Below are 58,479 nucleotides of genomic sequence, written 5' to 3'. Positions count from 1 at the left end.
CAAATCTACTTCTGCTGTTTAAGGTATTACCACTCTTTAAAAAGGTGGCAGAAAGAATATGCGTCTGTCCTCCGCCTCCCCATTTCACATTCAGATATATTTGTTTAAGGCATAATAATACTAGGTGCTTGCTAAGCTGCCAGACTATGAACTGCTACGGCTGAGACACGGGTTTGCTCTGCCGACTGTGGACTGGGGAGAACCTCTGGCGGACTGGAAAGCTGCATATGAATCAGTAACCAGATGAAAGCTGTAGGAAGACTCTCAATAAAGAAGTTTGGATTTAGGCAGAATCTGTTATATTTAGGACTTTGAAACAATACATTATCTTTTAATCAGCCCAGTGCTTTACAGGTCTCCAAAGAAATCCATGCAGTTGAAGCGCTCACGTTTTCTCAAAAAAGGAAGTAAATATAATGCTCTGTAACTATTCCGGAATCACTCCCTGCATAGGCACTTTTCCTCATAGTTTGTCTTTTTGTTCCTTCTTAAAATAAATAGCTTCATGTGGAAAACTAGTCCGGAATAACTTAATCTGCAAAACTGCATCAGTGAAGATCATCAGTCACTTGAAATGAGAGAATCGAACAGTTCACACAGTTGTGTGGCATGTAAATGTGTCCGTGTAGGGAGTGATTTCAGAGTGCATACAGCATTTGCATTCACATCACAGCTTATTTCAGAATAATTTCTTATATGTAGGCAAGCTCTTTAAAAGAAAATTTCAATATTTATCTATACCAGCAAGCTATTAGGAAATATGCTGGGGTAAGAATCTGAAAATGTCATGTCTGAACTGGCAGTCTGCACTAACATGCAGACATGTATGCTGCCAGAATTTCTAAAGAAAGCTGAATCATGAACCAGGGAAGTAACTGGCTCTATTATCTGAAGGCATTTAGGTTGTGCCTAAACAGTTGGACCCAAGAATGCCTCCCAGCTCCCTCAGCCAAGTTCACATTGCAGCTAGTTTACTGGGACACGACACTGGGTCACATCATCCTTGTTCCTAGGTCCAGCCACCTTGTGATTTTCCCTGACTGCGCAAGCAGAACACAGTCTGAATTATCAGGGGACAAGGACAGCCAGGCACGTTGTACAATTCACAAAGGTTTAAGTGCAGCCAGACTTACCGGAAACAAACAGGTGAGCTAGCTATGTGCTTTATTTAATATATCAAATCTATCTTAACGTACGTTATGCTTCAATTTAAAAAATAAAAATAAAAAACAAACCCCAAAACAACAGCATATTTAAACTGCTTCATTAGCTAATAAAAACAAAACAAAATCTTAATTTGTATTTATTTCCAATTTCTATCCAAAATCACCATGAGACAAAGGAATAAAATTAATCTAGTAAACAAAACAAAAATAATTCTCTATTTTCTATTATAAAATGTAAAAATTAAGATATTTTAGTCAGATGCATGTCTATGAAACCATTAAATACGAACATGGTCAGTCGTGGTAACTTACAGTAAGCACCAAATAAAATGCATAGTTGTTAAGTATTAATGTGTTGACTTGCAGACAGTGAAAAATCATATTTCCTTAAGAATGCAACTAGAAAATAGAATCTACTCTGATTGAGCAAGTCTGCACAAAGCTACTTGTATGTTTATACAACCTAAATGACTGGTGCTACACGGTTCAAATATTCCTATTCCCAAAGCAAAGACCCACCCGCCTCTCGGCTTCTGCATTTCCTGTATGTCCAACAGCAATATCACAGGTTTCCTTGTGCTTAGATGCTGCAGGATTCTTTCCCAGCAAGTCATAGCTGTTGTAGTATAACTTGTGGGAATAATTTGGGGACCTCAGGGAGGTTGTGGTTAGGTCAATGAAGAGCTATACCATTTGAGTGAGGCTGATTATGCACTGCAAGGTGAGCCGAGTTGCAGCCCAAGCTTTGGCTTTAACCATGCCCCTCGTCAAGAAAGCAAGTAAACAGAGATGCAAATGAAGAATAAGCATCTTCACGAGAGCTACAGCAAAACAGAAAAGCCCCTTAAACTTTTTGATCAGAAGGCATGAAGAAGGGAATTGCCATGCTTCAGAGGGCCTGGCAGTGAAATTCCTACTTTCCAGCATTTGTAATGCAGTTCCCCTAGTTCTATATATCAATTTTCTTAGCTGATACAACAATACTTATAACAACTCTGTAGTTTATCAAACCTGTTCTGTACAAGGTAACCTTGAGAAAAGTACGTTTTATTTTAAAAAGCTCTGACTTACCATGTCCCCTCATGTGATCTCGTAGCAGCCTTTCATTGGCAAAATGTTTCTGACAGGTCTGGCAAACAAATATTTGTTCTGAATTTAAATAGAAATTATTTAGTGGCAATACAAATAACTTATGAAAGATTTATTAATAAATAACCTACAGCTGCCAGTTTCATGAATAAACTAATGCAGCATTGAGACAGTTTCAATACTGTTTTCCATTACCAATACTCTTCAGAGGAAAATTTAGTTTAGGTTAATGAAAAGGATTGTTTATCAGTAACTTAATTTTATCCTAAACAGAATCACAATCTGTTAAAAACACTAACAGTTTGACATTTGAGGTCTTATGTCAATTACCTAGAATGCACCTACTTTCCATCACCAAAACACCCACAATTCCTACATATATTCCAAGCACTTAGGAAAAAACCCCATCCACTTCTCCTTTCCTCTTAGCATGCAGGAAAGCATGCCCAAATAATACACAGTTGGCTGAGGCAGGGAGTGTTCTGGTGAAGAAAACACTTACTGGAAAAGCAAAGCTGAAGAGAAAAAAATTGCTTTTGACCTGGAAGTAGTTAAATGCTCATTGGGTTTACTTGCAGAGATTTTTGTAATCTGAGCCTGGCTCTTGTGGAGATTCTCTCTTCAATAATCAAAAGTCTTTCCCATTCATGGGCAGTTTCCCCATGTCAGTGACATGGCATGCTGTGCCATGGGCACCAAGGGATGAGAGGCAGTGCAATGCCACAGCTGCCAAGTGAATAGCTTTTCTGCTGAAACACATAGATCTAAGGGTGTTCTGTTGCTCACTTTCATTACCCTAATTGATCAAACATGCAAAGTCAAGAGAACTTCCATGCCTCATTAAAACAACTGCCTTCCTGGGGTAAACCCTGCTTTCCTGCAATTGACTTATATGAAAACCAGAAATATTTATGAAATTACACGTGCACATTATCACAAAGCACCTTAAATGAAAATCTCTTAGATTTAGAAATAAGAGCATATCCACTTACTATCTTCCGAAACTTGTCTTTTTGCGTGATCAAAAAACTTAGTGTTATTGGAGAACATTCCTCCACAGGTAGGACATGCTACAACTCTTTCTTGTGTGTGTGTTCTTAAATGATCCCACAGCTTATGCTTTCCTTTAAATACACCTAAACAATCTAAAACAAACAGAAAAAAAGCTGCACATGAATACTGTAGTCTTTCTTATTTGAAACAGAAGAGGCTATTACATACCTATGTGTTATTGTTGTATTTTTAGAAACACACAAAAAAAAGCTTCTTCTAGGAAAAAAAATAAAGTCAGGCTGGCAGTATGACAAACATCAAGTGACATTTAACCCTGCAAATATCCATGCCAAAGCCAAATTATTCATCAGCAATCAGAATTCTTTAAGACATGCTGGTCATGTGTTCCTCTTAAGAAAATTTCAGTTTTGAATCAGCAGAGAGCATGCTGCTGTACTTTCCACCCTCATGTGTCAAGGTTTTTAACGCCACATGTAAGCTTATACAGTAGGATAGAGATAACATTCATTACTATTTCTGTTGCCTGCCACCTCTTCCACAATCACAGAACTCCAGCAATCTTCATGGTATCTGGAGAACCAGGAGAACACGATGGAGTAGTGAACATATGTCAACCATACATCTCCAGTAACTCCTCTTACTGACCTCTGTTTTTCTTTTTTTTTAGTGAATCATCACATTTTCTATCTTCACATACACATTCACACAGTGGTTAACCGCAAGCAATCAGCTATCCATCAAACAATCTTTACGTATAAATAGCTACATCCTCAGATCTCTTGAGTTCAGGAGCAGTCTGGTACAGTGAACACAGTGCAAGTTTTAACTGGACAAGTAGAAAGCTCTGGCTATTGACATGTAACAAATAAGGGGAAAATCCCTAGTAGGTTAATGCGTTGCTGTAAATGGAGCTAAAGAATGACTTTCAGGAAAAAACTTCAGCCAGATGTGAAGGAATAGCCCATCCTCTCACAGAAGGAGAAGCAGCCACAAGTCTCTCTTATCTACCTAACAAAGATAACAGCTATGCAGAAAGCTACCTTTTTAGAAAGGTGAAATAATAGCCTGGACCAAATCAAAGACTCTTAAGAATCAAGAGGACTAATTTCAAATTCAAGAGCTAGAGGTAGAGAAAGATGAAAAATTCTTTTGTGGATGACACATGATAAGAGCAATCAAGTGAATCAAACTCAATGACAGGTTGGATACCTTTAGGTCTCAGAAATTAATGCATACAATTAATTTTAAAAAAAGATTTGCCTAGTTCTTTTAACCAGGTTGGTGCATCATGAGTTCCATTTGTACTATGCATTGGGACATTCTCTCAAGTAGAACAAGAATGTAATAGTCTTGACAGCAACCCACATCCACTCCAATGTGTAGCATATAGGCAACTTCTTGGAAAGGAGTTTTGAGCTCCAGATTAACATGCTTTGTAATGGGACAAAACTCTAGACTCCTTATTAAAAGACAAAGGAAATCCTAAAACCTCACCTTGCCTACAATGAGGATACAAGATCAGTGTCTCTCTCACCTCTACTGTGTACAGGATACTTCCGATCAGGAGGGGCCACAGAAAAAGGACAGTCTCCCATGTCTAGATCAGAAGCTGGAGGACTGATTATTCTTCTAGTGCAACACGAAGAGTTCTGTCTCTGTTTAACCCCAGACTGAAGATGTGATATACAGGACATCAGATTGAATCTCCCTCTTACATCCTTCCTTTGTGAACTCTGCCAGGGCCCTGAGTATACCAACAGCCTCTGGTTGCCCTGACCAGCCCGTAGCCATCTTTCTCTGTAACCCTCCACTGCAGCCAGTTCCACCCCACACATATAAGAGATTAGTTGCCTGTGTTTGAGGTCTGCTCTAATATGGTGATGCTGTTCAAGCTTCCATCACATTTCTGTGAAAACAGCTAAGTTGTGAGAAAGAGCAGTGAGAAGCCTCATCTGACCTGTCTTGTCACAGTGGACTTGGCTGGTGATCACTGAGCTGCAGCTGACATGGCTGGCATTACCGGACCTGCTCTGTTCTTCTTGCTCAGGTTCTGTGAGACTGCACCGTGTCAGTGAGGTCCCCGCCTGACTGTCACACCCTTAACTCCCAGTTTGCCTTCCCTTGCAGAGCAGCCCACTCTTGCTGTACTCTCACAAATTCAAACCAACTCAGACCACCAGCTAGTATACTGAAGGTCCCTGGGAAAGACTGATCACATTGTATCTGTTGTCCCAGTTCCATGACAACTACTTTCTCACAGAGGTGAGTCCTTAGTGGCCTGTGCTTGCTTGATAGGTTTGGGGGTGTGAACGAAAAGTTGTCTTTCACTGCCTGGACATTATGGTTCTGCACGTTGCTTTCAAGTGAATGTCAAGATCACAGACTACAACAGACCCGGTAAAACCCAGGACCTATTCTTTTGTCCCAAGGCAGGATCACTTATACCTTGGTCTCAAAAGAGGCCTTCTCAGTGCCCCAGTGATAGAAAACCTCCACAATTTCAACAGGCAACTACTACAGTATTTTAAAATGCTCTATTAAAATGGCTTTCCTAACTTATAACTTGCACCTCTCTTGTTACAACTGAAGCTCGTTACTTCTCGTCCTTTCTAGTACAAACATGGAGAACAGATGATTTCACTGTTCCTAACAGCAGGGCATTTCTTAAACATATTTGAAGACGTACTATATTCCTTTTTTTCTGCATTTCCGTTTTTCCCATTCTGTTATTTAGGCCATACAGTCAGAGGAGTACCTTCACCTGTCCTAATGGGCTTATTTCCTAAAGCTATGAAAACACTGATGCGTGATTTTTGTTCCTCTAAGGACTATAGATTCTACATTATCAGGTCACTGGAGTGAGTTCCCCAGCCAAAAAATAGTGCATGTGTCAGCTAATCTCAAGAGGGAAAAGGAACAAAATGATGTCACCTTGCATCACCGATGGGATTTTGTCATCATTGCAGTGAATAGCTAACCCAAAAAGTAACCTTAACCCATCAACTGAAAAGACACATATATGAGGGGTGTGTGTGTTTGTGTGTCACCAAGAGGGTTCCAATCAAACCTGGACTTTGTTGACATATTTTACAAGACATAGCCAAACTGACTGGTTTAAAGCAAGTACAGAATGATCTGTTCCAGGGCCAGAGTCCCGCAAGTTGCCTCATTACTCTTCAGCAGAAAGTCTTTTCTTCTGGAGAGGCTGTGCTCATACACTTTGTAGATCTGAAGCTGAATGGCATGCACATCAAATGGCAGTCCATAGTTTAGCCCTTACTCAAACAATCAAGGCATCTGCTATGAAAGACTGTCAATGGAATGTGGCTTCTACAATAGAGCCAAGGGCAGAACATCAGCTTTGAAGACATGACAATAATTTTAACACAAGAGGTAGCTAGCAAGGTAGAGAATGTATTAAAAATGCTCTTTCTCACCACAGAGGTGAGAAAAACTAGGACGGCAATAGGCGTGCTTCCCTTGATTTGAAGGGAACAGATGAGGGAAAGCAAAGAGTAAGCTCACCATGAAAGATTATTGTGAGGGAGACCAACCCTGATCCTGAGTGAAAAGTCTGAATGGTATATGAACTATCAATCAACCACAGGCAGAATTATGAGGAAACCCAACCCTGTTCGGTACTGCCAGTCCTCAAGTTAGACTAATTTGGAGTTGAGGGCGTTCAACCCTATGGATAATAGGAACTATTCTATGTAAATCATGGTGCCTATAAAATAGAAATATTTCTGCAACTATTTAAGAGAGATGAAAACATATCTGAAGATGTCTCACAAGTTCCTATGCAATATGTAGTACTAAGTGAATTTTATAAGAAACACTGCAGTGAAATACTTTTTGAAACAGATTTTTTTTAATGTGAACTACCTTTCCAGTGACAATAAACAGCTTTCTTATGATGTGTAACAGTTTCTTCCTCGGTTGCATAGGCATGAAGAGCAACATGTTGATAAAACCACACTGGGTTATTGAAGGTAACCTAAAAACAAAATAGAAGCATGGAGAAGACAAGATAGTTTTGGCAGGAAATCAACTGACAGGAACATAGAATTAAATGTTTTTAGAAATCAAACAGACACCAGTAAATATAGCAGTACCATTTAATTAACTCACCCCAACACAGAGACAATTACATCAACTGCAAAAATGTAGAACATTCTGCAGTATCCACCACACAAACCAGGTCCCGAATTTTCACCTACTATCTAGTAGTTGAAAGGTCTGTCTAGACTAGTTGAGCGAATGCTACCCATTCTTTGGGGCAGGGATGTGTCTGTTAATGTATTTCTGTTGATTTATTTCTTTGGTATATTTTTACCTTCTCCCTTCCTTCACCTCTACCTGCTCCTACTCATGAGAAGGCTATGAGGGCAGTGCAGGTAATTCCAACAGAAATGGGAAGGCTGCACAATGATTAAACTGAATTAGGTGTTATGGACACAGCACTCCATGAGTCAGTACTTCTGTGACAAGGGGGACTAAACCTTAATTAGACTCTGCCTCACTCCACAAAAATCCACAACTACAGAGTGAAAGTAGACTGCACATTGCATTTTCTTCAAGTAACACAGGGTGTCATTCAACTGCATACTGTCATCAGTCCCAATTCAAAGCATTCCTCCCAGTTCCCAATAATTTAACCCCTTAACCTCTCTGCTGTGCTGGCACAATTTTGTAAGGCTACGCATTGAATTGGGACAAGGAATTGATCTGGCGTTCAACTAAATCAAAACACCAGGGAGAGGAAATAGGAAACAAGTGAAACTCCTTAGGCTGGTATGCCACTGTTGATAATGTACAGTTGACTTAAATTTAAACAGTGTTGGGTTTTGGGGGGGGTTTTTTGGTTCTTTTTTTTTTTTTAAGAAAAAATATAAATGAAAAAAAAATATTTATTTAGTATTATCTGGTTTTAATCATACTAGTCTTAGTAGAGTGGATTAAACTAAGCTGCCAGGCATTCTGCGTGCAGAACAGAGCATTCACATGAGGAGTTAATGCAGGCAAACTGCTGCATTTTAAATTCATACTCCAATGTATTTCACAATAGCTCCCTCAGGGAGACAAGCCCTTATTTCCTCTGAAGGCCTTGAAACATGATCTGAGAAATCCAAGGGCTTGTGTATATGAAAACATATAGGCATATTAAGGTGAATCAACTAAAAGCATTGAGCTAGACAGTGATCGAAAACCTCTTCGCTTCTTAATCAGAGAAACCATATGGGAGTTAAACCCATTTTAATTTGATTGTACCATCTCTTTAAGTGCTTTGCCGTAACTTTCTTGAATATTTCTTTATATGTAAATAGGAGAGAAGTTATTGGGGCTGTTGCCTGAGTCAGAAGCTTTACCTTTGGGGAATCAGAATCTGACACAGTAGGAGGCACCACAAGTGTCGGGGGAAGCTGTATGGGTGATTTTCAAAGAGAATTATATTCATAACTGTGGGAACATACTTGCAGGAGGGTGGGAAAGGTAAGCAGTTTTCCCTGCCCTCAAAGTTCTCCTCTTTCGCAGTGTGCCCTACCCCACCTCCTGGGTCTAGCCTAGCCTAGCCTGCCTACTAAGTTGGGAAACATTCTTTTAATTAATAAAATTCACAACATAGTTTGAACTTGAAAAAACACGTATAAAAAGATTTAGCAAAATGCTATGGACTAAAGGATTCCATTAGCCAAAACTGTCCACTTACGTAAACGAAAAATGGAACACGAAATCAATTAACAGGAAGATTTTTCTTGGGTTTTTTTAAGCATGTTTTTCAAAAGACTATGCTTACTAACAGATGCAGCAAGATCAAATTCTGAGAGCTTTAAAGTTTTTCTGAACCTCTTCATTTTTCAAACAGATAGGCCGACCATAGCACTATTCAAGTGAAAACTGATTGGTACGTATAAAAAAGCTTTAATAACAAAAATAACTGCTGTGAAAAATAGAACTCCTATAAGCTATGAGACATAATGGCAATAAGATTTGTTTGGAATAATAGTTTTTTGTAATCAAACTATGCAAAAAAATCCAAAAGTTATCATAAATAATGCTCTGTATTATATGTTTAAGCTTATACCTTTAAAAAGAAGAGAATGGGGTACTTCCATGAGTAACCCGCTAGTAAATAAAAGCCTTTGTTTAGAGAGATAGAGTTTCTCACAGGGTGACTTAACAACAGAATTACCACTCTCTATGAACTTCACTCTCAGATTTTTATATCACTCCTTATTTTAATGAAAAGCATTACATGAGTATAGACATTCTAAATTCAGAGCTTAAAGAGCCAAACAGATATTTCTGCACATGCTGTCCAGTAATAACATAGAGATGAGGAAGCACTTACCTTTTATATATGCTATGGCACAAACAATCTGTAAGCTGAAATGTTAAGAGGAAACTGGAAATAACTTTAGACTTAGTAAGGAGACGGTTAGCAAAGCACAGCACGGACTATAACCACCATCAGAAGACAAAAGTAATTTCTTTCCATCACTGCAGTATATTTACTCAAACATCATGCTGATTCTAATTCAACAATGTGATGCATGTGAGGGATACAATACCTATGTAAAGCACCACCAGTCCGACATTCCCCTGCATGGAAATATTATCACCCTCGTTAGTGTTTGTTTATGACCTCAAAAAGCATAGTTTATGTCATAAATTAATTTTCTCACAACTTTGATATGAAAAAGTCGCAGATAATAGAGCAATAGGATTTAAGGATGATAACCTATGAATCATTGAAAGGCCTACAGACACATAAGGGAAAAAGGACCAAAGAACTTTGAAAAACATCAAAATTTTCTGTTTGATTTGTAGTTCAACACTACTAAACTTACATCAGATTTGCACATATGAGGTTTGCAAAACTATTTAGTTTTACAGTTTTTCCAGTTTCCACAGTACAATTCATTTCAGTTGTTTCTTCTTTGCAAATATTTTATTTGGTTTTGGTTATATCACTTAACTCAAATGAAACAAAAAACCTCATACAACATGAAAAAATTAATGTAGACTGGTTAGACAGTTTTCCTGCAGTACTTCTAAAACTATCTTGCTCAACAGTTACACAAAAGGAGATGGTAAGAAAATGTCATCTGCAAGGCATCACACTTGTGGATGCAAAGGCAATGCTGACGAGCCATAAATAACAGCTGAGGTCCTGAGGCCAACAGTGATAGAGAAAGTGCTTCCCTATAACATCATATCAATATGAAGCCACTTTTGATCAGGAATGAACACCTCCAAGAAGCAGGAAAAAAGTTATATAGGCAGGACTATTTACGTTAACATTGTCAAAAAAAAAGATAGCAACTGTTAATTGTTTTGGTTTACTTGATACAGAAATAGCCCAGTCAAAACACCAAATTGGCCAAGATACAAACCATTTCTGTTTAAACCAATCGTGGCCACATTGGAACATCAGACATATGTGAACAGCCTGTTGAAAATGCCTGATTTCTGTCCCAGTAAAAACCAAACATTTCCAACCAACCAAGGAAACATTAGATATTCTGTTGCCTTTCATCAGACAAACAATAAACACTCTGGACCTCTCTACAAACTACTAAGTTCATTAAGTTATCATTAAATGGGGTATATTAAAGTTTTGCACGTATGCTCTTAAAATGCAAGAGAAGTTGTCTCTTTGTCAAAAGATCATTTTAGTCAGCACAAAGAGAAATAAAATTTGAATTCGAGGTCGCAGATGTTATGCAAATATGTTGATTACGTTTTCCTGAATGCTACCATAATAATTATCATGTATTACTTACAAAGATAGGGGGAAACATTGTTCAGAGGTAAAATTGATCAAAAATTCCCAATAGCGAGTCAGATCCAACTAATGCTAAGATAAAATTAGGAAGGGGAAAAAAATAGCCATTCTCAACATATTTCACTTACATCACAATTCTCCCAACGGCAAACAAACTCCTCCGAAGTCTTTAATACCTGATGCCAGCTACGGCTGTTCTGCAAACATGCTGGCAAATCACGGTGCAATGCCCGTAACTGAGAGCCTATGAATTTCAGTTTGGTGTGGTAACTGTGAAAATTGACATGTGTTATCAGCTCTCTGGGATCTCTCGCCCCAAATTCACAACTTCTCCACCAACACCGGCACTGCTCTAAACACAAGAAAGAAGTAAACACAAGAAAGATGCATGAAATCTGCATCCGTGTGCCCCAACAGTGAGAATGCCAATAGTACTTACATTTGTAATAACTTCACAATCTGTAAGTAACCTTAGCAGAGAAGCTGGTAATTGCTATCTACTGATAATACACTAGATAAAACTTGCATATCTCAGTGGCAAACGTATTTTCCACTGTCTCACAACTGCAGCAATACTAGAGTGCTTTGTACCTTAAACCACAACTTTTTGCAGAAGGGCACTTAATAGATTCAATAGGAAAATTTGGTAAAAATATGTATTTTCTTAGGTATATACTATGACACTCTTCAGCTTAGGTCACAGAGACATTGTTAATGTTGGTCCAATTCTACTTTTTTCACCTTTAATTAAAACTCATTCACCTTTAATTAAAATGTCTACACCTGTAATTACACTTGATTATAGCGTTAAGAATAAAGAGCAGGATACACTAGAGCCAAAATAGCTATATTAAAAAGTCTAGTATATTATTGCTATTACATCCACAGAGACTGCCTATAATTTTCTGCAGAATCAGGTTTTTTTGTTATCCTTTTAAGCAAATTTAATACTATTAAAAAGATGTAAAATACAATACTCATCATGAAATAACACCAGTGTATGTATCCAAATAAGGCAAATACCGTACAAACAATAAAAGTTTCCATTTTTCTATAAAGACTCATACAAGTGCTACTTTAAACCTAGAATTCTTAAGCAGCGGGACAGGTCCCTAAAAGGGAAGAACTCCACCATTCAAAAACATTTTGCAAAAATCTGTTTTAGAAAATTGCACCTGCAGAGACCCTAATCTTAGAAAAATTAAATCCTCAGCAGAAGTTCTCATGACATCACCTCTCCAGCCTCTTTCCATATTAGTAATAGCTATTAATACAGGCAAAAATCCAGGACAATCAGATGTGAAGCAAAAAGCAGGTATAAGCCCTTGTCTAAGGGCTTCATGCACCTGGGTCTTAGATAAGCTAAGATGCAGGTAAACTGAAGTCAGTATTATTTTCTAGGCTAGGAATAGTATTCCAAACTGCAATGTAATCTGTGCGACATATGAGACGTAAACGACCTTCTGTTTCCAGGGGGTGCTGTAGATACTCTTCCAAGTGTTCCGCAATATGATTACAAAATTCCTCCATGCATTTCCCTACAAAGCAGCATTCTTTCCATTCACATGGTAATATCAATTCAGCATTCTTAAATTTGCTTCCAGGGGCCATTGCCTAAAAGTTTTAGAAGTACAGAGAAGTTTTAGTTATCATATTACTTTTCTGTAAATTTTTCTTGTAAAAATAGCAGTTAAGATTACAGGCTCCTAGGTGACATGAACATTTTTGGTTGGCTGGTTTTTTTCTTTTTTTTTTTTTTTAAATTACTGGATACATTACTTCAAGAGGGCCATATTTTGCAAAAATTTACACCTTGCCAGAAGCCACAAGTTCTAACATTTTCATTCCAACTGTACAGTAAGAGTCCTATGATCATCATCCCAACCATCTGCTGAGGATGCCTTTATTGTAATTCAACTCCACGGCAGGACTGTAAAACCTCTTTCCACATAGAAAGCCAAGGTAATCATTACCAAGCGTGCAATTCCCCGGTCCCTTTAGCCTGACATCAGCAAGGGCTCCTGCTGAACAAGGCTGTCCCTTCTCGTTCTTCTCAAGATCCAGCTCTGCAATTGGCACAGCCAGCCACTCAATTGATGAGAAAACTGATCCAACTGCAACCTCATTCTTGTGGGGACCGATAGAAAGATGGCTAAATCAGTTTTCTGCTCAACTGGATGCATGTTTGTTTCAGTATAAAGGAAGCAACAGGAGATGAGAAGAACCAAGGAGAAATAGTTCCACTGTTTTTTCATGACTCTGAACAGATATAACAATAGCGAACTCCATTAAAAACTACTAGCCTGTTCTCAGTGGTTTTCCACCCCCTACTCTTCCCTGTGTTACTAGCTTCAAAGATCTGCCAGTTCAGCTGCTCAGAGGACCACTCCCTAACTTGCATGATTCCCAGCAATCTGGATTAGTTTTTAAGAGTTTAAATAGCCTCCGAGCAGATCAGCTGATGGATCTGTCAGCAGCAGACTTTGGAAGGAGGATGGTAACAAGCAGCTGGGAGGAGTTCTTCATTTTCTCATCAACGCATACAGATCTGGAAGACAAACTCTGTCCAATAGCCTAAAGCATCAGTATAAAAGTCTGACTGTGTCTTCCCTGATGCTCTTACTGATTTTATTGATTAAAAAAGTCAGGCGCTGACATAATACTGGGTTAAAAAAAATTAAACAGTGTGCAAGTCGAAAAAAGTGCAGGAATCGGTATGCCAACTCAGCGGTGTTAAGCAGACAGTATCAACATAACTGGCAGTGTCTTTGTACTTCAGTTACTAAAAATACCAATCTGGAAGCATTCTCCTATCAGGAAGTTAATTACCGGAAAGAGAGATCTGAGAGATCTGATCATCTTATATTGCAAGTGGGACTCTTCTTACATTGTAACAGTTTAATCTAAACTGCTACAACCAACCTTTTTATTTCACCAGTGCCCCATCTTACTGACCTGAAGCAGGAAACGCTGGCAGCCCTAAAGACAGACAGAAAGGTAAGAAGACTACCATTTATGCTACACATTAAATAATCCATTGTCGAGTACTTTATTAAAGTTATTCCAGGCACAGTATTAATACTACCGGAACAAAATATTTCAAGTTATAATTATTCTAATTCATCAATGCCGGTGTCCACAATATCCGACCGAGCAGATGGGACCAGAGGCAACGACAACCAGAGGGGAAAACTCTGGGAGTAACCTTGAGGTTCTCCCATCCCTAACGATACGGACCCTCAGCGCCTCCCCTTCTCCCCCCCGCCCCCCATCTCTACACCCCACTTCAGCCGCTTACAGACCCCCTGTTGTCTCTACACCTCACCTCAGCTCAGCTGCCCATAGCCCCCTCCCGCCATCTCTGCGCCCCGCCTCAGCCGCCTACCGACCCCCTCTTGTCTTTACACCCCACCTCAGCCGCCCTTAGCTGCCGGGTGTCGGGCGGGAGAGCCGCCCTCCCCCGGGCGGACGGTTGGCCCCCACACGCCTGACCAACGGCACCAACCGACGCCGGGGTGGGGCGGGAAAGACACCCGGGTACGGCCGCGCACCTGCGCCGGCCGCGGGGTGCGCATGCGCAGACGCCGTACCCAGGGCGGGGTCGGGGGGAGTGGGTCGGGCTCTCCCCTCACAGCGAGGAGGGAATGGGGGGTGCTGGGGTCGGGGCTGTCTTTCTTCTTCTTCTCCTCCTCCTCTGAGCGAATGGCGGAGCGGTGGCCGAGCCAGGCCTTCCGCCCCTCTCAGCCGCCTTGTCACCGCGCTCCCCTTCCGCGGGCGGGGCCGTGGGTTGCCCCGCGGCGGTAAAGCCCGTGGTTTTACCTGCGGCTGGAGTCAGCGGGGGCGTTGTGCGGCCCGCCGGCCGTTAACGGCCATCTGCCCCCCGCTGTGCCCCAGAAGCTTATTTCCCCGTTTTCAAGCTCTCCCCCGTTGAGACGTTTCCCAAACCTGAAGAGTGCCCGCCGCGGGGCCGGGCAGGGCCGCACACCCTGCCCATTGCGGGCGCAGGTGTGTAGGCGCCAGTGGTGGGGACGCACCTTGGCAGGGGCTCGATCCATTGCGCTTCCTTCTGGCGCAGGCTGACGAGGGCCCGCAGGTCACGGAGTCCCCCGGTTTCAGAGAGTCTCAGCGGTGACCATCTTGCAGGACGCCTGGGAGAGCCATCAGGCTATGGTGGAGGCCCCCATTTCTGGTGCCGGAGGCTGAACGGCCAGCTCATGAGCAGGAATAGGGGAGCTGCTGGTGGAAGGCGAATGTCCAGAGGAGAAGGGAAGCAAGCAATGGGCTGCCAAGGCACTTTAGGTGTTTAAAACACATCTTCCTATGACTGGTGTTGTAGCTACCGCTGAACAATCCCAGTCCCCACCACCCGCCCTCTAATGCTTCCGTTGATAATGCTGTTAGTTTAGACTTAACCCCACCATTTTCAATATCCTTCACACCAAACACAGGCATCTTTAGAGGTAAGAGCGCATTAGCTGGCCATGCGTGCCATTGAGAGCTGGAAGTCTTTGTAGCCAAGTCTAGGAGACCACACACATTCAGTTACTGCTTCCAGACTCTAAGTGTCCTGTGCAACCAGAATTTGTGATTTCTTGCAAGCATTAATTGATGACAGCAAGTTCTTGCTTTACTTGAATTACTTCTTAAACCACTCTTGATTTTGATAAAATGCTTACACTTAATTTCTAGACATTTTTTTGAAGTAGGTAGACTCAGAAATACTGGCTATACTGTGAGAAGACAAAGTGAATGAAGAAGGAAATGTGTAATTAGAATGACAGCTATCCCCTTAGTAACTAGAATTGCTCTCAGGGGTGACTGGATTGCTTTAAAACAACAGGAGTAAGTAGAGTGCTCTTTTCCAAGACCTTTCTGCCAGGAACACCTCATATCTCTACTCAGCTCTCTTCTTACTTGAATAACCACACAAGTATATCATGCCTGGAGGAAAACTTAGTGCGTGTTGGGATTTGCATGTATTTCATGGGAAAAAAAGTAGTGGAAAAGGGAGGAGAGTGAATGAGAAGTAGGTGCATTTGCCTTCAGGACAAAGTTTCTCATTTTTCTCTTTGATTATGCAATCTAAGCTCTTCCCCTTTGCATCTTTAAAAATGGTGCTTTGTCACCGATTCCACTCTCTCTTCAGCAAAAATCTTCTGTTTGCGTCAGCATGGACTTCCCAGGAGGGCAATAAAGCAACTATTCTTTACTTTGTAAGACACACACAACCCTCAAAAGAACCTGCTCCTGCCCAAATACCCCCAACCTAGGTACCTATATTTACTTTGAAAACCAACCCTGAATTCTATACCATAACTAGGGCCCTTGGGCACAAGTGCCATCTGTACGTCAGTCAGAAAAAGGTATTTTATTCCTTTGAAAGCTCAGACTAGGGTCTTAACAGAGGCATGGGTGTGGAAAGAAGGGAAGAGGAGCTCATGCGTGCAGCTGATTAATTTTTCACCCCCACACTACACAGCCTGTGTAACAGATAGATAAGAGAGCCGTTCTTTTTTATGTCCATCTCCTTGGCTCAGCAAGGAACTAGGGTTAGATCTTCCCCACCCTTTCCTTTAATGAGCTGATTTGATTTTTTTGTTTTTATTTTTGGTTTTTTTTTTTCCTGATTTTAAAACACCCCTCTTTATTCCAGTGCCATCCCCTTGATGACACTCCTGTGTCCAACTTGCACGCAGATATCACGTACACACCAGAGCAGGTCTCTTCTGTGCATGAGAAAGGTCAGTCACTCTTGAGAAAACGCTGCCCGCAACCTCGCTTTCCCTCTTCCCAAAAGTGATGAAACGTGGACCTGCTTCATTCTCTTATCATTTGTGCATCTTACCCTTTGGTTTCTGCGTGTTGCTGCATATAACACACCAAGCGTGTGAATTCAAACCTTTGAATTTAATTTACGGTAAACTGAACACACACTAACATTCACCCCTGTACAAATAACAGAAGGTTATTTGGTCCTGCTTATAAGGTTATAAGGTTCCGCTAGAAAAAAGTATATGGACGTAATCATCACTAATATTTAATTAACAGCACTGCATCCACCACAACTTAGCACGCAGTTCAGTACAGCAAGCTAAGTATGTGTTCTCCCACATAGCTTTTAGCTGTACTTCCAATGTATTTTGTTGCCTCTCAGGTCCCTCTTCCTCCCCCCAGTTTTGAATCTGTGTCTTGATATTCGCTAGAGGTGAGAGGTACGAGTCTCAGAGACGCTCACGTTCCTGCGACCTCTCTGAAAGCAGCCGGCTGTGTCAGGAAGAGACACTGAAACGAGCACCTGGCTGGAGGGGAAGGCTGGCAGAACTCTGCTCGTATCTGCCCTCGTTAACAGCACCCAGCGCATCAATCCCTACATGAGTAGTTCTGGCAAATGAGCCGGAGCATGTGCCGTCCCCTTCCTTAAGCAAGTGTCACGGCAAGAATCTCAGACTCATATGGGCAGGAGAAGGGCGTAAATCTGTAGAAAATTAGCATCATTAGTTTCTCCTAATTTTAACTCCCCATTCTGCCATTACTGTGCTTCCTTTTTTTGTAGCCTTTTAAATTGTGCTAAACTTACGGGACACCTTAAAAACTTTTTAGAATCGGAAGATATAGGTAAACAGAAAAATACAGGAAAGCACTCCACTGACAGCAAAAAAGACATTAGAACTTAAAACCTTTGCTTTAGATTAAGTAAATCCCCAAACTCGGTATTTTTCATTGCTTTTGACATCAGCTGCTGTACAGCCACTGCACCTAATAACCAGCAAACTTTTTTTCAAAAGTGTTAGCAACTAACCAGGTCAAACCAGCTCACGGATAAGGCAGAAAGAGAATAGCATTACATGATGAATGTTGATGGAATCCTGACTCCAGGGGCGAGACTGAAGTCTCCTGGACAAGCCTCACCTTCTCTGCCCTTTCCAGCTCAGCTGGTGGGAATCTACATTTAGCAAAGTGAGCCTGGACTCTTTCGAAAAGCGATCCAGCATGACAGCCATCCGTACCTGTACTGGAGGGGCTCGGAATGCCGCATCCCAGTCTGAACTGAACTGTCAGCAGTACCCATGCAGAACAACACTTCAGCACCCAGGAGGGAAAATAAACCCCAAACAGCTTTCTCAAAGCATTTTAGGGCAAGAAACATATTTTCCAAGCACAGTTACACTGTACGGTGCAGAACCTGTGGCTTTTTACAGTGTTCCAAGATTTTTAATCAAGCAAATTTAATGGCTTCTTGCCATATACAGTGCAAATACCATAGTAGCATCTCAGTACTGAAGGAAATCTCTCTAAGACGAGGTGATGACAAACACAACGGAAACACTTTTTTTCCTTTCTCCTGTTGCCAACGTGACACTGTGGATGTGCTACAGGGCAAAAAAGCACCAAACCTTGGTGACTAATCTCACAGATGCAAGTCACTTGGCTGCACAGTCTGTCTCCAAAAGGACCAGCAGAGCTTTGCTGTGCCTCCTGGTGTGGATCAGCAGTATCCTCCTCCGATCTTTCCTTCTCCTTTACACCAGATGAGGCCAACACACAACCACCATGATAAGGGCATGCCAAAAATACAAAGGGTTAAAGAATTTTCCAACAGGTATGCCTATATCCATAACAAATGTAAGGCCAAATGTAATTAGGAGTGACATTATTATTACTTTAAATAGCACCAAGGATGTCATTATCAAACAAGAATTCACAATCACAAAGCAATACTAACAAAGCTATTTACCCTATCCATTTTCATGTAGTACCTATAGTTTTTATATGATTGTCACTTGGATATATGTTATTTTTGCCATTCCTAGCTTTCAAGATGAGAAACTGAGGCATCCCTATGTGTGCAGAACACTAATAAATCACTCTGACAAACTGACAGAAAATTCAGTTCTACAAATAAATGCAGCTGTTACCTGGCTGTTAACTTCAAACAATTTCTGGAACAATAAAAATGTACAGAAATGTAGCAGGTTACACAGGAGCCTGACTGGCAAGTTTCTGCAAAAATACTCACTTTTTATACTGACACATCTCAAAAGTTTAATTTCAGAGAGTGTAATAGCACTTGATACAGTAGGTTTTCCTGAGAGAACTCATCACAGACCATAGCCAAGAAAGATTCAATCTATCTATCTCCTCTGTTTTCTGTTATTACCCAGTAACTATAGAATAAATATTTTAGAATGCTACCCCGTGTTTCTGTGTATCGCGGGATGTACAAAGTTCTGTGAGATAATGATTAAGCTTCTTGCTTTTGAAGCAAGTCTATGTGATTTGAAGAAAAAAATGTCTGATGCATTAATTAAGACCAGAAAAGAATAACACTGGTAGAGAAAGGGTTCTGTACCTTGATGCTCCTTTACTTCAGAGCCCATGTGCCACAGACAGCATTCAATTAAATAATAGTCTTAGCAATAAACAATGACAATACACAGAACACTACACAACATCACTCCTTTGGCTCAAAGTAATTCCAGTTTGTTACTGAACAGTTGTTACGCAAAATCTCCAACGCGCGGCTGAAAACAATAACCTTCACATCCCATAGCTGAAAAGGCTAGTAACAAATTGGCAAAGGAAATTTAGATTGCACATCCCTTACGTAGTTTTATTTCTTGTGCAGTTTTGAAACAGCACCAGTATAACTTTGGTATTCATCTGAAAAAGGCTTAGTTGGGAGGGCAGCTGGCAGTCAATAGTTCTCCAAGGTAAGCTCTGTCTGAAGAGGCGCCCATTTCCAACTTCTCCAAACAAAATAATTTGTTTGAAACAAAACTGAACTAATTTGTTTTGAAATATTTCATGCTGCAGCACACCCAAGATACAGTTGTGTTCTCACAGGGATGTTAGTAACAGTATTAGTAACAAAATCACGCTGAGAGATGATGAGGAACCATAGCAATGGTTGCAGGGAAAGTCAAGATAATTTTTAAAAGGAGCACTCTGGGAAGATTAGCTTTTAGAGAACTTTCTATTGCCTGGCCTAGTCAAAGCCCTTCCAGTGTTATATTGTTCCCTCCTGAAGCAGAGTATTACTTAAGATAATTTTTACAGTAAGAACAATCATCTGCTGGAACAACCTCCCCAGGGACACAGTAGAGTCCTTGTCACAGGAGGCTTTACACATGCAATAGGGCAGGGTGCTAGATAATCTCATCTAGGCTCCCTTTCCCAAAAAAAGCTGGATCAGATGATCTTTCGAGGTCCCTTCCAACCTGGGCTGTTCTATGATTCTATGATTTTGGGGATACTGAGAGACCGAAGAGAGACTTCATTTTCTATGTGACCACCAAAACGCAAGCATTTATTGTGTGATCATTCCTTTTTAAATCTGCTAGAATCGATCATTGCCTTTACCAATTAGGAACAAAACATGGGGGGAAAAAAAAAAACACTTTCAAGTATATAAACAACATATTTCATAAATAAAACCTAGCTTCCTCTTGACCAGTGGGTTTGGTGTGAAGGGGAAGCATTTGAGGACAGGACAGCTGAGGGGGAACTCTACTGGCAGTGGTGAAATTATCCAGGTGATAAAGGAACATAAAACTGTACTTCTCAGGATACTGGGAGGCTAACAAAATCACGGGATCTCATGGTATTGTGTGAAAACGATCTGAAGAAAACAGAAGGGGCTATGGACCGAAAAATTCTCTTTCCCACACCAGTAAGATATTTCCTCTTTTTGATATGCATCCTTGTCCCATCAAATATTGGTCCCTCCCATGCAGACATTTTATAGGCTTGTTGATATTTAGAGATATCCTCTGACACGCAAAATCTGTCACCAGAAACCCCTTTCCTATACATGTCCTGTTGCAACTAAGCTTTACACAGAGCCTCGCCTAGTGAGCCTCTGGACACTGCTACAGCACCAAGAAAACCATTGAAGGTTAACGTTAATATCCAGACAGTTATACTTTGGAAGAATTTGTTGTAGAGATTATAAGGCATTCTTTAGGGGTCAGGTAGTCCATGTTAATACAGACTTTCAAAGCTGAAGTCATTCCTACTCATATTTTTGTTAATACATAGAACATTTTCATAAATATGATAGGCACAGACAGGATTTTTACAACCATTAATCTATCTTCACTGTCAAACACAGCAGCTGCTTTATCCTCAGCAAAAATCTTTAGCAGAGTTCTGGGGCTCAGTCTGTTGCCCCAAAGGGCCTTGTTCTTCAGCCACAGCTGGAAGGATAGATTTGCCTTTCAGAATTCCAGGCAGCAACACTTTTTTTTTTTTTTTTTTTTTTTTAAGTTTATTCCTTTTTCGTATCAGCTGCTTTTTCTCTGTGGGGAAGATACTATCTTCTGGACATGCTAAAGTAAAATTGCACATCAACGTATGGAGAATGGAATGAAAGTGTAGCGTCAGCAATGATGCATTTGACCCAACCCCACTCTATATCCCCAACAGTCATGCAAACCTTGCCCATTATACGCTAGGGCACACTGCCTCCATGTGGCAGGATATGCTTCAGACCTTCTTTTCTCTTGCGTTTCACACAATCTTGTGTGTGGCTATGAATTTTGGAAATAGTTTTGGAAACAGAAGCAAAAGAACCCATACATTTTCTTCTGTGAGAAAGCGCAATATGAAGATGAAAAAAATGAATGAATTATATTGATAACAGCGTTTTTCACACAAATACTCACCAGGAACACACAGTAAAGTACAAAGGCTATATATATATATATGCATATATATATAAAAAGAATGCTTTCTCAAATGTTTATTACACGATGAAAGAAGACTAATTGAAAAAAATTCACATCCTGAACTTGATCAAAGGGGACTGATTGCTCTTCAGACCTGTTAGCTAAAAGCAAGATTGAAAGAGCAGTTTTGAAAAATTACATAAAACTGTATCACATTCTTTTTTTCAGTTCGTAACGGGTTTGATTCAAACTTGACTAGAAGACCATACAAGTTGCTTTAGCATTAGACCAGCTATCTGATTCAAGTAGCACTAACACTGTGTTATGGGTACAGGGTTTTTCCCATGACTAAAATGGAAATACTTTGTGAAATTGGTATATTTTTCTTCCACACCACACTCATCCCCACCCCAAATCCCCAACCTCCACCTACTTTACCAATGTTGTTAGATACAAGACCTAAAGAAGATAAAACCCAAGACAATTATTGTTTTGCCCATTTGTGTCTTTACATTTCAGTCTTTACCAGCTGACCACAACTGCATTCCACCTCACTGTGAACAAGGTCTTCGTATGTAATTTCCAGACTGGAAAGAAGTGACATGGTATGGCTGAAAGGGTTTTGTAAATCACCAGTGCCATAATATTTAGGATTTCCCTGCTTTGGTTAAAGATATATTATGATGCTCTTGTCAAATCTCAATCTTACTGCGCAAAATACACAGTGCAAGGGGGTGCTAAATTTATGGTGAGATTTTTTTCCTTTTTCTTTTTTTTTTAAGACAGTGCAAGGTCTAGAGACAGCGTTAGAATTCTCACGATTAGGGTGTTGCAGGGTTCTACGCCAAATTTAGCTTACATTTCGTTGTATAAGCATTTTTCTCTGTTTGGTATCCAGCAAACAATCCTATTAGAAATTTTCCAAACGTCTGTGTGTTTTTGTCTCTAAGTACTGTCCATTTCAAAACTTTTCAAAGTATAAATTAGTAGCTATACATCTGTTGTTGTTGCTCTGTTTGAACCTGTTGTTGTCCTGACTGCTGCTGTGTTGGCTGTGCCTGGGGCTGCAAGACATCAGTCTGAGGCACTGACCTCCACGTCAGAGGATGCTGTTCTGTTATCTGGTTCCCTAGAGGAGCAATGGAGTTCACCAAGGTGGTCAGGTTTATAAAATGAGCCACAGACTGAGGATTGGCTGCCTCTGGCTGCGGCTGGATCTGAATGTCACTTTGGCGGTTGTGCAGCATGGCGGAACCACTGACAGTGTCAAACGTGACGGTGAGAATTGAGTTGTCCAGCTGTAACTGGCGTTCAGGTGCAGTCAGATGGCCCACAGCCACTGGCTGGAGGTGTGTGAATTGGGTTCCAGCTGCCGTCGTAATGGGGGTAACAGTGATATTTGTCAGCCCGACAGAACTGGAAGGGGCTGTGACATTTGGGTCGCCAAGGGTCACCACCACCTGAGGAAAAACAGAAAGGTAACCTCAACCTTGTATCTTGCAGCTGACTACCAAATACCAAGCATCGAGAAAGGTCACCTGAGTGCCGACGGGCTCACATGTTGCTACTGCCAGCAAGAGAAGTAGCACAGAGACAGAGGGGAACACGAAAAGCTTGGAATATAACAACTTCCACGTAGAGAAATAAGAAGGTAATGCGAGGGAGGTATCTGCAAACAAGCAGCCAAATTAACTTTCACACTTTTAGTCACAGCTTCAGCCAGTTAGTGGTATTGGGCGAACAAGGAGATGGTAACACCAAAGGAAACAAAAAAAAACCAAAATATGAGGAGCTTACTGGTCCAACTCCTTGTTTTTTTTACAGTCTTTATTCATCTTTGTGATGAATTTTTACAATTTATCACAATTTATCAAATTAGCCTTAAATGATCTGATCGCTCTTTTGTGTTTGCTATTAGGAAAAAAAAGAATTGTTATCCCTCTAAGCAATGCCTGCTACCCGTCACCCTGCTGCTGGAGCTCACCTGCTGGATGCTCTGTACAGCTGAATTAGTCTCATCTCCAACATTCCCTGTGAATTCACCTTCCTTCTCTGTGTATTCACTGAAGGCAGGGTCCTCAGGCACTTGTGCTTCCTCTTCCTCACCTGACTTTTGTTTTCGTTTCTGGCCACGTTTAAGAGCTTTCATATGCTGTTTCCCTTCTGGTAATTCTCCCTGTTCCAAGGCTAATTCCGGCTGGAGCAACACATTTCCAAACAAAACATCAAGTCATTTTGCTTAGTGAAGTTCCAAGTAAAAGACTGTCACCTGAAGTTGGTTTACTGTCGATTCTCAAGTGAAGAAACAAACTTTAGCAAAAACCTGATTTCAGGAAATGAGACCTCACCCTGTAACTACCTCTGTTTTACCAACACCCATGGAATAATAGAATGTTCCGGTTGGAAGGGACCTTAAAGATGATCTAGTTCCAACCCCCCTGCCATGGGCAGGGACACCTCCCACTAGACCAGGCTGCTCAAAGCCCCATCCAGCCTGGCCTTGAACACTGCCAGGGATGGGGCATCCACAGCTTCTCTGGGCAACCTGTTCCAGTGTCTCACCACCCTCACAGTAAAGAATTTCTTCCTAATATCTAATCTAAATCTCCCCTCTTTCAGTTTAAAACCGTTACCCCTCATCCTATCGCTACACTCCCTGATAAAGAGTACCTCCCCATCTCTCCTGTAGGCCCTGTTCAGGTACTGGAAGGCTGCTATAAGGTCTGCCCAGAGCCTTCTCTTCTCCAGGCTGAACAACCCCAACTCTCTCAGCCTGTCCTCATAGCAGAGGTGCTCCAGCGCTCTGATCATCTTCATGGCCCTCCTCTGGACCTGCTCCAACAGGTCTATGTCCTTATGTTGGGGGCTCCAGAGCTGGATGCAGTATTCCAGGTGGGGTCTCGCCAGAGCAGAGCAGAGGGGCAGAATCACCTCCCTCGACCTGCTGGCCACACTGCTTTTGATGCAGCCCAGGATGCGGTTGGCTTTCTGGGCTGCGAGTGCACATTGCTGGCTTATGTTGAGCTTCTCATCCACCAACACCCCCAAGTCCTTCTCCTCAGGGCTGCTCTCAAGCCATTGTCCACCCTGCCTGTATTTGTGCTTGGGATTGTCGATTGTCCTGATCCACATGCAGGACCTTGCACTTAACCTTGTTGAACTTCATGAGGTTTGCATTGGCTCACCTCTCAAGCCTGTCAAGGTCCTTCTGTATGGCATCCCTTCCCTCCAGCTTGTTGACTGCACCACACAGCTTGGTGTCATCGGCAAACTTGCTGAGGGTGCAGTCAATCCCACTGTCCATGTCACCAACAAAAATGTTAAACAGCACCGGTCCCCGTACCGACCCCTGAGGAACTCCACTTGTCACTGGTCACCACTTGGACATCGAGCCATTGACCACAACTCTCTGAGTACGACCATCCAGCCAATTCCTTATCCACCGAGTGGTCCATCCATCAAATCCATGTCTCTCCAATTTAGAGACAAGGATGTCATGTAGGACAGTGTCAAATACTTTGCACAGGTCCAGGTAGATGACATGGGTTGCTCTTTCATCAACACCGTAACCCCAATGTAGAAGGCGACCAAATTTGTCAGGCACGATTTGCCCTCAGTGAAGCCATGGTGTCTGTGAACAATCACCTCCATATTTTCCAGGTGCCTTAGCACAATTTCCAGGAGGACCTCCATGATCTTGCCAGGCACAGAGGTGAGACTGACCAGCCTGTAGTACCCTGGGTCTTCCTTTTCCCCCCCTTTTAAAAATGCGGGATATGTTTCCCCTTTTCCAGTCAGTGGGAACCTCATCAGACTGCCACGACTTCTCAAATATGAGGGATAGTGGCTTATCAACTTCATCCGCTAGTTCCCTCAGGACCTGCAGATGAATCTCATTAGGTCCCATGGACTTGTGCACCTTCAGATTCCTCAGATGGTCTCGAACCTGGTCTTCTCCTACAGTGGGCAGTTCCTCATTGTCCCAGTCCCTGCCTTTGCCTTCTGCGACTTGAGTGGTGTGGCTAGAGCACTTACTGGTTAAGACTGAGGCAAAAACAGTTGTTGAGGACCTCCGCCTTCTCCATATCCTGGGTGAACGGATCTCCTATTTCCTTCTGGAGAGGGCCCGCATTTTTTCTAGTCTTCTTTTTACCACTGATGTACCTGTAGAAGATTTTCTTGTTTCCCTTGACATCCCTGGCAAGGTTTAACTCTATCAGGGCTTTAGCTTTCCTAACCTGATCCCTGATTGCTTGGACAATTTGTCTGCATTCCTCCCAGGCTACCTGTCCTGGTTTCCATGCTCTGTAGGCTTCGCTTTTTCTGTTTGAGATTGTCCACGACCTCCTTGTTCATCCATGCAGGCCTCCTGTCGTTTTTGCCCGACTTCTTCTTTGTTGCATCACTCCTGAGCCTGGAGAAGGTGATCCTTGAATATTAGCCAGCTTTCTCGGGCCCTTCTTCCCTCCAGGGCTTTATCTCATGGTACTCTGCCAACCAGATCCCTGAAGTGCCCAAAGTCTGCTTCCCTGAAGTCCAGGGTAGTGAGCTTACTGTGCACCCTCCTTGCTGCCCTAGGGATGCTGAACTCCACCATTTCATGGTCACTGCAGCCAAGGCTGCCCTTGAGCGTCACATTCCCCACTAGCCCCTCCTTGTTGGTGAGAACAAGGTCCAGCGTAGTACCACTCCTTGTTGGCTCCTCTATCACTTGGAGAAGGAAATTATCATTGATGCATTCCAGGAACCTCCTGGATTGCTTATGCCCTGCTATAGGGGTGGTTGAAGACCCCCATGGGGACCAGGGCTTGTGAATGTGAGGCTGCTCCTGTCTGTCTATAGAGGGCCTCATCCACTTGGTCTTCCTGGTCAGGTGACCTGTAGCAGACCCCCACTGTAACATCACCTGTCCCTGCCCTCCCTTTAATCCTGACCCATAAGCTCCTGACCCATGTTATGTAACAACACAGATCAACAGCTTCCATCTGCTTATACACGTTAAGCTGGGGCTGACTCTCTAAAAAAACTGATGTCTCCACCTCACCCTCCAGTACGCTTGGAATCTAGTTGCCACCAGAATTCTGCAATGGCAGATTTACCTGAACAATCCCAATTGAGGAGGCATCAATGGTAGTCGTCTCTGGCAGCTGCTCTAAATCGTCAATCCTCACTGAAAGAATCTGTGGACAAAGAGGTATCAGCCAATGAACTGCAGCAGCGCATACCACAGTCAAACAATAGAGCATTGCCCTAATAAATCCTGTCACAAAGCAAAAATGATGTCATCTAACATTTTACATGTATCATTTAATACAAGGGATTTAACCATGGTTTTTAAAAATAACGTCATGGCATATCATCTTTTCTTTCTTGCTGAAAACCAGCAAAGTTTAAAGACAACAATAGAAGAATATGTTTATTTTCATATTCTAGACAGAACACAGGCCATTGGCAAGTGATGGATTCTATACAAAAGAAACAGTGTGTTTGAAATTGTTTTTTATTATTTTAGCATTTCTATTTATAAACCTGTCAACTGTGTCCTACTCCATAATTTTCAGCTACATCTATACATCGCAGCTGATCAAAGAACAGAGACAAACTGCCCTCTGGATTGCAAATATGTAGCTACATTTTTAATCCAAAAATCAATAAACCAAGCTTTTTCTTGATTTCCTTCCCAGTCATAATGATAAAAAAATAGAGACAGTTCAAGGCAAAGCAATACTCATGATAAATTGGTAGTAAAAAAAAAAAGCCTCAAAGGGAACAGACAACCCTTAGTCAACCTAAACAAGAAATGCTGAGGAGAAACACAATAGCTATTCAGAAATGTACAACACAGAAAAAGCCCCACTGGGGTCAGACAAAACATCCCTCTAATCCAGATACTCTGCAGTCAGCATTCATCCTTAATGCTAAGAATAATTTTGTATCATCACAGATGCTGCCATCACCTCTATTCACCACTTCTTTCAGACCACTTCTGAATACAGAGAACACAATGGGGGAAAAGAATCAATTATACTCCCTAATGGATGAAGACAAAACATGAAAAAATACACATTTAACCTGAGGCAGAAAAAGAAAAGGGATTTACATTAATCAGAACAACTTCATTTTCAGGGAGACTAACAAATATGTTTACTACTGAAACATAATATAACAAAAGGGCTGATTCAGTTAACTGTATGCTTAACAGACGCTACCTAAAATTTGCACCAAAAGAACAGAAAAAAAGAAAAAGTAATTCCTTTCAAGTCACTGAAGTCTATACATTTTTTAAAAAAAACCAAACAAACCAACCTCCCCACAATCTACCTGCCAAGCTAACTCACCTCTGGATGTTTACGCCTCATATGTCGGCTCATGGATGCTCTGGTAGAAACCTTTGTCCCACAGAGCTGACAGCTCTGGGCTTCTACCTTATCATGAGTGAGCTGGATATGCTTCTGTAGCATGTAATCAGTGACATATTTCTTATCACAGACTGAACAAGTCCACTGTTTTCCTACTGGTGGCAGATGGAAGGAAATGCTGTTAGCAAGAGCGCCCAAAGACGAGTATCATGTTGTCAGCATCTCAACAAGAGGAACAATTTTATGGTGGTAACTTGATGCGTAACATTAGTGCCAAGACTGGCAAGTCTAAAGCAAGCCTAGGAAGAAAATTAAGCTATTGTCTTTGAACACAATTTTTTAGAGGATTTACCTGTGTGAATCAACTTATGAGTCTCCATTGTATTTCTCTCACTAAACGTCTTGCCACAGAGTTCACACATGAAATCTTTGATTCCTGCATGAAAAGCAGATTTAGCACCTGAATGAAAATAGTCTAAGGTATCTGGGACAATTCTGAGTCTCATATTACTAAATAAATATATATATCTCTCTCTCACAGCAAAACAAGAAGCAGCCCAGATTCACTAACTATATTTATCTACGTGATGCCACTATATCTGGCAGAAAATGAACCCAAGAGGAACTGATGTCGGAGGTAAAATTTTCTTTAAGGAAATGAGATCCTGAAGACTAAATTAAAACAAAACCAACAATCTAGACCTACCCCTAGACCAAACTCATCTCTCTTAAAAAAGCAAAACATGAAAACAACCAAACTATGTATCTTAATTGTATAACAGGTGGTATTGGCTGATGAGAGGACAAAACCCCACTCTTCAAAAAGCAGAATATGAGTATTTTTTAATTAGTGTTCCTCATACTCTCTGAATATTCTAGATACAAGTTCTCTCAGGTAGCATTTAACTGATTCAGGGCAACTTTTGTACATCTTTAGAGACCTCACCCGTGTGTCTTTTGTAATGCTTCAGCATGTTGACTTTCTGTGCAAATTTTCGGTGACACTCTTTGCATTCATATTCTTTAATGCCTTTGTGAAGCTTCATGTGGTGACGAAGTGCATGTTTTGTCTTCATTCCTGTGAGACAAAAAGTGCAGCATGACAATTAGTCCATTGCTCCCACGTTCAGAGAAGAAATCAGGACGGTCATGTTGTTAGCCAAGAGCTCTAAGATTATATCTGCTGCGTGTCCACAATTGCATATTGTCAATAGTTGAGGTAGCAGCGCACACTGTCATTATTATTTTAATTCCAGGCAAAAGCTCTGGAAAACATCTGAGTAACCACTGAGGAAGAAACAAAACAGCAGGGACAAGCACAGACAAAACGTCATTAGAGATGTCAGACTTACTGCCTTCCACTGAAATACCAGTTTAGATTTTTTCAAGTTATAATGCAAACAATTCACAAACTCAAAGCAATTTTGATTCTTATAGCTCTTAGAGAAATTACTCTATTTCTTAAGTTTAAAGACAGCCTAGAATGAAAAAATTAACTTGTATTCACTTTAGTTCCGCAAATGCATTGTAACTCAGTCAGGCAAGCACTCCTCAATCTGACAAAAGCAAACTTTATTAAAATCAGTTTTGTCTTATGGGCTATGAAACAAGATTGTATAAAATTAGGGGTAGTTTATGTAACCACAAGGCTCCTGATTATTACAGTTTCTACCTCTCAAAAAATGCAGGACTTATAGCACTCCGAGGACTTTCCCAACATTCTAAGAACGGAAGTAGCTTTAATTCAGATATTCACCTGCTATTCAGTATCACAATTAATGGAAAACAAGGCATTAGACATACCTTTGCCACATTCTGCACACAAGTATTCTCGGATATTATCATGGACTCGCATATGTTCTTTTAACATGTCTTTTCTAGCAAATGATTTGCCACATTGCTCACAAGCATGACTTTTTACACCTTAAAAATAAATTTAAAAGACAACATAAACAAAAAAAATGTTAATGAAAAATGTGCATCTCCTAAAAACTGACTAAACTGGTGAATTAGAGGGCAACAGTCCACCTGTGTTGTCAACCACATCTTTCATGCATATTGTAGCCCAAACTACATTAGAAGACTTTGGAGAGACAGAAAAGCTGGCTTTTTGTGTGAGATCTGAAAAAAAAGATAAAGCCTGAGGTAGGAAAATACTGAATAGCATGAAATAATAATGAGCTGTTAAAAATGATTTTGCAATAGCAGTTTCAGCCTGTGTAATGGTGAGAAGGTAGCATGGATAAGAATTTGGGGAAGAACAGAATACAGAATTAGGATTTTTAGCAGGTGAAGCCTGCACCATATAAACCAGGAACCTGGATTGTGTGCCTAGACCAAGTATCTTCATTAATACTATCTGCTTTAGAAAACTCATCTACCCTAAAAGCATAAATGTAACACTTATTGTAACTTACAGTCAAAACCCCTAACTTATTTCCACCTGAAAAAAATAAGGCAGGCACTGGCAACAGAAACTTCTTTTTAATATTTGTAATAATAAAGAACCACAACATCTTTACCTGTATGTATAAGCTTATGTCTTTCCAGATTTCCTATACTGTTAAAAATTCTTCCACAGATTTCACATGGATGGATGTATCTGAAACCAAAGAGACGAAAACCTGTCATTCTTTTCTTAAGACAGAGAGGGTTTTCAGGCATCTCTGTCAGTAACTATTTCATTTGGTAATACTAATTACTATTCAAAGTTCCTTGAAACATAAACGCATTTTTAAAATGAGCCTTAAGAAACCTCTAAGTTCACTGCAAGCTTGGAGCAGTCTGGCATTCCTCAAATCATAGTTTTTAGAAAATATTTACCAAAATCACAGATTTATACTTTACAAAGGCCAAACTGGGAGGCTGTTGACTAATCATCTGTGTGAAGTGAATAATTTGTGATATGTATTTCAAGCTTTTCATAAACATTTTAACAAACATTGTACAGTTTCAGATATTTTAGTACAGCCCAATTCTCTAAAGCATCAGGTGGCAGAGCCACTGTAACTTCAAAAAAATAGCCCCTCTTATCAGTCCAACACGTCATCTTACTTCTGCACATTAGGATCAGGCAGGTTCTCCCGATGAATGACCATGTGTGCGTGGTAAGTTGCCTTCAAGGCAAAACGTCGATTACAAATGCTACAGCCATAGCCCTTCTCCTTGTGCACGTCCATTATGTGCTTCAAGTACTCCTTCCCTCTGCCGAAAGTCAACTGTGGAATGAACCAATAGTGAATGGAAGGGGAAAAAAGACCTCAGGAACAGCAACAATCTAGTAACACATTATCAGGATTTAGAGTCAGAGCTAGCAGACATAAATATCCTGTGTATCACTAGATGAAACATCTGTGAAAGCTGGATTTAGGCCTGAACCTTTTTGGCCATTACAAGCACGTTACTACAGGACATCAGTTAACTCATTTGGAAAATTAGCTTGAGATGGTACTTCTGCTTCTTACACTGCACAATTAGAGGACCTCCGATTATTTGTGCACCGAGGAACAGCCATGAAGAGAACCATGTCTAACCTCCACTAGCTGTCAAAGCAGGGACACCACAGATGGAAAAAATGTCTTTTGGGCTCCAGGGGCATGGTAAGCTCTAGTCTGCATAGTAAGCTTTGGCACTAGCTCCAGAAGAGTTGGTATTTCTAGGCACTGCAGGGCAGCGATTCTAGGTCAGCTCCTGGAAGTGCTACTACTACAATAGACAAGTGCAAGACTACTTAGCTCCCTGGGCTAAGTAATCCTGCATAAGCAGATATGCTCCAACTTATCAGGGCAAAGTGTCATAATGACGTCATCTTTTGCTCCCATTTTTGAACTAGTCAGGGTATTTCTGACAGCATTGCACAGCTTGGTGAAGGTATACTTTGGGATGAGAAAAAAAAATAGAGAGAGATTCTTAAGAGCTCAGAAGAAATATTTCATTAAGATTCATTCATATGTTGTTCTCCCTTAGGAATGTGTGAACAGGTGTTACCAGCCAAAAAAAGTCTCCCCATCTCATCACAGGTAACACTAATTTTCCACAGCTGTTGCCTTACACAACTATTTATTTCACAGAGACCTGCAAAAGCGCTAAAAAAACCCAGCTTCCGAAAAGAGCTTTCTAATTTGAATGGCACAATTGCCTTCATTTGGAAGCATAGAATTTTATATAGTTTACGTACCACTTCAGTGTCAGGCATTAAAATTACCACACTGAAAGCAAGCACATGATTAACTGCTGTGATACCACATCTTCTTGTGCTTACTGACATAAGCTTAAAATCAGTTCGCACTTAAAACCAGTTCACAGATACGAACAGAAAACTGAAGTATTATTACCTCCATGTCTTTAAAATTAAGGTAAGATAAGCACTTTGACCACATTAAGTGTAGACTGTGAAATAAGCTCTGATTTCCATGGGCCAAGTCAGTGGCTTAGCTACCAAAATTCCCTTGTCCCTATGTCAGCTTGGCTGGTTTTGCTGTTCTCACTGATTGCTTTTGCATCCCACCTGCCCCAGAACAGTGTGCTTGACCAGTAAGGGCACAGAATACAATCGGGCCTTAAGGACCCCATTCTTCCCCACTACTTCTTTACAAAATGGCAAAAACCATGCAAGTAAGAGGTTTAAAAAGTCTTCCTTTCTCAGCTGACAACTGCGTAAAGTATGTTCCAGCAGTACTTCTAACGCCATCCTGTTAGTAATAGAGTAGGCCAAGAATAAGCAGTCACACTGAACATAAGCAACAGTCTTAATCCTCCACTCTGGATATCCACTAGAGGACCATCTGATCTCATCAAAACTAATCAATTTGTGGACTGTATCATTCAGAAACGCTGTAATGATTCTAATTTGCACATAATTAATAGGTAGTGTAAGATTTGCATCTTCCTTTATTGTTTCTTCCTCCAGTTTTGCTTGTTTGCCTCCTTGCACACAGGTAAGCGTATGGATGTGTATTTCTCTTTTTTAAGTGTTTAGCATTCACCTTACAGAACACCACCTGAAGTCTTACAGAATAGCATCACTTCATAGATCAGAGGTAACAAGCACTGCAGAAGAGAGCAGACCTGTGGACTGGCCTTCTCTTTGTGAACCCATAATGTTATTTCAAATTCTGAATGATTCATAGACATCTCCACTCCCTCCCTCCATGCCAAAACAAGTTAATTTGGAAGTATTTAAAGCTACCTGGCACCTTTTGCAGCTATACTTGTGAGGCTCAGAATCTGCACTTTCATCAGAGTTGTCATCATTTTCTTCTGACGAGATTCCAATTTTACCAATGAACTCTTCTCTTTGGTGATCATCCATTAGTGCTATGTCCTGGGTAGGGGGGAAAGAATATTCTGTTTTAATAGATCAAACTTCTACTTCAAAAGGTAACACCTAGTCAGCTTTTGTTGCATGCAGACTGCCTTGCATTAACAATTGCTGTAACATTATTTATTTAAAAAACCCTCCTGCTTCATTCAATTCAGGTAAAAAAAGGTCCTCTCCATGACCAAACAAGGAACGTTTATCCAAACAAGTAATACCCAATTTTTGTGTACAAAAGGAACTTTAATGTAAAGAGAGACTCAACCGGCACAGTATCACATCCATAAAAGCATCTTTATGAGCACCACTGAGTGATACAATTCCCATTCAATTCAATTCCTTACAATTCAGTGTTAACCTAGTTATGTCAAAACAACCCGGATCTGATTAAGCATTACTAATAGGTTTTGGGTTTTTTTGTGATTTAGAACATTCTGATAAAACCAGGTAATGAACTCAATACACAGGCAGTTATGCTGGCATATAAAAGAGAACCACAATCACTAGCATGGGAAAGGGCAGGAACAATTAGTTCTCTTGATTGTTTTTTTTTCCCCACAAAGAGAGGGGATGACAGTAACCCCTCAGCCCAACCAAACTACAACTGGAACAATATATCTGTCTGCAGCCTTCCTGTTAAGTTATTCTCCCTGCTATAAACTAGGTGACCTCTGTGATTCACCCAGGGTCAGAGAGGTGTTTTTTCCATAGTGTTCAGAATAGTGTTCTGCAGCGGTAGCTGAAATAACTTCGAATGTGACAGTCCATATACGCTGTAGCAATCCAGATGCAGAAACAGCCATCAGTAAATCAGAGCACAACTCATGCTAGGCTGCTGTAGAAACATCACTGCACAGGGTACATAACCACTGCTGTGTTGCCAGTACGAACATGTGGCCATAACAGTCTCAATATATTCATTGATATATTGATATGTCTGCTAAGTAACATGCCTTTTCTAATAAATTAGTAACACAATACCTTAAAATGGACATGAATATGATCTCTCAACACATCCACCCTGAAAAATTTACGTCCACAGATTTCACAAGTGTATTTCTTGTCTCCATGTGTTAAAAGGTGTTTGTTCATATTGCTCCTACATGAAAATACCTAAAAGAAAAGAAGAAAGGAAGGAAGGGTTTTTGTATCATGTCCAGCAGGACTACAGTTCTTTGCAAGTTATCCAATGGACAGCGCAGAACATATTTACTGTCCTGTTTTATTAATTCTGTCAGAAACACGTAGGATCTCCTGTTACCCAACCAGCAGGTGATCTCAGAAACTGCTGGCACAGCAGAATACAGGTGTACAGTTCCAAGGAACTGACTGAAATTGGCTGCTCATCAGAGGTAGACTTTCAAAAAAGCTGCATCAGAATTACATAGTGTGGATTTAGAAATATTTAGACAGTGTCTTTTGAATCATGAATGTCTATAAAAAGACACATCCACAAAATCTACCTTCATCAATATATAACATACCCAAAGGATCAAAAACAAAGGTCTACCCACCAACTTAAGAGTAGCTTGAGTACATCTTGCACCATGAATCATTAAACATTTATAAAATCACTAGTTGAACCCACAGTCTTTGTACCTGTGATAACGACCGCTTAAGATCATGAGCGTTAAGTACCCAAATGCAAAAGTGTCATGACTATACCATGAATTCACTTTGATTTCTAATAGAAAATTATTCCCAATGCACACAGTCAACTCCACCTGTTTACATTCTGGCAGAAAAAAAATCACACTAAATAACATAAGCCATGAGATTCCACTGACAGACATAGTGGCCATCTTACACTCTACATTGCACTACATGTCCTGAAAAAAAGCCTAGTCTGAGCTTCAGTTTTGTTCTTATCTGTGTCCTAACAGCTCCCACCATCCCTGGCCACAGTGGGCTTGGATATATAATGGAGTTAAGGCTGTTTAAAGAGTAATGTCTTGGCTGGGCGACAGGGCTCACTGGTAACTGACCATGTGCCTGTCCGGGTAGCGAGGTAAACTGACGTGGCACGTACCCAAGTGCACGTCATTTACCTCAACCTTTTAGCAGGCTGTATGCCTATTCAGGTAGGCTGCTACTGTGGTTTAATACACAGGTGGTGACTTATGCCATGGTAACTCATTTGGAGGTGCTGGGTTGAGACGCACTGTACCCCTGCAGCATCCTTGGGGCTACAATGCAGAGTTTCATATGGCACACGCTGGCAAAGATGCCTACCTTCCCACACACGGGGCATCCCGAAGGCTCCTTCTTGTAGCGAACCATGTTTTCCGTGCTGTGCTCAAAGTCTTCTCTTTTCACACGCCTCACCCCTTAACAGAACAGTTCCCATCAAAAAAACAAAACAAAAAAATAAACCATGGTTTTCCACTCCAATCTGCATGCCCTTTCAGGTGAATACTGTAAAGAAGAGTGAAACACTGGGAAGAGCCTCAATGCAGAACTATAATTGCTAACAAAAGGAAAATTTCTAAATTAAAATGGGGTCTTAGGAATATAAAAGCAAACTGCCAAAGTGATGTATTTTGGCTTATTGGTTATTACACCAATTTTGAAGTGTCTGAAAACAGACATTGATTGTCAACACCAGGAATCAGGCAGATCTAGTAGACCTTGGCATTTCTATCAGGTATCTGGCCCAGAAATTCCCCCTTGAAGTATCTAAGGAGAGGGAACCATCCAGCATCATCTTCACTGCTCAATAAGGATTTCAGACCCCTTTCTCACTACTTTCAGGAGGGAAGAGGACTGCTGCTGTTCTGTGACAGCTAAACATGAGATGTCTTGCCATTGCCATTCAGCCCCTCGTCCTCTAGCTGTCCTCCAGTTCATGACACAAAGGTCTGAATCACAAGAGCAGCCAATGATGGTTGGCTTTGCCCAAAGCACCAAATTAGATAACCTGTCTGCTTTTTTAAAATCACCTTTGGTCTTACCACCTAGATCACTAGAGACATTTTAATACATATTTTGGCAGTCTACCATCACCCAAGTTTTTCCAGAGTCTTTGAGTACCTATAACATCCTTAGATGTTTGACATTTTGAACAGTAAACTCTTATAAAATCATCTTCATGTATTCTCATGGTTTTGAAAGATAACTTCACACAGCATTCCATTTATACTATATTCATACAGCAGTCACTTTCAGCCATACATTGCAAGTTAATTCTCTGCCTTCAAATTTTCAAGTTACCACACTTTTTTTTTTTTTAAAAAGAAAGACTAGAATTCAAAGAAAGGAAAAAAAATAAATTAAAATCAGCTAGTCTAAACTACCACATAATAAGCCAAGCAACTTTCACATGACTGTTAGTAGCACTGGATCCAATCGCATGAGGCTGAAAAAAAACACTGCAGGTGCTCCTAGAAAGTTTTTCATAGAATTAGACAACTCCCCTCCAGAGGAGTTTATATTTTTAATAAATGTCACATTTTGCTGAAGCCTGCTACTCTAGATCAGGTAACTGACTAAAAAATGACAGCTACCATCCAGAAGAATCTAATGCATAATCATTTCCTTAACCTTCCCACCCCTATTAGTGTTTCAAGCGTAATAATTAGGTTCATCTGCAGTATACTTACCTTCCAAATGTCGTCTTTGATGGTCTAGCATGACGTCCTTCCGGTAGAACATCTTATTGCAGATTTCACACGCAAACTTCTTATCCCCGTGCTTTTTCTTGTGTTTTGAAAGATTACTGTTTGTAGAGAAAAATCTGAAACACATCTCACACTGGAATGTCTTGTCATCTGTAAGCAAGAGAAACCATGCAGCTCTTTACAGATGAAAGTACGTATTGTGTATTTGTGAGACAGGTATTTCTTTGGTTAGGCCTGAGTTTTAACATATAATCCATCATTATATGGATTGAGGAGGGAAATGCAAAAGCATGTATTTTTCTTTTACTTTAAAATTTGTCTTCCCATTAAAAAGATAATAAACATCAAGCTACCCATTGAGTTTATTTTTGCTACCTATAAGTTTAAATATCACTGGAAGGCACCGGAGGACATTTCTTTAAAGGCTGTGAATATATATGATGCTAACTTGAACACTGACTCTTGCATCATAACTGCCTCACAAGGGGTATTTCCATTGTGGTATAGCATACATTAAAATTATGTTTGGAGTGGATTCCGTCACAGCTGATTCAAGTTTTTAATGTTGGTAAAATCACTGCACATACAGCAACACAACATCACACAAACAGCTGTGTCTATGCGCCACTGGTTCCTAATGCCAGCCAGTACTAAATATTCCAGAAGAAAGTGGAAAATCTCCAGACCATTACATGATAATAGGCCTATGGGGAAGTTGTTGTGTATTCAGTAGTTGAGACTTTTTTTAGAACATGAAAGCACAGTCCTGTAGATGGAATCTCCCAATGCTACAGAAATTAAAAAGAAGTAACAGTTTGATGCATTAAAGAGTAGAGCAAAAATCGCTGCTTGTTTTTGTAACAGTCAACTCAGAAAATGAGCTACTGTCTTTGAATAAACAGAATACTGAGGTTACATGGCATTATTTTGCATTCTTCATAAGGCTGAGTTTTTATACAAGCTGTACCCTCAGAAAGGAAATGAGAAAACCTACTTTGAATGGTGCTGTAAGGGACAATTACCCAGGTGATTCTGGACTGACAGTTATCATGGGTCCATAAAAGTAATCACGATGTCATTTCCTAAGCGTAAGATCTCTCAGCATAAATAATATGAGTAACCACAAGGGATGGCTATGGGAGAAAAGGACAGGTTCTGGTGATACCAAGAAAAATAAACCCCAAATGCCTAGAGAGACTACTGCAAGTCTAAAGAGAGAAAGCATGAGAAAGCAGAAGAAAATTGTAATCCCAGAAAACTCGCCCCCTTTCCAGTTCCTCTATTCAGAGAAATGAGGTGAAACTTAGTTTCAGAAAAGACAGTTAAAGAGAGACAGTGACAGGGTATCTGTGAATATACAAATGAAATACCAGTGAGAACATTAGACAGGTGAGCAGGAGATACTGAAAAAAAACCCAATACATAAGCAGATGTGTGGCTCTGCAGACTACTGGCTGTGTATTTCTTATGACAGCAATGATGGTAGGGAGGAAGAAGAGGGGCAGGTTGCTTGTTGTGATGAAAAAAATCTAAATGCTTATTCCCCCGTCGTAATTACTATGTTGAGATGGATTTGCAGATATCCCCACAAAACGGAGTAGAGACTACAGAAAGCGGAACGGTTAGCCATTCTCACCTGTCCTGCAGTTATGGAATTCCAACGCACTCTCTATCCGAAAGGCCTTTTCACACGTGGTGCACTTGTATCTGTACTCACTGTCAACCTGAGGATTGCAAACGGTTAAGTGTTTAAACAGGGAAAAAGCCAAGTCACGTCCGACAGGGAAATTCTGAATGTCAACTACTTTTGCTGTTTCTGTCTTTTCCAATTTTTCCTCCTTCAACAGGACATTTAAATACACATTGATGCAATACTCTGATGCTATATCATCTTGACATGTTTCTAAATCTAAGCTCTATACAAAAAAAAAAAAAAAGAAAAAAGTAGACCATGCACCTGTGAGCATGTAACAGTCTTCCTGATAACCCCCGGTTATACACAGAGACAGAATTTTTGAGAAGCAAGATGTAATCTGACTCATCCTTCAGCTCCAGAACAGATGCCAACAATTTCAGAGCTTAGGACCTTGATGCCAAGCAGCAATGGAAATATTCCCTGATAAGGCCCCACTACAAGCATGTTTAATATTTATATAGCAGCAGCACTGAAAGGTCCTCACCAACAGGCATGGTGCTGCTACAGTAAGCACATGTGTGCACAGCCCTTAATGACACAGCCTTTACCTAGTGTAGTTCACACATTAAATGATGCTATAGGTGGGGATGTATGAAATAGGACAAGCAAACAAGACTGGAACAATCCTATTTAGTACCATAAACTGAAGTCAGATCTCATTTCTAGATCATGCAGGTTCAGCTAATTCCAGCTTGTCTTGCTGTAACTGATGCCTGAAAACAACTTCCTATAAGAAATTCAGACACAAAAAAGGACTTGTATGCTCAAAAGCGTGTCCACACATTCCAAATTCATCAGCTGTTCTAACAGAAGATGTTACCTCTCCCTATCAGTCTTGTCTCGCTTATTGACACGGATCCGCTCAAATATAATTGACCCAAGCTCTGCAGGTACATTTTCACCTAACCTCAGAGAGAGCCCACTAGTCATTTCCACTCACTTCGTTCCTGCTGTGCTTGTATGAAACATGCTGCTTCAAGCTCTCTTTACGGCTGAACAGCTTTGCGCATTCCTCACATTTAAATAGTTTGTCACCTGAGGGGATTAATCAAGATAAAATAAAAAAAAAAGTAAGTAGTCAGTGACTGATAATAACCAACTCCAGGTAAGACAGGGGGAAACCAAAGCACAAACAACTGCAAACAAACAGGCTAGTGATGAGAAACTTTAGTAATTCAGGACATCCACATAGTGGATTTTAACCTTTTCCAACAATTTTGACAACAATTTTGTTTGTCCCACCCTTTTTCAGTGATTATTTTTCAATGGAATCCTTAGAATTAGGTCACAGACCCCTGAAACTGCAGATTGCAAGCTAAAAAGTACTCAGTTGACATTACACAGCAATGTTACCCTTGTGCCTGTGAAGGTGGGGGGCGACAGACATATGTATATATTTAAAAGGAAGAACAGTTTTGGAAAAAACATCACATCCTTGCCACCATTTAAAATATGTACCTAAATTCAAATTTTAAGTACTCCAACTTTCAACTATTATCTTCTCATGATTTGGTCTGCAAAACTAAAAGAATTCTCTAGAGAGAGTTTAAAAAAAAAGAAAAAAAGAAAAAAAGAGTTCTACTAAAATTATGTATCCCGATATCTAAGAATAGCCTAGTTCTTCTTTTACTCAAAGGTGGAACCACCAAAATCAATATGCAAGTGAGGCAAAATCAAACCCACCATGAGAACGGATGTGCCTGCTGAGGTTGCTGCTGTTCTGGAAGATCTTACTGCAGATACTGCATTGATAGACTCGCTTGTGCTCCCCAAGTTGTTTTATCAGCTTCCGCCGTATACCATGTCTACTGGAGAGAATTAAACTTCTTTTGAGGGACATGGTGTTTTGGTGATGAGCAAACCTACTGGATTAGAGAAAGAAAGGCAGGGACTGAAAGGTATCCCACAGGTTGCAAGAAAGAGTCCCACCAGCTGGAAAAAGCTAGAGGAGTGTTATGCTCAGCTTCTGGCAGGAGAGGGGGGCCTGGAGCTTCCTCATTGCCAAGGCGCCCTCCTGGCCACTCCCTGGAAGCAGCAGATGTCAGAGTGCAGCTCACTCCAAATTATCTTCACCCAGCACAAAGGAGGAAAAAAGCAGCAGCCACCAGCCTCAGAGATTCTCTCTGCAGGCCCCTCAGAGGAACATAAAGGATCTGTTCTGCTTATCCTCTGAAAACATTAGCACCATTTCAGCTTAGAAAGCTTGGCAGTTCGCATGCAAAAGGCGTATATGATAAGAGGGCAGCAGGGCACCAAGAAGCAGTACTTGTTCTATTTCCCAGCACAACCACCCGTTGGAATGTATTTTTGATGGCTCTGTGTCTGCTAAGGACTTCATTATATAGCTTTACTGCCTAATTTTGAAAAATCAAGTGCTTTATTATACAAAAAAGAAATTCAAAAAGCCAATTTGACCGACATACAAGAATCTAAATTAATCAAATGATATTTAAGAGTCTCCCCAAGGTTCTGTTAGAGTGAAATTTTCCCCTCCCACTGTTCTACATCTGAAGTATCACAAGTAGAAATCAACACGAAGTCACTCATGAGTTAAGATGACAAGCAAGAGTGAATAATAATGGCTAGCATAATTTTTTTAGCAAAGATCTCTTTGCCTGTTTTATCACCAACATTCAACGGGAGTAGTATTTCACCTTGCAGCTGCAGGAGGCTTTTGGAATCACACTGAATGCAAGCAGTACCATGATGGAAAATGAAAGTCTCATGGTTTATATCTACCACCAATATCTCACCATCTGTGCACCATCCTCCAGTGCACGAGCCATCTTTGTGGCACTCACAGTCAGCTCTGGTAGCAGCAGCAGTGTCACACAATTTTACGCTACTAAAAAAAGACCATCTGTGGGCCCAGAAGTTGAGCAGAGCTGTTACATGCTACATAATCTTAATTAAGTCTAAGAGGAAATTCTGCATCCCAGCGCACTTACTTTGTCACTGAACTGATGCTATTTGTGGTGCTAGGCATCCTTCCTAAAACAAATTCCATAATTCTCTCTTCTGTAGCTGAAGGCAGGGCTACCTCGTCTGGTGGGACCTCAGTTACAACTTCAGCTACATGTTCCTCTGCAAACATGTCAGAAAAATACAGTGTTAATGTAGATAGCTAAAAATGAAACTTCAAAATGCAGGAATTTGGTTTTGTAATGAGATGTGGCACTGAACATATTATTTGTCCATGACAAATAATGGATTGCTAATGAGTAGATAGCACTTGCAAGACAGAAAGTGGCTACTGAATGACAAGTACGATGTAGCCAACATCTCTTACGGAGACGTAATTTCTTATCTTTCCCACTTATTACTAAAGGGGTCAGTTGATTATGCATTGTGAAATTTCCCACTAAAACTTGCCTTAAAGGAAGGTAAGGCCCTGAAAAAAGCCCCTTTCAAGAATAAACCCTAAGGTGAAGAGAGGAAAGTATCTCCCCTTCAGAGGGAGGATGCTTTCTCTCCTGTTCCTTCTTGCAGAAAGCTAGGTGAGTCTCTCATAACCACTGTCCTGTGTTTCTCTGGGCCTCTCTATTACTAAAACCGCCACAGGAGAACGCAGGTAATCTAAGTGTAAGTGCTGCAATATTTAGTATAGACAAGGACCTCAGAGATAATTAACAAAGTTTGTAACTCATCTGCTTTAGCGATCTAACTAAGAACCTCCATCTTGTCTCTGTGCTACTTTTTAGGCCTTTCCGAGAAGGCATCAATACAGACATATAAGAGGATATGTGCTTAGCATTTTCTTAAGTTTTATTTTACCTGCAGAATCTTTATCTTCGATAACGACTAGAGGTATTTCTGCTTTTGCTGTTTTGGGCTTTCTTCCCCGCCTGGCCTTCCTCCTTGACTCTGTACTGGCACTGGCTGCATCACAAATCACTGGCTGATCCACAGGGGGAGGCTCTGCTGCTTTCTCTGCAACAGCTTCATCCTGGCTGGTTTGGGGGGCACTTTTAGCTTGTTCCAGGTGACTCAGCAAGTGCTCTGCGTGGATGAGAAAGAACAAGAGAGTAAGGAGGAAAGAAACTGTCATGAAGTACTCAAAGGGATAGATCCACCTGAAGCCTATCTATCAGGTCAACCCTACTTAGCAGAGAATCACTTCAAATAATTTCAAAAGCAGTCACAATACCTTACTAAATAAAAGCACACAGTCTATTAAATACTGAAACGATTACTCACAGGGACTGAATTTTTAAGAGATTTGTTAGAGGTCACTGGAAAAAGGTTGCGCCCCCTGATAATGGGTACCTTTTTCCAAATGCTCAAGTTATTTAGCAGCCTAAGTTCCCTTTTCAAAAATGATTAATCAAATGGTTAGAGCTCTTAAATATTCTAAGTTCTTTCGAAAAGTGCATAAAATAGCTGCAAATGAAATGCAAACAAAAAAAAAAAAGTTATTTCATTACCTTTACTAAATCTGTGCCATAAATACCAGAACAGACAATATGACCAAGTATATGCTGTCATCACCGACCTTAAACACTGCTCATGCAGTTCCCCATCCTTGACATTCCTAATATTCACATGTCATGTTCTAGATAACAGTTTCATTTCCTCTAGATTCAACATCACAGTTCTTTGCCCAGAGGCTGACTACTGCCATATCCAAAATATCACTGTTTTATCTTCCCCACTACTCTTTTTCGTAAAGGAACACAAAAATTCAAACCCTTGTCATACTGCATCGTGGACGGGATATGGCTTGACAGTGTCCTGCTCTGGAAAAGCAGAATTCCCCTAATGCTTCTCAGTACTCCTCTCATGAATTTCTATTACTTCTTACCTGTCAGCAGCTGAGGCTCCTGGAAAGCAGATGAACACACTTTACACGTCCACTGGCTAGACTCTGCTTCTGCAGCTCCACTGCCTTCTGGAGCATTCACTAAATCACAAGAAGAAGAAATACCCAAAAGCTTTGAAAATTGGAAGGTGGTAAATTCCTGTAGCTTTATTTATCTTGCAATAACTCCCTGAATATCACAAGTTATGATTTAAGTAGTAAAAGGCCCACAGGGGCAGCTGGGACCACTTCAGGATTTTCCAAACATGAACACCTGAACCATCAGAACAGATGAGAAGTCAGAACAGAAACTAAATGATTTCAGGAGAGAATATCAGTGTTCTTATAAAGTCTTGAGGGTCCCTTTATCACTTTCTAAAGAATTGTGATTATCAAAGGCACAATCTAAAGCAATTTTTAGCACCTTTAAAACCGGGGTTACCAGGCATCTTCTGGGTCAGCTGAGGACAGAAGCAGGAGAAATCTCCTTGCCTCTGTGAAAAGCATTGCAGAGTAAGACCATTCGGATTAACAGAAATAAGGGTGAGGACAATGAAAACCTGGGTTTTAGCGGTTTCATTAATTAGATGTTCTATGAAATCACCACATTCACATTTAAATTAAAATATCAGCCCACGCCAGATAAAGAAAATAAAGAAGAAATTAGGATGAAAATAGAACTGGACTGGAAAAAAAAGGAAAAGAGGAAAACAGTCTGTTCACAATCCATTGTCTTTAAGTCCTTGGATGATATGTCTGAATTTGTCAAGAGGATCTGATAAACCTGGACTGGTTTACAGATTTTTTTTTGGTACACACAAAACTGAATATTCCACAGTCTACAAGACTTCCCCAGAGGAGGATGACACTGAAATTAGGTCAAGTGAATGTCAGCACAGGAGATTCAAACTGTGCCTCAGTTTCTGCCACAGATTTCCTGTATGATCGTTAGCAAGTCAGTTCATCTCTCTGTCTCATCTGTAATGGGATGATAAACTTCCTCCTTTTCACTGTTGGCTCTTAAACCAAAATAAAAGATTCTCTGAGGCAGAGATTGTTCCCTGCTACAAGTGACGTTCAACATTCTGCACTACAGAGGAGCATCTCATCCATGCTGTAAAAAAGACATTAAAAATGACTAGACAATTCAGCAATAGAAATTCCTTCTTCACAGGCTACATAAAGAACTACTTATCTTGAGAGCTCTGCCCAGGAGCCCAAAATCAGCAAACCTAAACACCAAGATTCTGAATAACTTTTAAAAAATTGTCAGGTTTGTAAGCAACATGTAAGCTACTGTATCTATCTCATGAAGTTGCAGGCTAGTAAAACTGAAAAAGTACTATCTGCAAAACTGAAGTCTGTCTTGGAGAATTGTCCCTGACTCTGCACTTCCCTTGCTTCTTAGCTGCCTCAAGCAGTAAACTTAGAAATCTTAGCAGTACCCTGGTTTGCCAGGAAGAGTCAGGTCCTGTTTAGGTTCCCACTTCTTCAGGCTTCCAGGCAGCTGCAGGGCAACCCAGTTTACTTGGAAGCACAGATCTGTCAGTTGGCAACTGCTTTGTATGACTTGAGGCGTTCAGTCAGATCAAAATAGGTATGTTTTGTTTTGGAAACACCAAAACACCACATCAGTGGGAACACTTATGGGTTCCCAAAGTATAACAGGCAGCATTTTGTTTCTATTGAAGTTGGACTTTCAGATAGTAGGTGAAGGATATAGGAGGGGCTGCTCAAATTCTTCAGTTTCCCCAACTTCACCCCTCCCCACCTCGGAAAAATGAGTGATGCCAAACTGAAAGAGAACTTCCCAGTCAACTTCACATTTTAGCTGTGACAGTATCCAAGTTAAATGAATGTATCTACTGAAGAATTGCTCTGCACACATTTTGCAACAACTCTCCTCCTCTTCTCTTGGCTACTTTTAGTATTAGTAGTAAGCAAAATTTAGCAAAGTAACCCTTTCAAGGAACAGGCCCAGAATGGTTTCCTTTTGATCCTGATCTCTACAGTACATACTCTGAGTTTACTTTTAGGCATGGCAATTTGTATTAAGTGGGTTCTTAATTTCATTGTTCCACTTATCAGAGACTACGGGGGTGGGGGGGCATTGCTTCATAATAAACCTTGGGGTCTGAGTTCCTATGACACCACTAGTTATTCCCTGAGCCATATGTTCTTTGCCAAGAGTATCTGTATTGCTTATAAGTTTATCTGAATTTGAGTTCTGGTAATCTACAACAGTCTGAACTCGATAACAGGCTTCTAGTATTACTGTATTTTGGGGATGGCCAGCGTTCTTATCATTTCCAAAAAGCACCGTTCTTCCATTCACTCACAGTCTCATGTTTTCTTCTCAAACCTGAGCATTTGATCTATTATGCTTTGCACAGAGAGTCTGAAGATTTTCTTTGGAATCGCCACCACCCCAACACTAACCACCTCCAAAGTCAGAAGCCGTTGTAGTTTTCGTGAAAATCATCTGCCTAAGGTTTATCAGCACCTCTGTCACTTTTTAACCTGCACGTGTATTTTAAGCACCGTGCCCATGAAAATAAAAAGAAAAACCCAGACTTTCAAATCCTCTCTAAACAAGCATTTGCTGAAAGTTACAGAACCATAGTATCTGCATAGATGTAGTACACCTAGCAGCTCTTTAAATCTGTATCTGTCCTCTACCTCCCTTAAAAATTCCATAATTTTGCATACCTGCTGGATCAGCTGCTGGTATGCTGGATTTCCTAGTTTTTTTAGGGGGGAAGACAGCAGATGAAGGTTTTGAAGATATTTTATTCCCCTCTTTATCAGATTCCATCACTACCAAGGACATATCTGTGAAGAGGAAAAACAGGTCCTTTTCTTTACTTCCCAGACCCTTTGGTTCTCCTGCTCTGTGCTGAGGGCTGTAACTATAGTCTGAAAGTTCTGCCCTATAGCAGGCCTGCAAAAAACATTCTCATGTAAAATCCTAACCAGGAGATTCTTATGCCTAAATCTCGTATAATGGGATTTCATATTCTGGAGCGTATAATGAAAGTGCCGAACAGAGAAAGTAGGACATACCTGAACAACACCTTTAAATACCCATATGCACACAAAAACTTGAGCTTAGGTTATTCTAGTGGGTCCCATGTAAGGCTGAATAAGACAAAAGTAGTTTTTTAGAACTGTTGTAACAGTTCCGAGTAAAACCAAAATATTTTCACTACAACTGAAAAAGAACGGCTTCTTTAGCGAATCTGCATGTATGTTTAGACTTACACTGACACTTGGGTACCTTTGCTCTTCTCCCAGAAATATTTTTGATGCAGCCACCAGTTCTTTAGTAAAGAACTATTTATCCAGTTTGTTCACTCTGGAGAGGCTGAATCAACAACTAGGCCATCCGTTTTCAAAAACTCAGATAAATCATGGTGCTTTCTTCTTGTAGGCCAACCATGTATGCTGGTTATCCTGACTCTAAAGGCTAACAAACTCAGGGTCAGAGCCTATTTGATAAATCACACTGCCAACTACAACAGAAGGGGACTATCAGTCCCTATCAAGACTGGGCCCTTAGAAAGGAAAAAAGGCCCCCACACATACCATTGGCAATACTAGTGACCTGCTTCAGCACTGGCTTTTCCATTTTTTTGCCGTAAAAAGCTGCATACCACACTCGCAGCTCAGTTCCTGGTGGGATGTCCCGGGAAGTGGTGAAGTAAATATCATTGTCTTGCTGGAAGGCAGTTAAGTTTTGATGCTCATATTTGGTGGCTGGTCGCACCATCATCATCCAGTTGCAATCATCTTCATTTGAGGTGTCAAAATATAACAGGGGCCCACCCTTCTGGAACACCTGCCAAGCAAAATATGCATATAACAAAACCCTAACAAATAATACAAAGTTAAGAAGAATTTTTATTTTCTGCTTTTGCAATGGCTTCCATTCAATGTACATCAGAGACAAAGCAAGCTCCAACACTTGCATCAGGTGTGTTTCACATATCAGTCACATCTTCAGATGAGTAAGCCTGAGACAGACAACCAGGGGCAGGATGGGAACAAGCTGAACTTCTACCCTAAGAATTCTTGCTAGAGCCACCAGTTTCACACAAAATTTGAATGACTGCATATAGGAGAATGGAGGGGAATCCAAACAGCACGCTGTGAAACACCCATCAGCCCAAGTCACATTTGTAAATCTTTACTTTTGAGCTAGATGTTACTGAAAACTAAGACTGAATTCAATTCTTACCGTAGCATTTTTCCTACCAAAACTTGTCAAGAGAGGAATAAAATAAATGCAAGACAGAAAAAAAAAAATATTTATTCTGCATGTTCCATAAGCCTAATGCATATGTCACTCACTAAGCAAAGACAATAGAATTGAAGAGACTCATTGAAACAACGTAAATCAACTGCCACAGTTATTGTTCCTCTTGTATCATCCCATACAAAAGGTGAAAGACAAGCAGTTTCACTGACTGCATCCTAGCCCTATCCCCTGTAAGGATGTTCACGTCAAACATGAAGCACAAGCCTCTAGTTTGGTTCTTCTGCGTCTTGCCCAGAGAATGCTTGTTTAGGTAGTCTGTTATAGGGCATGTCTAAATGATGTCCCAAATAACCCCCATTTTCTTTCCCAAAGTGTTAGCATAAATTCATCGTGGGTAAAACGGACTCCTTGTTATTGCTTTTCATGTTGCCATGTCTTACCTTCAGGGGAAAAACTGATTCTTTTTCCAGCTTGGCAACTCTCTTGGATTCAAATGGGCCAAACTGGGTACGTTTCACTAGCTGAGTCAGAGCAAACACTCCTTCAGTCCCGTCTTCCAATTGTCTTATCTCCAAATTAGAAGGCAGAGATGATCTAAACATTGAAGAAAGAATGGAGAAAAAAAAACCCCAAACAGTTACACATGGCACAACACTGCAGGAACCCACTGAAGAAAGAAGTCAACATCTATTTCTCCAATCTCCAGTGACAGCAAAGCTTTCTGATCAAAATACCCTAACTTCTATGAGGATTTATAAATAAGCATAGGACAACAACTACCAGCAGTGGAGGAGAGCTAAATCAGTGATTACTTGAGAGAGCTCAACCCATGTTAAGTGCAGGGATCTGACAGGCTGCACCTGAGGGTGCTGACAGAGCAGTCCAGTACCATAGTAAGACTACTCTCTATCATCTTGGAAAGATCACTGGCATCAGGGGAGGTCACTGATGACTGAAGAAAGGCAAATGTTGCACCCATCCTCAAAAAAGGCCAAAGAATGATACAAGGAACTACAGGTTGGTCAGCCTTGCTTCAGCGCCTGGGAAAATCATGGAACAAGACCTTTTGGGAGGCATTTATGGCACATGAGGAGAAGGTAACTGGAAACTGTCACCATGGATTGATTAAGGGCAACTCACGCCTGACAAACTGTTTGCCTTCCAGGATAAAATGACCATGTAAGGGTCATTTTGGATATAGGATAAAGGGAGAGCAGTGGATGTCATTTCTCTTGACTTTAGTAAGGCTTTCAACACTATCTCTGTGTCCAAGTTGAGACATTATGGTCTGGATGAGTACGCAACTACTGGAGTAAATAACTTGTAAATACTGGAGTAAGTTTACTGGAGTAAATAACCTGGGTGGTCAGGCTTAGAGGGTCATGATCAGTGGTTCTTCACCTGAAGGTTATAACAGCTGGAGTACCACAGGGGTCTGTGCTGGGACTTGTACTGTTTAACATCTTTACTAATGACCTAGAAGGGGCAATGGAGTGGACTGTCATCCAGTTTGCCGGTCACACTAACTGGGGGATGCACACATCTGCAGGCAGACCTCAGAGGGAGCTGGATAGCCTGGAGAGATACGCTGACAGGAACCACATGGAATTCCATGGACAAATGCAAAGTTCTGCACCTGGGAAGAACACCCAGCCAGTACCATCACCAGGGAGAAAGACCCTGGGGGTAGCAGTGGGCAGCAAGCTGGACACGAGGCCATAGCATGTCCCAGCAGCAAAGGGGGCCAAAGGCATCCTGGATGGTACGAACAGGAGCAGCCATCAGATTGAGGCAAGTGATTAACCCCCTCTGCTCTGCACTTTCTAGATCCTGTTTCGGGCTCCTAATATGGGAAAGATATTGACAAACTGGAGTGAGCGCAGGGGAGGACCACCTCGGTCGAGGGCTAAAGTGGTCACCCTGTGAGGAGAGGCTGGGAAAGCAGAGCTTGATCAGCGTGAGGAAGAGATGGCTGTCGGGGCCCAAACAGCCACCTGTGCACACCTACAGGGACATCACTGAGATGGAGGAGTCAGGCTCTTCCCAGGGGCTCATGGCAAGAGCAGAAACGAATATGCATAAAACCGAAAAATAAGCGGTTCAGCCTGGATGTTAGTTCTGACTGGGATACCCCGAGACCTCTTCCAAAATGAATTATCCTGTGCTCTACAGATCTTTGGTTATGATCATGTTTATTTTAAAAAATAATCTACATCCCTCCCCAAATTAACACCTTATATACTTAGGCAGATCATAGACCTTGAGATGAAAGCCCTGGAAGTTTTCCTTCTGTTGTCTAGCTCTCTTATTACAAATATTTATACATTGATCACAAGTGCTTCGTTTACCAAACAAGCTTCTGAGAAGAATTATACATAGTAAATATTGTTACTACATATAATATACAGAGAACATCTTCCCAAAAAATCATATGACCGGAACCACCATATTGGTTTCACAGACACCAAATGCAACACTGTTTTTTCAGGTCTGTGCTAATGGATGAAAAGCTAAAAATAATCAGACAGGCTACTGACTACTCTGTAGAAATTGACACTGGCAGATCCACTTTCCTGTCTAGATGAAGAGAAATCCAAGAAGATTGCAATCATAGTGATAAGCAAATGAATTGAAAAAATGCTCTCAATTTTAATAACAGAATACACAATGCTAGAGACAGTGAAGTTCAGGAGATGTTTCTTAACACTTCTTTTCTAACCATAAGGCATTCCTTTTATCTTTTCAGTAGGAGAGAGGAAACAACGATCAAGCGGTTAAGCAACTAGACTGTTTTTTAAGAGATTCATACCCACTTTGTGGTTAAACTTGCCCTCAACCTCAGACAACTCACTCTCTCACCTACTGTTGCCCAAATGTAAAATAAAGGCTGCAATTATATTTCTTCTTGACCTTTCTTATCTTAGCTGTTTTCAGCTGTAAACTCTTGAGGAAAATAAATACATTTTTCTGTAACACTGCCATTTTTAAACTCTGCTTTCAAATCCACTATCCAGCAGCCCACACTTCCACTAGGGAAAACTTAGCATCTGCATGTCAAAAAAAGGCTGAAAATCAGTACACGCACCGTATTTGCAAATGTTCACAGTTGGAACATCTGGACACTGTGGTAATTCTCCACCATACAAATACATAAGAGCATTAAATTGCAAGGCAAAAAAAAAAGAAAAAGGGATAAAAGGTAAGAAATAATAGTTTAACTTGTAATTGAATCTGCTTAGTATGGGTTTAGACTTGCTGCACTGCCTAGTTTCTGTGTATAAGAAAAGCACCTCCGTCACCAGCTTCTATTATTCCTAGGGGCATTTTGAAATTACCCTCAAGAACAAAGCATCTGTAGAGTCAGAGCTGTCAAAAGAGTGGTCCCCACTAACACTTACGCAGCAGGTTTCCAGGCACAGGAAGGTGGTGCCCGGCAGGAGCTGCAGGGAGTGTCGTTTTCTGGGAAAGCGCAGAAAAATGTCTACAGCTCCTGCACACGTGTAGAGTGTACACTGTGGGACACCAAGAGCATCCTGCAAACCCAGCACATTCAGTATTTGTTACAAAATGTTCCTGGGAATGCACAGTATGGCTTACATAGCCAGCATGTGTCAGACTTGCTGCCCACATGCCCATGTTCTCTGTTTGTGACTTCCTAAGATGAAATATGGAAGCCCTAAGCACATTATATAATACACAAAGCCATTTGAACTCTCTTCTCTTTTTGGATTTGTACTGCATCTTCACAATAGCTGTTTCTTTTCCTCAGCCTTACATTTTACACCTTAATACAAATTTTGCTGATTGCAAACACCTGACTGCCCTTCTCTGTAAAAATCACTCCTTAGTGTTGTTTTCTCCTAATTAGACTTAGTCTATTTGTTTCTTTTGGCAAGCGTGAATGTTTCTGCTGTGCCATCACAGATTTTCTGACAGAAGCATTACCCCTAATCATTCGTAAAGACTCACAATAATGAGAACAACTTGTGTTGCTTCTCAGTGAAGGAACTACAGAGGTTACACCAAGCAGGAGGACACAATCATTCATACGAATGAGAAATCCCCACACACTTCTCTGAAACTAATACAGTATATCTGAGGAAGGGAAAAAGTTGCAGGTACTTGACCAAGTCATGACCCCACCTGGCACTATCTGACTTTTTGCCAGAAACCTCAGCAAAGAAGCCAAGTCTCGATGTGCAGCAAGTTATTTTTTGGCTTCAATTCAGTACAGCACTTAAGTATGTGCATCAATTTTTCTATTTAATCAAGGCTATGTGCATTCCACAGACTGAGACTTTACTTTTCAGCTGTCAGCACGACACCCATTAAACAGCAAATATGCTTTAAAGAACTAAGATGGGTGTTGGGTTAGTCAGAACTAACACAAACTTTCCTTACCTTGCTCGGCTCAATACAAAGGAGTCTTTGACTGTCACCACTGGGCCCAGTTCAGGACACTCTGAATCATGGTACAGGCCACAGTCGTCGCACCCTGCAAGGAAGCAGACAGCATACAGAAAGGTTGATGGAAAACACTTTTGTAAGACAGCTGCCTCCTTTTTTCAAGAGCCAAATACAAAACCTAGCACCAGGCAAAATATATACATATAGAGGCAGATGTTTATTTATATTGCTTAAAAGAACATGTATAATTGAACATCAAGTTGAGAGCTAGCACCTGTGTAGGTGAGATATCACACACCATGACGAGTACTACCAGAAAATTGTTTTAAATTCTCTCTCAAAGGAAAATAATTGTTTTGCATCCACAGTAAATATTCTGCTTGAAGATGGCATTATTCTTCAGGTAAAGTGCTATAACATCTAGCAGGTAAGGAAAACCACATTACTACCTTCACCAGAACTCAGGTTTTTAGAACCAGCTTGGGTAGCATGGTCTTTTTAAGTGACAGGAGGCATAAGCCCAGTAGCAGCACTGGCATGGGTGGTCAGCAGGGCACAAGCACGCCACAGGATCCCAGTCCTGCCCGCAGCCGCACCTGGCCTGCTCACACTCCTCACCCACGGTGCAGGGAGAGATACCTCCAAGATACCTCCTGGTGCCTTTCCAAACAAGTCAGCTGGCTGCGTAATACACTTTGGCCACCTCTTCATTCACTGTCAGCTTACCTAAATTAACTTTTAGTTTAAGTGGCTGTAAATTACCCAGAACTGAATGGTTTCTTTCTTAGGAAAGAAACAATTTTCAGACCAGGATAATTTGAGGTTTTCTAAAATAAGACAACTTAACAGGATTTCAAATGCACATACATTGCTTCACTGTGAAAAATAGCTGTCAGACTGCCCTGCGTGGTCAACTGCTGATGCAGCTTAAGAAGAGATCATCGCGCAGGGATTATATTCCTGTAGCGCAACTTCCATCTGAGCTGCACGCTCACAAGGGCGAGTCAGGTAACCCCAGCAAGGATGCAAAGTAGAGGGTGGTTACACCTTTTTTGGGAAGAGAACAAGAAAAAGGCCATTTCATTCCAGGCTACGCCCCCTCTCGTAAAGCTGCTCAGTACACCTAACTGGAAACCTCTCCCTCCCGGTGTTTGTTACAGTGAACTAACAAAAGGATTTCTTCTATGATGTGGAAAAGAAATCCCAAACTACAGCACAGCTTCAAGTTGTTTCTTCTTCTGGCAATTAAAACAGCTTAGCAGTGAAAATCCACATACATTTGACAAGCGGCAGTACCAGCTCATGCAACCCCCAAGCCTGGCCGCTGCTTCCTGTACAGCTGTTTGTGCTGCCTTCTGGTGAACCAAGGAACGAAATAAACAGCTTTTCCCATCAGTCTATTTTTCACCTGCATGAATTTCCCAGTCCAGTTTGCTGTACAGCACCAGATAGCAGTATCAGGGGAAAGGATCAGTGAGCAAGTGCTATCCACATATCAAAGCCTGCAGGCAAACGTCCTTCCTTGTCCTGCGCTGTTTACCATACCACCATCCCCCTTAGGTGTGCCCATAGCTCATACTGCGCTTAATATTACTGAAATAATCTGGACTAAATACAAATTTCCAAAACCAGAGAGGGTGGAGGAGCCACACGGGAATGTGTAAACCAGACTGCTGAAAAGAATCAGATTATCATCCACAAAGGGTTGTCATAACCAATGGGGGCAGGAAGGAATAGCCGGAGCGACAGCTTCTTCAACAGGCTTTGCTGACAAAGGAAACAAGCACTTCGTCATTTCCCTCATCTTTCGACTACACCTAGGCGCCTCTCACTTCTGCAAAGGCAACCACTGCACAGGTTCAACAAGTTGTGGACAGCACTGTCCGAAACTACATGCAGGAATAAGCTCCATTCATCCGCTCTCACTCCTTTGCGGATGAATGATCAAAGCAGGGGCAATATGATACTAACACTGTGTAGCATGTCTCTCAAAATCTAAGGGATGCCTTACAGCTGACATTCCCCAAGGCTGTTACGCTCACCATATGTGACACTTTCAAGAGATTACAGCCACAGCAGAAAAACAAAACTAAGCATGGGATAAATGGTAAAATACCCTGGGGGGAGTATATTCACAGACTTCTATAAAAAATATTACAAAACTCTCTTATGTCTGTGAAATATGTATTCAATGATGTTAGCTGTGCAAGTGCACAGTATCATTTACAACCACTGACTTTTTCACAACACGAGCAGTCCCCATATCCCATGGGAAAAAACTTAAGAGAGCAGAAGAAAGGTCAAGAAATTCAATGATCTCCACTGGAAGGGGGAAAATTGTGTTGTGTGAAACCTTCTACCTGTACGATTAGGGGATAGTATCACATCCTCACCCTTGTTGCTATCCACCAGGGTCTTTTTATCAAGGGGAAGATAAGGTAACTTCACTACTGGTATCTGCAATTCACTAAAAATGCCTATTGAGTCTACGCTATTTGTGAAGGAGCTCTGGTGAATCTGCGGTGGAGGGAAAAGTGGAACTTTCTGATATAGTTGCCGTAAGGTTAATGTGCAGCTGTGGAGCCATAAGGGGTAAAAGACTGTGGATCCATACTCTGCTCCTCCCAGTCCCTGGGATCCACAATATCTGGTCCCTCTCTGCTCATACAAGTAGGTGAGCGGACTCTACATCTCTTCACTTTTTTCCACTGTAATACCAGATGCTGCATGCCCAGCTGGTGACAAAGGAGAGGCTGCAGGGCCAGTATGCCACTAGAAGACAAGCCTACTAGCCAAGATCCATCAGGCATGGGGCACTGCCCACCACACTCCATGGGCACACCACTGCTGCAGCCTCTCTTCATGTGCCATGACCCCATGAGTCCAGATCCTGTTACATAGAAGGCAGACCACAAAGTCAAGCTGCATGAAGCGCAGGCCTAGTCACAGGGGCACAAGAAAACACAGTGAATGCCATGAGTGAAGCTTGTCAGGGCAGTCAGTGCATCTCAAACTGGGCTTGCCCAGAGAAAATAATGTGCCCTCGTTCTCCTCCTGTGGAGGTGCAGATCTTCAGCTCTGGCTGGAAGCTGGAGCTCCCCACAGACACGCCTGGTTGCTAAAGCTGTCTGTATAAATGAAGGGCTTAGGCTAGTGTTAGGCCTTCAGTCTCACTTAGTTCAACCATGAAAAAGCTGTTCTGCTAACTCACATTCAGAGGTCTCTTTGTGTGTTTGCCAACAAATCCAGGAGAATGAGTATGCCTAAAATAAGCAACCTTCTCTCTACTCCTCCATAAGTTGTTTGAGCTTCCTTTACATAAATACTTTTCTAAATAAAAACTTAGTCTGTTTCAGTCTTCAATTTCAAACATTCTAAGTAGACAAGTCACACCACCAGAGTTAGATCATTTTTCTTTCTAATACTTACAAATGAACATAGTCTCCTCACTGCTATCTTCAGCCATTTTTCAAACCTGCCAAAATACAAAAGATGTAGTTAGTTCTGAAGGACTTCTACTTTACATATTATTGAAACATCCCTTTATGGAGTAATGATGCTGACTGACACAGAGCATATCCAAACGCATCCCTGCAGGAGTATCAATGGAAAGTTAAAGAAATTAAACTTGTTAAAAATCACCCAGTATCATAAACAAAATAGGAATTAATTCACTACTTCCCACCAGCAGGCAGGCGTTCAGCCATCTCTAGGAAAGCGGGGCTCTATCACATGTAACGGTTACTTCGGAAGAAAAAACGCCATAACCTAAAATATGTCCCCCCGCCGCTTCCTTCTTCTTCCCCCAGCTTTTCATATGCTGAGCATGACATCATATGGCGTGGAATATCCCTGCAGTCAGACAGGGTCAGCTGTCCTGGCTGTGTCCCCTCCCAACTTCTTGTGCACCTCCAGCCTATTCGCTGGTGGGGTGGTCTGAGTAGCAGAAAAGGTCTTGACTCTGTGTAAGCACTGCTCAGCTTAAATCCCTGTATAATCAACACTGTTTCCAGCAAAAATCACTACTTGCTGAAATCACTACCGAGAAGCCTAAATGCCTGTAGGTTCATGGGCATTTCTCTCTGCGGCAATGCCGTCTCATGCTGTTCCCCATCCCTCCTCCCACCAACCTCCAGCCATTCCTCTGTGTGCCCTGCGACAAGCTCCTGTGGACCCTCAGAACAAGCAAGGCCAGAGGACTAATCCAGGCCAGCAACAACCACTGCAGAAACAAGGTCCATCTGGTTCAGTGCAACATTTTATTGAACAGTAGCTTAAAAAATTGTCTCTGAAGGGCAGACTACTTATTTAATAAACCCAATAATCACAAGAACCTAAAAACTGCAGATATGATCACAGATTTGTTCCAAAGGCAAAGGTATACCACAATAACAAGCATCAAAAAACCTGGTAAAACGAATCCCGTCTGTGTCATTGATATTCCATGAAACAGAAACTCACCAATTTGCTTTCACCCATAAGATAAGGATAATCTATATTCACTTTTATAAATCTGTTTTGGCAGCGTGTATTAAAAACTTGCATAAACACTATTTATTGCTCCTCAAAGAAGTCTAGACAATCTAAATTACGGTTGGCAAATAGTCTGTGATTACGTATGGCTAAGATTATGACACAAGCAGGACCTAGAATAAAGTTCTCTCTTTACTAACTATGAAAAGGCTCTCTCCTCTCAATTTTTCCAATGCCCCAGTGAGAGGCAAAGCAACAGGAAGATCATAACAGAAGTCTAAGGGAAAATGAGGCTGCAAAAACATCAAGTGCACTGGTCAAGAAGAAAATAGGAAAGAGTAGGAGACTGAAGCTGTCAGAAAGAGAAGGACAGGAAGAGAGGAAACACGAAGACACATTAAGACAGCAGAGCCCTGTTTGAAAAAAGATAAAGCATTTGCTATTACAACAACAAAATCCAAGCCAAAGCTATAGAATCATAGAATGTGTTGGGCTGGAAGGGATGTTTAAAGGTCATCTAGTTCAACCCCCCCGCAGCAAACAGGGACATCTTCAGCTAGATCAGGTTGCTCAGAGCCCCAGCCAGCCTGGCCTTCAATGTCTCCAGGGATGGGGCCTCCACCACCTCGCTGGGCAACCTGTTCCAGTGTCTCACCACCCTCACAGCAAAGAACTTCATCCTAATGTCCAATCTAAACCTACCCTGCTCTAGTTTTAAACCATCGCCCCTCGTCCTATCGCTACATGCCCTTGCAAACAGCCCCTCCTCAGCTTTCCTGTAGGCCCCCTTCAGGTACTGGAAGGCTGCTATAAGGTCTCCCCGGAGCCTTCTCTTCTCCAGGCTGAACAACCCCAACTCTCTCAGCCTGTCTCCATAGGAGAGGTGCTCCAGCCCTCTCATCATCTTTGTGGTCCTCCTCTGGACCCGCTCCAACAGGTCTATGTCCTTCTTGTGCTGAGGGCTCCAGAGCTGGACACAGTACTCCAGGTGGGGTCTCACGAGAGCAGAGTAGAGGGGCAGAATCACCTCTCTGGATCTGCTGGCCACAATTCATTTGATGCAGCCCAGGATGCGATTGGCCTTCTGGGCTGCAAGCACACATATGCACAAGCACACCCGTTACTCAGGATCAGCACTAGAGCAGGACTCTCCGTTATGAGTTTACTCTTGAATACAGATGCTTCATATGCTCTGCCTGGCTGGGATGTGGAAATACGCCTCAGGCTGGTAGCCTGGAGCAGCAGCTTCTGCACAGGTACCGGCTCTACTGACTTTTCAGCACAAGTGAAGTCCCTGTCCCACTTGACCCCTTTCACTGTTTCAGGAAGGGCTTCATACTTGCACCAAGACTGCTGCTAAGGCCACCATGGCACCTGCGCATGCCAGGGAGCAGTGCAGCTGCCAGCTGCACCCACGCTCCACTTCACCTCAAGCCTCCACCAGAAGGAGCAAACAGGTTCCTTCACCCATCCGTAGGCTACTCCCAATTAGCGAAGAACAGTCCATCACCACACAGAGATGTGCCTGGGTGGAAAGCCAGCACGTCAACTGATGGAAATACAAAGGGACACCTGGTCGCTGTGGGTTTTGGTCATGCCAGGAGGGATCCTGCTGCTCAGTTATCTGGGCAACAGCATAAGGAGGATTTTGGTCACCACGTCTGGGCACCTTGGCATTCCCCCACGCCCTGTCCCAAGCACTGCCCTCCCCAACTCCACCTAATGTCAACACCTGCTTCCCCAGGAAGGGGCTAGCATTGCCCATCTGTGGCACAAGCTAGTCCTTCCTCAGCTATGGCTTTTGGGGACTAAACTCATGTAATAAAACA

General features: G+C 41.5%; 1 protein-coding gene across 7 annotated transcripts; it reads right to left on the bottom strand.

Annotated features, from left to right (window-relative positions):
* Positions 1-17,233: 17,233 nt before the first annotated feature.
* On the bottom strand, positions 17,234-55,657 carry PRDM15 (PR/SET domain 15). Of its 7 annotated transcripts, none has more exons than XM_063345110.1 (24): positions 55,607-55,657; positions 52,172-52,265; positions 48,211-48,364; positions 47,098-47,350; positions 46,222-46,344; positions 43,516-43,614; positions 42,489-42,713; positions 41,663-41,798; positions 40,398-40,579; positions 39,655-39,749; positions 38,655-38,742; positions 37,001-37,168; positions 35,634-35,728; positions 34,383-34,514; positions 33,273-33,407; positions 31,139-31,302; positions 30,607-30,686; positions 29,888-30,007; positions 29,031-29,162; positions 28,437-28,520; positions 28,064-28,239; positions 26,825-26,905; positions 23,710-23,922; positions 17,234-23,185 (listed from the first exon to the last, which is right to left on the bottom strand). In XM_063345110.1, exons 1-24 carry the CDS (start codon positions 55,641-55,643, stop codon positions 22,709-22,711), a joined length of 3,543 nt encoding a protein of 1,180 aa, XP_063201180.1. In that variant the 5' UTR covers positions 55,644-55,657; the 3' UTR covers positions 17,234-22,708. The 7 variants fall into 7 exon arrangements, with proteins under 7 accessions (XP_063201180.1, XP_063201194.1, XP_063201187.1 ...); XM_063345124.1 differs by having other exon boundaries at positions 28,064-28,236; positions 55,607-55,651; XM_063345117.1 differs by having other exon boundaries at positions 40,398-40,576; positions 55,607-55,651.
* Between the last annotated feature and the right edge of the window lie 2,822 nt (positions 55,658-58,479).

Source organism: Chroicocephalus ridibundus, chromosome 1, assembly GCF_963924245.1.
Source record: "Chroicocephalus ridibundus chromosome 1, bChrRid1.1, whole genome shotgun sequence".
Classification (NCBI taxonomy): Eukaryota; Metazoa; Chordata; class Aves; order Charadriiformes; family Laridae; genus Chroicocephalus; species Chroicocephalus ridibundus.
The sequence above is the reverse complement of the archived record's forward strand: the minus strand, read 5'-3'. Positions and strand labels throughout refer to the sequence as shown.

Excerpts from the sequence above, each read along its gene's own strand:
- PRDM15 (XM_063345110.1), bottom strand. The coding sequence starts at position 55,643 with ATGGCTGAAGATAGCAGTGAGGAGACTATGTTCATTT. Across the intron at positions 47,351-48,210 it reads AATCAGTTTTTCCCCTGAAG|GTGTTCCAGAAGGGTGGGCC; the intron begins GTAAGACATGGC and ends TTTGCTTGGCAG. Across the intron at positions 30,008-30,606 it reads ACATAAGCTTATACATACAG|GTGTAAAAAGTCATGCTTGT; the intron begins GTAAAGATGTTG and ends TTTATTTTTAAG.